The sequence below is a fragment of the Populus nigra genome, chromosome 5, assembly GCF_951802175.1.
Source record: "Populus nigra chromosome 5, ddPopNigr1.1, whole genome shotgun sequence".
In the NCBI taxonomy this organism is placed as follows: domain Eukaryota; kingdom Viridiplantae; phylum Streptophyta; class Magnoliopsida; order Malpighiales; family Salicaceae; genus Populus; species Populus nigra.
In genome coordinates, this window is record NC_084856.1 from 15,210,703 (window position 1) to 15,281,627 (window position 70,925).

At 32.3% G+C, this 70,925-nt stretch overlaps 7 protein-coding genes and 1 non-coding gene across 11 annotated transcripts in view; 4 read left to right on the forward strand and 4 right to left on the reverse strand.

The window, feature by feature from the left end:
• Window positions 1-2,370: 2,370 nt before the first annotated feature.
• On the forward strand, window positions 2,371-6,286 carry LOC133693172 (cytochrome P450 84A1-like). Its single transcript, XM_062114336.1, has 2 exons — window positions 2,371-3,417; window positions 5,384-6,286. Exons 1-2 carry the CDS (start codon window positions 2,497-2,499, stop codon window positions 6,002-6,004), a joined length of 1,542 nt encoding a protein of 513 aa, XP_061970320.1. The 5' UTR covers window positions 2,371-2,496; the 3' UTR covers window positions 6,005-6,286.
• Window positions 6,287-12,322: 6,036 nt separating this feature from the next.
• Window positions 12,323-18,056, reverse strand: LOC133695088 (uncharacterized). 2 transcript variants are annotated; one of them, XM_062116889.1, is made up of 6 exons: window positions 17,566-17,708; window positions 16,830-17,015; window positions 14,145-14,308; window positions 13,715-13,784; window positions 12,864-12,960; window positions 12,323-12,787 (listed from the first exon to the last, which is right to left on the reverse strand). In XM_062116889.1, exons 2-6 carry the CDS (start codon window positions 16,867-16,869, stop codon window positions 12,667-12,669), a joined length of 492 nt encoding a protein of 163 aa, XP_061972873.1. In that variant the 5' UTR covers window positions 16,870-17,015; window positions 17,566-17,708; the 3' UTR covers window positions 12,323-12,666. The 2 variants fall into 2 exon arrangements, with proteins under 2 accessions (XP_061972873.1, XP_061972872.1); XM_062116888.1 differs by lacking the exon at window positions 16,830-17,015 and having other exon boundaries at window positions 17,566-18,056.
• A 3,877-nt stretch (window positions 18,057-21,933) lies between these two features.
• On the reverse strand, window positions 21,934-31,334 carry LOC133694694 (zinc finger CCCH domain-containing protein 44-like). The gene is made up of 10 exons (XM_062116347.1): window positions 30,734-31,334; window positions 30,407-30,486; window positions 29,464-29,651; window positions 28,066-29,032; window positions 27,825-27,952; window positions 26,099-26,158; window positions 25,965-26,015; window positions 25,725-25,795; window positions 24,927-25,081; window positions 21,934-24,818 (listed from the first exon to the last, which is right to left on the reverse strand). The coding sequence occupies exons 1-10, from the start codon at window positions 31,141-31,143 to the stop codon at window positions 22,141-22,143; spliced, it is 4,788 nt and encodes a 1,595-aa protein (XP_061972331.1). The 5' UTR covers window positions 31,144-31,334; the 3' UTR covers window positions 21,934-22,140.
• A 13,169-nt stretch (window positions 31,335-44,503) lies between these two features.
• LOC133693238 (PHAF1 protein At3g51130-like) lies at window positions 44,504-48,601 on the forward strand. Of its 2 annotated transcripts, none has more exons than XM_062114417.1 (15): window positions 44,504-44,796; window positions 44,893-44,975; window positions 45,093-45,167; window positions 45,267-45,334; window positions 45,423-45,528; window positions 45,621-45,681; window positions 45,774-45,940; window positions 46,163-46,225; window positions 46,472-46,519; window positions 46,843-46,956; window positions 47,058-47,148; window positions 47,255-47,307; window positions 47,741-47,845; window positions 47,967-48,029; window positions 48,353-48,601. In XM_062114417.1, exons 1-14 carry the CDS (start codon window positions 44,673-44,675, stop codon window positions 48,012-48,014), a joined length of 1,206 nt encoding a protein of 401 aa, XP_061970401.1. In that variant the 5' UTR covers window positions 44,504-44,672; the 3' UTR covers window positions 48,015-48,029; window positions 48,353-48,601. The 2 variants fall into 2 exon arrangements, with proteins under 2 accessions (XP_061970401.1, XP_061970400.1); XM_062114416.1 differs by having other exon boundaries at window positions 44,506-44,796; window positions 47,058-47,157.
• Window positions 48,602-52,766: 4,165 nt separating this feature from the next.
• TRNAE-CUC (transfer RNA glutamic acid (anticodon CUC)) lies at window positions 52,767-52,839 on the forward strand. The gene has a single exon. It is a non-coding gene; the product is annotated as a tRNA-Glu (tRNA).
• Window positions 52,840-55,799: 2,960 nt separating this feature from the next.
• On the reverse strand, window positions 55,800-58,316 carry LOC133694011 (B-box zinc finger protein 18-like). Of its 2 annotated transcripts, none has more exons than XM_062115420.1 (5): window positions 57,912-58,316; window positions 57,319-57,415; window positions 57,080-57,195; window positions 56,750-56,989; window positions 55,800-56,191 (listed from the first exon to the last, which is right to left on the reverse strand). In XM_062115420.1, exons 1-5 carry the CDS (start codon window positions 58,002-58,004, stop codon window positions 56,189-56,191), a joined length of 549 nt encoding a protein of 182 aa, XP_061971404.1. In that variant the 5' UTR covers window positions 58,005-58,316; the 3' UTR covers window positions 55,800-56,188. The 2 variants fall into 2 exon arrangements, with proteins under 2 accessions (XP_061971404.1, XP_061971403.1); XM_062115419.1 differs by having other exon boundaries at window positions 55,800-56,197; window positions 57,912-58,305.
• Window positions 58,317-60,368: 2,052 nt separating this feature from the next.
• LOC133693667 (glyoxylase I 4-like) lies at window positions 60,369-61,556 on the reverse strand. The gene is made up of 3 exons (XM_062114929.1): window positions 61,303-61,556; window positions 61,088-61,205; window positions 60,369-60,979 (listed from the first exon to the last, which is right to left on the reverse strand). The coding sequence occupies exons 1-3, from the start codon at window positions 61,470-61,472 to the stop codon at window positions 60,689-60,691; spliced, it is 579 nt and encodes a 192-aa protein (XP_061970913.1). The 5' UTR covers window positions 61,473-61,556; the 3' UTR covers window positions 60,369-60,688.
• A 7,975-nt stretch (window positions 61,557-69,531) lies between these two features.
• LOC133695281 (kinesin-like protein KIN-7G) overlaps window positions 69,532-70,925 on the forward strand; it is a 7,146-nt gene continuing 5,752 nt past the window's right edge. The window contains exons 1-3 of the mRNA XM_062117196.1: window positions 69,532-69,585; window positions 69,763-69,863; window positions 70,444-70,679. Coding sequence (XP_061973180.1) covers window positions 70,457-70,679 — 223 coding nt within the window. The 5' untranslated portion in view covers window positions 69,532-69,585; window positions 69,763-69,863; window positions 70,444-70,456. The remainder of the gene's footprint in view (window positions 69,586-69,762; window positions 69,864-70,443; window positions 70,680-70,925) is intronic.

The following is a 70,925-nucleotide window of genomic DNA, read 5'->3' on the forward strand; positions in this document are numbered from 1 at the left end:
GTCTTGTATTTTCAAACCAAATACACTTAGGTCTTCAATCTTTAAAAATAACACTACCTTGATTTTTCAATCACCATAATGGTGGTTTAAATTTGACAAATTATCATTTGCTTTTTCTTTTTTCCAACAAGATATAGGGGTGAACGACAAGTTATTCGCCCTTCAAAAAAATTAAAACTGAGCCTAAACACGTGTGCTTAGGCTTGAAGGCTCACCCATGTACCTAGGCCCTTCCGTGCAACGACCCAAGCATGCTAGGCTAAAGGTCCGCGCACCCGAGTTTTTTTGGGTTTTTTTTTATTTTTATATATTTAAATTAAGTATAAATTTAAGAGAAAAAAATAATTATTGAATTACTTATTTAAAAAGACTTTATAGTTATCTTTATTTTTTTATTAGATTATTCTAATTACTTAATTCAAGTAGTAGATTTGACAAAATATCTCTAATTAACATAATTATATGTTTATAATCACCAAATATTTTTATTTTTTTTATTCAATTTCAATACTTAAACATTATTTAAATAAAAAAAATTAATCCCTCCAGAAAAACACGGGAATCAAAGCTAATAATATATAACACTGTAAAGTGTAAACAGAATAGTAAAAAACAAAAGTGTTGAAATATCACAACCCACGAACAAGAAGATCAATGGAGTCTATCTGTCTATAATAACATGGCGTTATAATGATGCTACTGCACGCAACCTAAGTGTATTATATATCTTCGATAATAAGTGTAATCATCTTTCAGTGAACATGCTGCCGCAATGACATATCACTAATTAATGTCTACTTTATTAATGCTGATTTATCTTTTGTTTGCTATTTTTTTAATTTCCTATCATGGGAAATGAGACCAACTTTTTCAGATGAAAAATTACTAATTAAACTATCATTTCCACTTTAATCAAAGATATGCAATCTTTATTTATTTCACTAAAGATATTATTATTCATAAGAATTTGATGAGTTCTTGCATTATTTGTTAGATTATCTTCACCCTCTTGCAATTAGTGCTTCATAGACTCCTTTTTTTTTTCTTGTGAAAGTGGTTTGCCATTTAAATATAGAAATATCTCATGCTTTACAAAATTAATATAATAATATCCCCTAAGATATAATAAATTGAACTGAAATGCAAGTCAATTTAAAGGCCTGAATACTACCAGGGATTAAGATTTACACAAAATATTTGGATTTTTCCCCGTCTTGAAAGCTAATTATTGTCAGAAAAATACGTTTTGAAATAGTTGATTTTTATTGATATGGTGGAATAAAAACATCAATGGTTCCAATGTCTAACCACGAAAATGACTTGTAAAATTTATAATAAGGTCTATTTTTTTCATCAAGCAATAATAATAAGGTGAGGCATCAAAATCTCTCACTTTTTGCTTCTGATCAAAGATCACTAAGCAGAACTTGCATGGAACCTCATCTCTCTCTCTCTCTCTCTCTCTCTCCCCCCCCCCCCTCTATATATATATATATATATATATATATATATATATGCAAGTATTAGTCACATTGCATGATCAGTACGTGGCAGTTTTGGATATGCTTTAATAACGGATAACACCGAGAGTACACAACAAAATCTGGGCAATAATAAGTATTTGGAAATTCGTTGAAGGGTAGGTAGCTGGCTCAATTGCAACTAAATAATAATAAGAAATTTTAGCTGCAAGCAATTAAGAAAGTGAAAGATTGCACCTATGTCAACCACTGGGTTAATATTTATGATCTTAATCTCTTTTTTTTGTACAATTTCTTTTATATGAGTAACATATATAATAAGCCGTGGAATGAAGTCAACCCTTAAGTTTTACATAAATGTTTAGGTTAATTAGAAAGGAACTAATTCTATATATAATAAGTTGTTGATTGAAACCAAACATGGTCTGTCACTCTATTTTTGGGTTGCTTTTTATTGCATGCTCCTGCCCTATTGATTCAGTGAACCCTTTCGTATTTATAATATAATAAAGTAGACCTTGAATAAATATTTACATGTAACTTAAAACATTGTCCTAGTTTTGATCCTAGTTTTGACAACATAAAACCTGTATCATTGTTTAGGGTTTTCTTTGGACAACTTTATATCTAGAAAACGTAATTCAATCAAAAAAGAAAAAAAAAATATATATATATATAGAGAGAGAGAGAGAGAGACGACATGACAAAAATACGTATGCGTTCCCAGTGTGTACTTGTTTATGAAAGTCTACTCTTATTTTTCAACTTTTCTCAAGACGTTGAATTAGTAAACCAATGTTTTGCGAATTGGATACGAAACCTTCCAAAATAATATATAGCTTAATTATATATATATATATATAAAGAGGGAGGGGGGAGGTCACAAAAAACCTGTATATAAAGCCCCGTAATATCTTTCTCAGCTTAGCAACATCTGAAAGTTGCAATTAATCAGTGGTGTGTACTGTGATGCACACAATACATACCATAGACACAAACACAAAAACCTGCATCCATGGATTCTCTTCTCCAATCTTTGCAAACTTTACCCATGTCTTTCTTCTTGATCATTATCTCTTCACTTTTCTTCTTAGGTCTAATCTCTCGCCTTCGCCGGACATCACCATATCCACCAGGGCCTAAAGGGTTTCCACTTATTGGTAGCATGCATCTGATGGACCAATTAACTCACCGTGGCTTAGCTAAACTAGCTAAACAGTATGGTGGGCTATTTCATATGCGTATGGGGTACTTGCATATGGTAGCTGTTTCATCTCCTGAAGTAGCTCGCCAAGTTTTGCAAGTCCAGGATAACATTTTCTCCAATAGACCAGCCAACATAGCCATAAGCTACTTAACCTATGATCGTGCCGATATGGCCTTTGCCCACTATGGTCCGTTCTGGCGCCAGATGCGTAAGCTCTGCGTCATGAAGCTATTTAGCCGGAAAAGGGCTGAATCATGGGAGTCTGTGAGAGACGAGGTGGACTCAATGGTTAAGACAGTTGAATCCAATATAGGCAAGCCCGTGAACGTTGGAGAATTGATTTTTACACTGACCATGAATATCACTTATAGAGCAGCTTTTGGGGCCAAAAATGAAGGACAAGATGAGTTCATCAAGATTTTGCAGGAGTTCTCCAAGCTTTTCGGAGCATTCAACATTTCGGATTTCATTCCTTGGCTCGGTTGGATTGACCCCCAAGGGCTCACCGCTAGACTTGTCAAGGCTCGAAAAGCACTTGATAAATTCATCGACCATATCATCGATGATCATATCCAAAAAAGAAAACAGAATAACTACTCTGAAGAGGCTGAAACCGATATGGTTGATGACATGCTAACCTTTTACAGTGAAGAGACAAAAGTAAACGAATCAGATGATTTACAAAACGCCATCAAACTTACTAGAGACAACATCAAAGCCATCATCATGGTAAGTTCTATTATCCCTTCTCTACCATAACGTTACCTAATTAATATTTTTTATTGAGATACACACACACACACGTTTTGAGAACTTTATTCTTTAGTAATCACTTCGTGCTTTTTTTCTTAACTTTATTGTCACGATATTGTATTGGTATCCAACTTCCCTTTTCGATTTGTATCAAACGAAGAAATTAATAACGTGCACACATTGTACACATGCTTTCATTTAAACTGTGGGTACACGAAATTGAAAGAATTACATAAACACTAAATGGTGCGAATGCTTTACGATTAGTTATCTTGGCTATAATAAAATTATTATTTTTGTCCAAAAATATTAAGCCTCGTGAGTAGGTGGTGATGTTTTTTTTTTTAATAATTAAAATATTTTTTTTACTTTTAAAATTAATAAAATATAAAATTGTTCAACAAGAGTTTTATTGACTTTCCATAAGTTTCTTAATAATAAAAATATAAATTTTCTGTTGGAGTAAAAAACATTATTATGCTGGTAGATGAAAGTGTTTGAAGTTTTACTATACAGTGCAAATATATCTTTAACCTTAGAAAAGACAAAACATGAGCTTAATATTTGGAAGTATTTTTGTATTTTTATATAGATATTTTGTGTTATTATAAGGATCATATGGGACATTTTGATATTTTCAAATTTATTTTAAATTTTTTAATGTTTAAAGTTACTAGAGCGTACTCGGCATGCCTCAGCACTTGGATGACATTTCGTGTCATTTATACAGCGCATGTGACACCACCCAATAGACGTAATTGGCCGTCTATCATTTCCTTAGATGTGTCGTCATGTCCTTTTCTATTTAGAGTGGTGTGTGGTAGCTTGCGATAGTCGGATTGTCACCAATAGTCATTTAATTTTTCTTTTCTTTTCTTTTCTTTTTTCTCACTTAACAGGTAATGTACATAATTGTCTTATTTATTTCTTACCTTTTAATTTTATTTCTCATTTTATTAATTTCTCATTTCGTTCATTTTTCATTTTTAGAAGTTTTTATTCTTTTTAATTTAGTCCTTCAATTGCAATTTCTCATATGTTTGATTTTTTATTTCGGTCTTCATTTTTTAAAATTTTCAATTTTGTCCTCGACACTTTTGTTGAAGTTTTTTTTCCCCTTCAATTTCATCATTCAATCAAATTTTCTGTTGTCTTATTTTTTTCAGTTTAACTCTTAATTTTTTTATATTTTTTTCCTTTTATTAAACCTATTTTTCAATTCCATTAAACCCTTCAATTGAAAATTCTTATCCCTCTAATTAATGTTTTTTCTCATTCTTATTTTATTTTTATCCTTTTGTGTAATTAATATTTTTTATCTGATTTCATCTTTCAACATTTAATTTGTTGGGAATTCGGCTTCGTACGATCTTATAGTTTTGCATTTCTTTTAATATTGAGTTTATGATTATCTTCAAGTTTTTTCCATGAGTTTATCATGATCTCTTGACTTAGGTTATAATTTTTATGTGCTTTTTTTTTAATATAAGATTTTTGTTGTTGTTTTGTTTCTATTTTATTTTTCGAGATATTATTCTAATTCATCTATATTTTTTTATACAAATAAAGTTTATTTTTTAAAATAAAAAAATATTTTTAAATAATATTACTAATATGTCCAGCCTTGCATGATATATTTCATAGTGTAAATTTATTCAGTCAGTTTCATTTATATTTATATTTCAAGTCAAGAGTTTTTTATAGTATGAATTTATTATTTATTTATTTAAATAACTAAATTTAATAAACACATAATTTATTTTATATTATAAAATATCTTGGATTTAATTATATAAAATTTTAAATTTATATTTTAAATTTTTTATATAAAATATATATTGAATCAACATCCGTTTTCTATATTTTATTAAAAACAATTTATAACCCGCCGCTTGTTACTTATTAATCTATGGGATCAACTGTGTGTATGCATTTATGGCAGGATGTGATGTTTGGTGGGACGGAGACAGTGGCGTCGGCTATAGAGTGGGCCATGGCAGAGCTATTGAAGAGTCCAGAAGATCTAAAAAGAGTCCAGCAAGAGCTCGCCGACGTGGTGGGTTTAGAGCGGCGCGTGGAGGAAAGTGATTTTGATAAACTAGCATTCTTCAAATGCACGCTTAAAGAAACCTTAAGACTTCACCCACCAATCCCACTTCTCTTACACGAAACATCTGAAGATGCTGAGGTTGCTGGTTATTACGTTCCAAAAAAGACAAGGGTCATGATCAATGCTTATGCTATTGGCAGAGACAAGAATTCATGGGAAGATCCTGATTCTTTTAAGCCTTCGAGGTTTTTGGAACCAGGGGTGCCTGATTTCAAAGGGAATCACTTCGAATTTATTCCGTTTGGGTCAGGTCGGAGGTCTTGCCCTGGCATGCAACTGGGGTTATACGCCCTTGATTTGGCTGTTGCTCATTTGCTTCATTGTTTTACTTGGGAGTTGCCTGATGGCATGAAACCAAGTGAACTCGACATGACTGATATGTTTGGACTCACTGCGCCAAGAGCAACTCGACTCGTTGCCGTCCCGAGAAAGCGCGTTGTCTGTCCACTTTAAGGAAGGGGAAAGAAAAGGTAATGAATATAAATGGAGGGAGTTTCCTCAATCTGTGTATTCTATAAATAATTAGGGCCATGTTGGAGAAGGTGACAGCAGGTGGATTTGCATGTTTTTTTCTTAGTGTTTTTTTTTTTTTTTTACTTATTATATATACTTGAAAAAAAAATTGAGAATAATGAAGAGACAAATATGGGAGAGATTGGATTTTTACTTGCTGAATATGTTTACAAAGACTCCAATTTCATTTGATTTATGTGGAGATGTGTCTTTCTCATTGTATCTCTTTCTTTCTTTACGTTTTAATTTGCAACATTCAAATAAAGCTTGTAAAAGAAGTTCTATCTTGATCAATGAAAGGAAAAAAAAAGAAGCTGCTTGCAAATGAGGAAGTGTTTGTGTCTTTTCATTCTTTGGATTTTCCTCGTCTTCCTGTCTATTAGTTTGGGTCATAGCATGATCCAGTCAAACGAATATTGAGTAGATGTATATATATGGTGCGTTGAAGGATTCAAGCGATTCTCGTTTTCTCCGCCCCAGAAGAAGTCTTTTCGAAGAGAGAACAAATGGAAGGGACGGTAGAAAAAAGAAACTTAAAAACAAACTAAACATAAAAAAAAAAAAAAAATTATAAAAAATTCGGGGCTCAGGGAGAGGTGCTTGCCCAAGTCAATTTAATCTTAATAAAATTCCTAGCTTAGATAATTTTTTCAAATACCATAAAAAAATATAGGGATTGTAAACCCGTCTCATAACAAAATAAATTTTAACTATAAATTTAAAACTAATTGCATATTAAATGATATTTTTATTTAATATTAAAATAAAAATATATTGAATTTACTAAGATCAATTAATATGAAAACATGCAGATAATCTTGAAAAAAATAAACTAAAAAACTTAATATTAAACTAATTTAATTTTGAAGATGAAAATGGTAGAAAAACAAAACTTAATTTTTAAAAAAGTAACATGTGAACTCGATTCAATTAACTAATCTTGTGACATAAGTCATGCATACTATTATATTGAATAATTTTTTTATTACAAAAATTATTTTTCATTTAATAGATTTATATGATAATAAATTGCATAATAATTATTTTATATTAAATAATTTTTAAAAAGAAAAAAAACATGATAGGTGTGTGGAAATAGCAAAAGCATATTATTGATAATAAATGGTCCAATTGATTTATTTTTTTAAGTTAAATAAAAAAATAATCATCAATGATGAAATTATATTTTTTTTAAATTGAAAAACAAAAAATGTACTAAACAAAAAGAAATAATCTAGATATTATGACTTCAAACTTGCAATCTGGATCATGGACTCAACCAAGTATATATATATATATATAACCTAAATAAACTAAAAAACCAAAACCAAAAAAGGCAAAAAAGCAACACAATAACATGGACCCATGGTTAACGCCCTGAGCTCGTGAAAGAAAGAGTCTAGACGTGTGAGCCTTTAAGGCACCGTTTGGGAACGCGGCTGCGGCCGCGTTCCCAAAAAATTTGAAAATTTTTTGTTTTTTTTTTTTGCTAAAATTTAATATGGTTTGTACGTTTTGGATCGTTTTGATGTGCTGATGTCAAAAATGATTTTTAAAAAATAAAAAAACATCGTTGGCATGCATTTTGGCACGAAAAGTTATTTGAAAAGCACCCGCAACCACACTGCCAAACACACTCTAAGTCTAGGCCTACGCGGCCTGTAATTTGTTTTTTTCATTTAAAGGTTATCCACATTTTATTTTTATTTTTAGAAAGATGACAAGTCACTTGTTATTGCAAATGACGAGTTATTTGCCAACCCAAAATCTGATCACTATTGTGGGGAAAATTAAATCTGTGAGTTTTTTACCCAAAAAAATTTATTTTAATCTGAAAACACTCTTTAAAACATATACAACGCAATATATTAATCTAAAAATAAAAAATAATCAAATCATAAAATTAATTCGAATAAAATTTTTCATTGTTGACTTAAATTTTTTTTTATTCTCGAATGAATTTCAAATTCAACCTATTTTCATCTTATTTTTCACCTTAGTATTTTGATTTCATTAACTTAAAAAAAAAACAAGCAGTGATTGACTATTAATTCGGATTAGAAGAGCTTAATTATATATAAAAAAACAAGAATTAAATTGATTTTATTTTTAAAAATAACCATTTCAATCTACAATTTGTGAGGTAAAGCACAATGCAGCTTCAATAGTAAATCATCACAAGATTCAGTTTTTTTTTTTTTTTTGTAATATCATTTGATATCATTCCAAAGAAATTTATTTATAATTTCGAGAATGAAATATCATTCAAGAAAAGTGAATCGTAACTAGTGTCATCAACAGGGCACAATTCTTTATATATAATCCACTTCACAATGCGTGTACTCATCTCCCGTCTCTCCGAGTCTGTCCATTAATTCTTTATATACTACAGGAATTACTTCAAATCTGTGCAGTTGGCGAGGCTTAATTAAGATAGACACAGTACTGTCATGTTCAAATTAGTCGTGGCAAACGCAAGCGCCGTATCTGCAATCTTTTTCCATTATCTACACAGATTTTAAACCCATCATATCTTCGATCTTCAGGACCATTTTGCATATAATTTTCTACACCCGACAGGACCCACCACTCGGTTTCCTCTCCTCTTCAATTATTATTTTTTTTATTTTTTTATTTTTATTTTTTCTGGTTAGCCTCTCCCCTTCAATTGATAAGTCACATTTATAAATTATATACCAAACCAATCTCCCAATCATGCGGGTCCAGGAACGTCAAGTCCTGTTGGATGCTAGTGCCTGCCTGCTTCAATTTCAAATCCTCTTCAAGCACTGTGTTCGCCTCCCCCACCGAACTTCCAAAGTTCGACCATGACTCAGGCTCACATCAGGCTTATTGAGGTCAGATTTTGCTACCGGCTTATATCAGGCTTATGTTTTGCAAACGTCAGCTGGTATTTTTCCTTTTAGCTTGTTATATTTCATCCGAGTAATTTTAGTTTGAATATTATAAACCAAAATGAAATTAGATATATTTGTCTTCACAAATGTTTTCCCATCACAGTACAAATCAAAATAAATTATAAAAATTAATTCATAATCAATCCAACATTATAAAATAAAATTAAAAAAAAATACAAAAAAAAAAAACACAAGCAAACTCTGTTTAACCGACCAAACCTTTGACTCAAATAATGAGATTGAGATCACCTCATAGAAAGCAAACTAAAATAAATTATAAAGATTAATTCTCAATCAACCTAAATGGTGAATGATGAAATTAAAAAAAAAATCAATTACTAAAAAAACCTAAAAAACCTTTGACTCGGTTCATGAAACTGTGATAATATCATACAAAGCAAACAAAAATAAATTATGAAGATCAATATCTAATAAATCTAATGTTAAAAAATAAAATTAAAAAAAACAAAGTATTCTTCCAACGAACAATACTTTACGAGGAGGGGAACAATGATTTCTCCCCCTCAATTAGTTCTTATTAATGATCCACTAAAAAAAACATTCTTAAAAAAGATTTCTAATAGTTAGAACCCAAATGATTGGAATTTTCCAGCCATTTAAGCCAATTCCAACCATTCAGGCTAGCTTAAATGACTAAGATTTTCAACGGAAAACTCATTCTAGACCCGGTGTTAACATAATCTAACCAATCCTACCCAGCACACTCTTCAATGCATTTTCTTTGTTTCTCATGAACTGCCCGCACAAACTTTTCATGCACACATGTTTTTTCTATATAGAGTAGGGTGTCATTTTCTATGCCGATGACAAACCATCGCCGATAGTTTTTACCAATAGCATGCCTGGAACAAAAACAATCATGACTACCTAGTGATTTTTTTTCTATCATGGATAACACTCACAAATCATCAATTTTTCAATAATAATATGTCTCATTCTCGATGAAGAAAACTCTAATGTCTGGATGTATAAAATACATCTACTAGCTCACGTAAGGAGGGCAATTCTAGCCATTTTCATATAAAGAGAGCGCAACTAGGCCTACAAATTAGAGAGCAATCTCTAGCAAAACAAGTCTTAGCCGAGGCCATTTAAAAACCATAAAAGCCAGTTAAAGGTCATGAAAGTCAAGCCTAACCATTGAAAGCTAGACCAAACAGGCTACGGCATACAATTTTTAGGCCAAATTAGTACTCCTTAACTTTTACTTTGTTTTTTGTATTCTTTTTTATACTTTTTTCATCTACATGCACATATTGACTTAATTATCAGAAAGTTCTTTATCCCTCATGAGACTAAAGTTTTTTAAGCAAATCAAACAGCCACCTGTCAACCAATCCAACAAAGCCTAATTTTTTGTGAAGTTCTTGCACAATTTTATTAGTGGCATTGTTTTTTTTAGAACATAACAAAAAGCTAGTTCTTTCCTTTCAGTCCTCACTAAAAATAGTTTTTATGGATAACAAAATTCTAAGTCAAGGGAGAATAACTGATCTCCTTACCACTAGGACTCTACTTCCTCTATGTCTCCAACAAATCTCTAAAGAACATTATTCTATCCATTCAAAGACATCTTCATACTTTTCCATTTGATAAATAAAAAAGTCACCCAATAACTTTATTATATGCACTAAATGCACAAAACAAGCCCAGTTCCATGAAGGAACAAGGTTAAATGACATGCAAAATATGTATGATACTCTAACTTTATGAAGAAATCATTCTTGCTATGAAAAACACTCTTCCATATATCCTAGTCACAAGCTTGACTATCTTCATCAACCCTTCTCTAACTTGCACTCATATACTCCTCGATGAAAAAGACCTAGACGTGACATGAGATCAGCTTCTAAAAATAAACACCATTCCCACAAGGTGAGAGACTCACTATTTTGTTATAAAGTATTACACACTCATTTCTCCAAAAAATTTGTCTCCATAAAAGCCAATTTAGACAATCACAATCCCATATAACATAGAAAAAAAAAACTAGGGACATCCTAGAACTTATAACATAAAAAGTGACGCCATGTGTAAAACTCTCTTCACAATCTTTTATGTATCTGCTAGGGTATAACACAACCTTGAACCTAGCTTTATCCTTGACCTTCACGATCTTTGTGTGAAGCTCACCTTTTATTTTAGCATTAGTATTCCAACTAAAAAAAAAACATGATTAAGCTCTTTTTGATCACGTAATGAGAAGATGAAAACACTAGAGCTTATCTTCAAAGATTCAACAAGAAAATGCTAAACTTCAAAAATCTACTCGAATTAATTGCCATTAAAATCCCGATCAGTGGAGTCTATGATTACTTATTATAGAAACACATAAATACACTTCTTTACAAGAATCTTCTTAATGCAAAATAAGAAAGGGAGAATCATATTCGAGTAGAAGAAGTGCCACTATATAGAGACCCTTGTTTCCAGATAGTAGAATCTTCACAACACCATGAGTCTTCTATTAGAGCATTAAAAAAAGCATCAAGGGGAACATTTATTAGTGTTTAATATTCTTTAATATCCTAACAACACCTCTCATTACCACATGTGCTGAGGTATTAGTTACTATGAAGGGAAAAGACTTCATGTAATACTCATATGTTATAAGAATTGGTTCAAACAAAAGGAACCCTAACAAGTTTTTTTTTCCACCATGATCATGGACATGACACTTGTCATCACCCAATTTTAGGTTCTCTAAAATTATCATCTTCCTTTATAAAAAATAATGAAAATATAAAAAGGGTTAAAAAAAATACATAAGAGAATAAGTGACTTGAATGGCAAGAACAGACTGAAAAATAATCTAAATATATAAATGAGAGATGAAGAAACCAAACTGGATTTTTAACAATATTAGAAACTCAATTGCACCATTAAAGGACCTAAATGTAAAAAACAATGCAAATCCAAGGTTAACTTAAATGAATATTAGATGCATTTACATAAAAATTAAGTACAAGAACTTAATTAAATTTTTAATATGCTGATTTGATTTAAAAATTGACCCGAATAAAATTTTAATTAAGTTTAATAACTAATTTAGCTAAAATTAAAAGAATTAATTAAATACAAGTACTTAATTAGACTTTTAAATAGTCAAATTAATTTTATTAAAAACTTAATTGTTGAAAAATTAAGTTTAAAAGTCTAATTTAAATTTACTTGAAAATATTAGAATTTTAAAGAATCAAATTTAACTTTAACAAGTTTAATTAGATGATATCAGTAATAAAATTACAAAAAAATCAAAATTTAGAAGTTAATTAAGGATCAAATTAAAAATTTTCAAAACCAAATTTAAAATGAAAGGTTATTTTAAAAAATATTCTACATCACATTATCATCAAGAAATTTAAGATCAGCTCACTGTATCATACGAAAAGAGCTTTTTGCCATCCCCACCAACCCCGCCTGGGCTTTAAATACAATAGATGACATTAACCATATGTATCGTGTTCTGGTGAATGAATAACAGCATGTCAAGTACCACCAGCAACACTGTTTTATTGGTATGAGGGAAGGGTGTGAAGGGGTTTTAAAGGAGTAGAAGTGTGCATGAATCAGAAAGTCGAACAGTACAGGTAGGGATGAAGCACTTTTTTACACCATCAGGCCAATTCTCTTCCTCCGTGCATCAATTCAAGAATTTATGGCCTACTTGGGTCGCCTTCTGTAAGGGTACAAAATATCATCCACACTATCTTTTACGTAATTCCCCACTCTTCGCATGTTTCTGGCCACCCCTGATGCGACCAGGTTTGCATTTCTCGTATACCTGCAGTTTTGTACGAGTCGGATATTTAATGTTCATTCATTAATATATTGAAAAACATTATTAACTGTTTCCTTGCCTGCTAAGGAAGTCATCTGCTGCAGAAATCACTGGTTTATGTGCTCGGGGCTGAGGTAATTCACGTCGAGGCTGAAGCTGAGGTAATTCACCACCATCTTCAAGAAAACAATTGCCAACAATTAAATGGGTGAGATACGGACAATGAAGTGATTTACCATTCCAGAAAATGATTGAACTAAAAGAATGTCATTGATGCCTTAAGGAAGTATCAAAGAATGCATCAATTTTGAGAAAATGGTCATATTTCATTTTTCATTATCCAAGTTTACCATCAAAAAGGCCCTCGCACAGTTACAATTCCACCAAAGTGCTTCCTAAGAAGGTAAATTCTGAGACCATTTTGCGGTTTAGAATGAAGTACTGCTCTTGAAGACTATAATTTGACAAATGTAGATCCCAAACCAAAGACTACTGTCATGGCCTGGCCAATGAGTAGCATGGAAATATATTCACTGTTGAGGTCAAGAGCTTACTGAAGCATGTTGCATTTTTTGTGCTTCAATATCTTGTTGTAAGGACAAATTGACCCAAAGAAAAGAAAAAACATTATCAGAATGTAACAGAAATGAAGATTCATCCAATAAAAAGTGAATGGGGTCCTCTGATAGGATTTGAATGACAGAAAGAACATATTGTTTTAGTATACAATACGACGATGATGACTAGCATGGCCCTTGATTTTAACCTTACAAGAGAATTGAACCATCAGCTTTGTACATCTGAATAACTTGGGACAGAATAAAAAATCCAGGCCCTACAATTTGCACATCAGGAAATGTGCCTGGAGAACTTGACATCACTAACATGTACATGAAATAAGATGCAGCATAACCACAACGACTTGCTTACCTTCTTTGTGGTGGATATGAGCTGGAGCAGAAGCACTATCTTCAGAAGCAACTCTTCTATCCACTAAAAGCTGCAAAAACTTGTGTTAGTCAGATTATCAAAAAAGCAGATAAAACATGAGATGATAGTACTAATATTCTATTCCCGCTCAAGCAACTTGTCACATGGCCAGAGACAAATTCAAGAAAGCAAGTCACACCAAAGGTTCACAAGTGACAAAAAACATATTCAATAGGTAGTAGTAGTCATGACGAGAGTTACTGGGAGAGTTGCCAATTATTTTCACAACGATTATGGATAGAGTATGATGATCACAAAAATAATTATACAACTTCAAAGTTATTTAAAACAATAACTGCCACGAAAGTTAAAGGCATAGGCCACCTAATAATTACAAACACAGGTGCACACATGCAGAGAGAGAGAGTACCTCCAGACCCACACAGACAGGAAGTTCTGTTTTTGCCACTTGCTTATCAGTTGAGAGGTCTTTATTGACATAAACAGAGTAACCAGCACAACCATAATAAAAATCTATAAGAGTCCGCCCATCTTTTGAAGCTTCAACCTCAGATTGCCCAACATAATTAGGAACTGACCATAAAACCAAGATATCAGCACATATCAAAAGGCCTTAATATTCAACAACAACAACATGCATATATAACTACTGGAATTGTCAAACATCTTGGAACTCAACCATGCAAAAAGTCAAAGTGATGTCTTTTCAATACAATTAGCAATGGCAGAGTAAGGAATTCCTTCCATATAAAATTACTCTAGGAGACAATTAGATCTCCTGACTCTCAATATGTCATGGTGAACAACTCATACCGTCACTACCATCTACACAAGAAATAAAACAATGCACGATATTCCATGCATTAAGCATATAATCTCTTGCATAATCTGACCTCCATCATATTCATTACACGCCTTAATACAACTGAAATAGTTTTTATACTCAACTAATCAATAACAGAAGTTACATTGATAATCCAAACTTTATAAGAGTGATAAGGGGACCAAACCAGTCATTAAAGTATGGAAAAGATCATGCATTGCTTTAGTGTGTGTTTGACATTGCAATAGATTTTACGGTTGTGGTTTGAAAAACGTAGGTTCAAGAAAATCACTTTTAGTTGTGTTGGTTGGGTAAAAATATGTGTTTGGTTAAAACTACAGATGAAATTATTGTTGACTAAAAAGCAATTAAAAGGTGTTTGATTAAAACTACTGTTGAAAGTATTGTTAATAATAAAATGACTAAAAATGACATGTAGTTTCATAGTTTTGAATTATATTATTGTGCATTGGATTATCAATACATCAAATACAACAATGCAACATTAAGGTCCTACTTTTATTGTTGCATTAAATTAGTTGCAATCTCAACATGAACATAATCCATTCGAGAAGGCCTTTAGTATCTATGGCTTTGCAAGCATGTAATGACATCGGTTAAAAAATCTTCTCCTCTTGAGCTAACAGTCAAGTCATTAGAGACTTGAAAGTTGGTTGGTTGTGTTAGTCCAAAATAAAAGAAACGAATAACATTGATATGCTTAGGGTATTTTTGCTAGTTACCAGAAAAAAATAATCCAAGAGTTACTTAGAATTTTGAAAAAAGATACTATCCAAAAATTTCAATTCAAGAAGTTTGTTTAACTATGAAACTTGACAAACATCTTCATTCATGTATACTGGCATGCTTTCCTAGCTATACTTCTTACTACTTTTCTAGCATCGATCAATTTCTCTTTAATTACCTCCCATTTTCTGTTATCAACAAAGCATGAAACAAGCAATCTCAAAACAGAGTAGCCCCAAAACAAAATCACATCCTCTAAAGTAATAGTAGCTTCTTCCCATGAAAAAAAAAATGTATTGGTGTTAAATCACCATTTTTTCTGATAAAACAATAGTTAACTTAAGCCAATAATAGCATTGAAGGTTTGAACTTTAAAAATATTCAACCAAGCAAAGTTCAATAAGGTAGAATGCTAAATGCTCAAGCTGGCAACAAAAGTGAATATTAGATTAATAGATTTAAATTGCTATTGACAATAGTACATACAAGAATGCATGACTTTATCACTTAAGAATCTAAGATCATCTGTTGTTGACTATCCATTATCCAACCTTACTATGACTGGACAACCTGGAAAATGATAGTCAATAGACACAAGCAATATAAAGAAAATTATATTAACAACTAGTGGGTTGCCAGTAGAAGAAGTGAACAAGGAATGGGAACGAGATCAATAAGGTAAAAGTCAAACCACCATTCAAGTGCCTAGTTTCATCAGCTCCAGGTCCCAAAACAAACTAAGAAAGGAGCTTACAGTGGAAGAACATCAATCAAGTAAGAAGAGATTTGACTTTTATCTTTCTTGTTGTGTTTATTATTTCTCTTCATATGATTTGAGAAGAGCTAAAGGGTGCTTGAGCGAAAACTTTAGCAAAAGGATAGTGAGGGTTGTTTTGGGTATGTGTATTGTCAATGGTTCTCTCTCTCTCTCTCTCTCTTTGTCAACAAGGTCTCGCTGTAATTTCAACAGTTCTCTCTCTGTTTTGGAAAAATAAACTACACAAGAGAAACTAGTAAATGAGGTCGGACCTCAGTAAAAGCAAGTTAAAGTTGCTTCACAATAACTGGGGCAGACCTCAGTTATTGGTGGGACCCACTAGTTAAACCACAACTTCTTAAAACTAACCAAACACTATGTTTTTGTGGTTTAGAGGAAAAGCAAACACAAACTCACTCTCAAACAGGCTTTGATCAGTCAAGCAAAAATGACAAACATACCTAGCTTACTTTTCAAAATAGTTAGCAAAGGCAGTGTAGGAATTTCTGCCAATAATAGATGTCTTTAGAAATCATCAGCATCGAGTTGTTTTCTCTAATCTCCAAAAAACAATTAGCTCTCCCAGCTCTCAGAATATCATAATGAGAAGGCAAAATAAAACAGTAAAAAATAGATCAATGCAGCTCAATCGAAGCATTAAGAATAGAGACCACATTTCGTTCACTTTGGATTGGGACTGGAATGGGAATCACTCAGCAACTTTGTTTAGTCCAACCAATAATGATTCAGATAATAACAAAACGTACTTCTATTTGGAACAGAATCGGGAAGAATCCTATTTCCCATTTCATTCCCAATTCCATAGTGGAAAAATATGAGCCACAATCAGTGAAAACCAGTAAATAAGCTCAGTAAGGATATCCTTTCCTACACCCTTTATCAGTTGCTCCAACGCCAAGAAGATTGATTCCCAATGTCTGCATTTCGGAACACTGAACTGAATGTCAGCCATAATGTCTCAAATTAATTGGATTACAATCTTATTAGTGACTTGCCTTGCTACAACCAAATCAAATTTTACACTCAGATGATCAAGAAAAAGTGCATTGCTACTCCTAACCCTTATTCATTCAAGTAATAAAAATCATATATCTTTTAAAAAAATCTATAATATAAGCATTTTCTTGTTCAACTTTATGCCATAATCAAGAGTTTCGATCACCTAATTTCTTCAAACACAAGGAGAGACTGACACCCATCAAACCCCTCAAATTTTGAAACCAATCACACTTCTCTAAACACCACGAAATAAAATAAAAACCCAAATTTGATTCCTATAAGCCTTCCAAAAAAAAACCCCCCTTCCCTTTTCTCTCATTCTTTTCAAGAACCCAAAAAAAAAAAATTATTCCACACCAAACCTTCCCTTTCCTTCAATAATTCACAGATTCAATAAAAAAGAAAACATTGAAACTCCAACAAGTCGACAAAACATAAAACAAACTTAAATAAAGAATGGTAACTGTAAATGAAAATACTAACTTTGAGGGAGAGAACGAGGGATTCCAATACAGCGAGGATTGATGCCGTTTGATTTGAGTGTTGAAGAGTAATAAAGATACCCTTTGCATGATTTCCCTTTCAAATTAGAACCTCCTCCTCCTTCGTTTTGGATTTGATTTCGTTTCTCAGTTTGCTTTTTCTCTTCTTCTCCCCCTTCTCGTTTACTACTTTCCATGCCGATGCCGATGCCGATCTCTCTTCTCTGTGTTGTTCCTTTGTCTGTTCTCTCTCTTATTTGTTCGGCCAAATTGTAAAAACTCTCAAACAAATACCCTTAAATAACAAATCTTTGGTTTTCCACCCTAAACATCGTGATTGTTTCAATGTGCTCTTTTTCTACCCTGAATTATATGATTCTTTTCAATTTGCTCCTCCATTGGAATTACGTTGAGAAATTGAAGAAAAAAACCCATTTATATCATCTCTGTTATTTTTCCCATTATCTGTATAAGCATGTTTTCCCATTACCTGCATGGCAAGGAGCATTCTCGAACCCACCTGTCCTAATTAAAGGTTGGTTAATTAGAAAATATTTTACATGTATAATATTTTTTAATAGTAAAATATTTTATACAAAACAAACAATTCATCTTCAAATCATTTCGAGAGTGCATCCCTCGTATTAAATTGGATTGATACATGTAAGAAAATTTAACGTTTTTTCTTAAAATTATCCATAAGAGTTAAATCTATAAAATTAAGAAGAAAGCACACCTCCTCAATCACCAAACCAACCCAACATAATGCCCTCTGGAATCTTTGACTTTTTTTTTCTTTTTCGGTCAAAATGAAAAAAAAAACATTATGAGTTGTTATTAAAGTTTTTAATTTTTTCCAAATATTAATTAAGTCTCGATAGAATACTTGTGAGTATTTTGCATTTTGTACTAACATGCTTTTATGCATAGCTACGAATTACTAAGATTATCATAACTCCTTTTCCTTTTTGTTTCGTTTACAAAAGTCCACAAAATACTCCATATTTAAACTAGGAATTTTCTTGACAAGGTCTTCATCCATTCAATCAGAGTGTAATAATTTACTGTTTTTACTTTTATGTTTTTTTTTTTTTTTATGGTGAAGAGTTATATCTCACAACAAACACAAAAGCAAAAGCAAAAATAAACATTTTATATACCTAATACTTTTATGTTTTTAAGTTACATTTGAAATAATTATACTATATGTCATGATAAACAATGATCGTTTTCTTAACATTAATTCCTCCGGTCCGGTGGAAAAGTCGCTCTCTCCGTTCACGAGGACGAGAGCTCCTGAAAACAGGATAATAAGCATCCAGTTCAAGCTGTTCCAAAAGCAACTCCAAGGGTCCAGTCACTGGCGGAGAACTCGCAAATCTTCCACCAGGCCACCATCTGCAAAGCAGTAGGATGTAAGAAGAATTTCCCAGAAGATTGAGTACGAAGCAAAGACACGTATTAAGTAAGGAAGAGCAGAGAAAACGCTTTCATGGAGAGATCTCCTGTCACCTTTCTTGCAGCTTCCCACTTCTCGGACGTCCTTAATAGAGATGGGTGCTCACCTCGATTAATCTCACGAATCTTAAAGTTAACAACTATGTAAGCCTTCAATGGCCCTGAGGTTTGTAAAACTCAAAATGTAACTTTTATGGAGCAAACTCAGGACCTGATCAGTTAAGCAACACCTCTCAAGGTTTAAATATGTATGTTTTGCTTACACTGCATGATGAGATTTTTTTTGTAATATGTTGAAATTTTTTTGATTGTTTGAAATTTAAATCTACTAGCATCCTATCAACCATATTTTTTTTTTTTAGATTTCTGCATTTGAAGTGTTTAATATGTTTTGTTTGTGTAAAATCGTTCAAAAAAATAGGTTTGCGCAACAATACTATTTTGGTATAAATTAAATTTAAAAAATCACCCCAAATTTTATTTCTTTTTACTCATCATATATTCACTTGTTTTCATTTTATTCGATGTTGTTTGTCATTGCATCAACATGCACTTTTATTAATGTATGTGTTTTTTTTTAAAAAAAACAAATTACATGTATATACAGTATTAAAATAAATCTCTCAAAAGTTACAGATAATGATGGCATTTTGGATGAGTTTGCATCATACGTTTTTATTCAATATTTTAACCTTTCTTGGCCAAAATCTTTCAATATTTATATATAGGCCAAGTATTTTGTTTTTTTTAATTGATTGGTCCTTTAGTAACTTGGTTTCATTTGGTCCTTTATTTTTTTTCTTTGTGCTTTGATTTATATGACACGCACTTCACCTAAAATATCATCATCAGCCACTACCTTTAGGGATTTATTTAATTATATTATGTATTCATGCAAATAAAAAGCCAAAATGCAACAGCAAGAACCCCATCACTTTAAATAGTGGACGTACGATGTATTAAAAATAATTCTAAATAAGGTGTAAAATATATCATTAAAAATTTAAAAGGGTTGAAAACATCCTCGGAAAGATACCAAACTTGGTTGGAAAAGTGATGGTGCGTGGACCCACGCGTCTAAAGTCGGTGGAGTGTGTCGGTTTTGGAATCGGTACGCCCAATCTCTTCTACTTATTGATGATAACGGTATTAATTTCTCATCACTATCCTACGAGGGAAAGCGTGCCTCTTTTTAGTCGGGTCATCCTCCTCTATTTTTAATCAAAGCCACCGTCAAGGCTATTGTTGCTGCCACTATTAATGTTGTTATCGTGCTACTATGTGTGTTCATGCTAGCTATTTTTTTGTTTTTTAGTTTAACATGGGTGTCCGTGCCAGCTTTTGCACACCTCAACTAATCCCACAGGCCCTAAAGTTAATAATCATGTAAACCTCAAGTGACAATCATATGAGTAACCACAGGGTTCGAACTTGAGACCACGGAAAAAATAAATCTCTTGGTCTCAAACTCTTACTATTAGGTTACGACTTAGATGGTTTCATGCTAGCTATCTTGATGTGCATGCATGGTAGCGTTGTGGTGGTGATGGTGGCTGCATTTGTGGGTTTGAGGTGAGAGAAAGGCATTTAAAGGGTGATGTTGTTGACGCTTCCATGGCTTATTAGGTTGGCATGCTGCTGCTGGATGTGGGATTACCAGTGGTGCTGGTGCCTGCAAGGTTTGGGAGCTGTTTAGTGGTGGTTAAGGTGGCCTTTTGGTGACTGAAACTGGCGAGGTCTTGGGGGCTGTTTTAGGGTTGACATTGCTACGTTTTAGTTTCAAATGTTGGCGATTGGGAAATGGTTGTCAATTGTGGTTGTTGGAGCTTGGAGTGGGAGAGAGGAAGAGGACCGGATAATGGTATTTTTTTATGGTGGCCGTTGGTTCTATGATGATGGTGGTCAGCATACTGGAGAAAAGGAGGTTGGCTGCTGGTGAAATGGGTCAACGGAGTTGCAGAGTTTCTTTTTCTTTTTTAGGGTTTTTTTCTTTTTTCTTTTGTATATTTGGTTTTCTGGCCCACTTGAGTCCCTTGTTTTCCTGCTCTACATGTTCGCTCCCTTTTCTTTTCTTTTCTTTTTTTCTTTCTTTGCTCAAGCTCATCATTTTTTGCTTTCTATTTTTTCAACTAGCATGGTTTTTCTTCGCTTATTTTCCTTTTTTTCTTTATTTTTTTCATCCTTTTCTTGAAAGCTTCGTATGAAATACTAAGAATAATGAAATGGTCAAAAATTTTAAAAACAATCAACCAAAATGGCACTGAAATACATTTTTTAGAGTTTTTGTATTTCTTTGAAAAAAAGTTTGAGGAAAATAAGGGTAAAAAACAGTTTATGACATTAATAATTAATATGTTATTATTAGATATAATAGTAAATAATATAATATAACAATAATTAAATTAATAAATTCCCTTGAATGATCGTTATACGTATCATAAATTGTCTTCGACGCCACAATTAGCCATGTTCAGAGATAAAGAAGATTAGATAAATCTATTATTTTCACCCTATGTTTTAACCAATTAAAAAAAAGCACCTAATCGATTAGTAATTCAATCAATTAAATATCTATTTCAATCAATTGAGTATAATATTTCTAAATTAATAAAAAAGGCTTAAAAGAGAGAGCGGGATGGGAGATGATATTATATAATAAATAAAATGATAATAATAACTCATGTAGTAAAGAAAAGCAGTCAATCAATTAAGATAATTTTTTGTAATTTCAAAAACTATACTCAATTAGCTGAAATTATATATATATTCAATTAACCGAATTGATAATTTAAAAAAAAAAAAAAGTTGGGATGCACTGGTGAAGTTGAGAGGATGCAAGTAGTGAGCTTGGCCAAGAAAACATTAAATCGTGATTTTGAGTTCTAACAGTGCCCCAAGATAATCATAGAAATGAGAAAATTACTAGTCCGTTGAACATGCAGCTCTAAGCTGGAGTATCCAAAGAACAAATATGCATTTATGCCAGCTAAATTCTCCAAGTACAAGTTAAATTAGGACAATGGCAAGGGGGCAGGCAGGGGTTGCTGATACAAATGGTGATTGCAGAATTAAATGCACGCAATTTCCTATGGAAAAGTGGAGGTGTGGATCCAAAATATCATGGGTGCCAATAACTACATGATGCTCCCTTCTTGCAGTATCCGCTTTCATAAAATTTACAAACTCGCTGCCCTTTGGGCGGGGGTCTATATGTACTAGCTCCATTTCCATCACCACATAATGGCTGCTTGTTCCATGAAGACCTATCCCTACCAAAACCTGAATCTCTCTCTCTGCTTTGGAAATGATTACGGTGGTCTCTTGGACCAGAAAATCTGTCCCCACCATACCTTGGTTGGCTTCCCCAACTGCCTGATTTGCCTGTAGAATTGGCTGCACTCGTCTTAGCATGTTGCTGAATTGTGCCATGACCATTTCCCCAAACCATGTTCGTATTTCCTTGTGCTACTCTTCCCTTTACTGTTCCCCGACTAGCATCTTTGTTGGATGGTGAAGGTTGTTGAACATCGGAACCTGCTTCCAATTCACTAACCGTGGATGGAGTAGTAGGTTGGATATCTGAACCTGATTCTCCCTGGTTACCAGCTGATGACGCTGGAGGCTGTGTTTCTGAACCTCTTACCCGTTGGTTAACTGATACATCTTTTGGCTTCATATTACCTTCCACCTCAGGACTTGTAGAAGAATGTTCACTGAAGCTCTTTTGAGGATTCGGAGCATCTGTCCGTGATAAACCAAGTGGTTCATCTGTCAAAGTCGATTGAGAAGGCCTTTGAGATTTCTCTAGTGGTTCATCTGTAATAGTGGACTGAGAAGGCGTGCAAGATATCTGATTTGATTCATTGGCTGCTGTCAACTGAGCAGGCATTAGAGATGCACCAAGTGGTTTATCTATTACAGTAGGTCGAGAAGGCATGTGACATAACAACAGTGCTTCACTCCCTACAGTCAGCTGAGAAGGGATTTGTATATCAGCAGTGGAGCTGAATGCATCACTTTTGCCTGGATCAGGTGCTGGGCTAAACTCCTCAACAGGACTAAAGCAATCATCATCATACCCTCGTGTCAATTCCCCAGCAGAGCACAATTTTGAAGTTGGGGAAGGCAAACCACCAAGAGACTCCATCGCTTCAACTTCTGCCAATAGGTCTGAAACAGATTCATCAACTAAAGAGCAGAACTCAGCAGGTTCTGGAACGATGGGCTGCCAATCAGGTGCATCAATCACTGGGTGGGTGGGGGGAGTGTGTGTCAAGTGGCCACTATCTGGAGTCAGTGTAGCAGCATGATCACTGCCCCCATCTGTAGGTTTCAGTGAAGAGGTGGACACATGATTGGAGTCCCATTCCTCAACAGGTTTAACAGGAGCAGGCGAATAGCCACCCCATTCACTGGCTACTCCAGCTAGCTGTGCTCCACCAACCACTAAACTGGAAGCAGTACTCCAGCAAGGTCCTGAATCTAGAACAGGAGGCTTTGAAGTAGTGTGGTTGTTTTCAACAGCCTGTCCTTGCAAATCCTCAAGTTGCTGCTTCGGTGTTGGACAGGGCAAATCAAAGAACTCCAATTCCTCATTCTTCTGCGATGTTTCAACAGACTTCGTCCCAGAAACCAAAGTAGAGTTGGAATCCCATCCGCTTGAACTTTTTACAGGGGGTCTCCAGTTCTGTCCAGAAGACTGGTTTGAATAACTCTCACTATCAGCCTGTCTATCATCACTTTTGCCAATATTATTTTTACCTTCGGGGGTTTTGAGTGAATTCCCATTTACATCACTCAGATCATAAATCCGTTTTTCATCCTCGTGTTCTTCCTTTACCTGAAGTGATGGAGTTTCACCGAGCTTTCCAGAAGACGGAAACAAGGAAAGTGAATTATACATATTGGATTGATTAGACGAAGCCTTGCAGCCCTTGGACAATTCCAAAAGTTGTAGAGCAAGTTGTGCCTGTCCATTGTTAGGAATGGTGGCATTCATAGATGCAGTCCAACTTGAAGAATGGGCATCCCATGCATTGCTTCCTAGAAGCTCATCATCATCATTACAATTGACACTTGAATTGTTTTGCACTGACTTCCAGTTGTTTATACTTTTATTGTCTAACTGAACAGCATCAATACTCTGATTCATACCAAATTCATGCATTTTATCTTTATCAGAAGCAACTGTTGCTTCTTGAGCCAGTGAGGAGCGGTTATGGGACAATGCTGGCTCTTTATGGAATCGCCCAACCAATGCATTGGTCAAAAGAATTGAGTCATCTGGTTTCTCATTTATCTTCCACACTCTCAAATCATGAGGGAAAAGCCCACTTGTACTCCATTTACGCAGTTGGGCCATAGCAAATGGCCCTTGAGTTTTTCCAGTTGGATCCTGATAGTGCCACAGTTTGTCTGTCTCAATATCAACCAATTGCTCTCTTCCTGTAGAAAGAGGAGGTGGTATATTTCGTGATGCAACCCCAGGATACGATCCACATTGTACAGCTGCTTCACTATTCCAATCACCAGTCATCGAACCAGTAGAAGCTGCCCTGTTCTTTGATGTGTTTTGCCCATTCAGCCCAATTTGTTCTCCTCCTTGACTCTGCATGGACTCGTTCAATCTCTCATGAACCAGGGTAGTGCCATCTCTATCCACATGAAATGTTGTGCATATATCTCTACTCTGTTCAGTAGAGAATGCTGAATTCTGTGGACTGTTTCCTCTGTCACTAGAGTTGAATTCTGCTCCATTTCTACCAGCACTAGCATTTCTTGTTCTTGCATGGTCACCTGCAAAAATGCCAGTAAAGTTTCACCAACTGAACTCTCTACATAGTCAACTTCAAACATAACTGCCAATCACAAATTATTCAACACCAAGAAGTTGTAGCTAGGAACCTTGTATCTTCTTGTGTGAAACTCCAGCATCTTCTTCAGATTCATAACTTGAGTTGATATTTGGATCAGTATGTACATAGGGAATCTCAAGCAACCTGCGCTGACGTTCTTCAGGTGACTTAAGAATCTCTAATTTCTCCACGCATTCTCTAAGCGTGCAACATAGTGAAGGAATGGTACACTGGTAATCAATTGAAACATTCTACAACACTCTCAGTTGCTAATGTTAAAATGCTAACTGAAACCTTCTACAACGCTCTCGGTCAGTTGCTAATGTCAATACGCTATTATGTCCTCTGTTTGATTGCCAAGGGCAAAAAAAAAGGAATGATATGTAGGGAAGGCTTTGGTTGATGTCATGCGACAACAGCTGAAATTACAGTTCATATCAAACAAGCATGCCAAGCAATCGACAAGTAATAAACTTCATGAATAAGACAAGAAAAAACTAAGATGTAGAAATGGATGAGCTTGCAAAAAAAACAAAAACAAAAAACAAAAAACAAACAAAAAAAAGAGGAAAGGACAAGCCTGTTGAATTTTTCAGGAACATGTGACTAATTATTTGTAGTACCACCTTGACATCAAGTATATGACCACAAATCCAGTTCATCACCCTCACCCTAGTTGCAATTTTCTTATCATCCACGAAATAAATGCAGAAAGTTTTTGCTAGAGTAAATTTTTATATGTATCATCGAGGCAGAACATGGTTGATGAAAACCAGTAAATAAGCTGATCAAACATGGTGAAAACCAGAACCCAAAAAGGAACACAATTTCATACAGCAAAGGATATTCTTTCCTATGCCCTTTTTCACTAGCTCGGTCACGAAGATGATTAAGCCTTAATATGTCTGCTTCCAGATGCTGGATCGAAAAAGTATGACCACATACAAGAGAAAATCAGGATCATTAATTGCACTTGATAGTTTAAAGAAAAACAAAAGTGAAACCATGATACCACTGTACAAAACATTAAATCTATCACTGCAATTTGGGTTATATGTATCCACATAAATATCAGGACAAAACTTACATCACAAACTTTGACATCCTGAATCGCCATAGCTCTCTTCTGTATCTCACCCTATAACCAGGAAAGTACCTTGTGACAAAGGGGCGCATATATTTAAGCTGAAATATAGAAGTTAACATGACAGAGACACTCACCACTGTAAACGGTTTGATAAGCCCATATGTTATACTCTGACTTAAGCGTTTGCATTCATCCTGGAAACATAGTTAACACATCAAAAATGAATGAAAACTCGTACATTTCTATTCACAAAAACAGCTTCACCTTATAACTCCTTTTAAGTGTCTGGTTGTGGTAGGGTCAACAAAAGCAAGTCTAAAGCCAAAAAAAGCATGTTTGGGTTGTTTGGTTACCTTTTACAATCAAGCTTTTAGCATTAAAGGAACGTCAAAACACAAATATTGTTTCTGACCGTGGTTTCCAGAACTAAACTACAAAAACACAATTTATCAACTGATATATATATATATATATATATATATATATATATATATATATATTTGTTGCATTAAACAGGCTTTTAACGCCGGCTGGGGGTACACATTACACCATGATTTTGAATCAGAAAAGAGGTGTCAAGAAATGGCAGATCTACTCACTCTATCAATAATCAAGCCAAACCTGGTGTAAGGGGTTTGCATTTTTTTTATTGATTCCTACGGAATTGATATAAACATTTGTCTAATTAAACTGGAATTTTGAAGTATAGACTACATTATTACTGTGTCATTCAAAATCAAAAGAGGAATGTAAATGATGCACCAGCTATTATGAAGTCAAGTAAACATCAGAAAAAACTGTTCCTCACATTTATGATAGGTAAAGATCGGAAAGAAACCATTCCTCACAGATTGCATGATAATCCAGGGAAAAAAAAGCATGAAACTAGGCTTTTGCGCGTTCATCAACACTTGAAGAGAAGTTGATGCAGAATCCGGAAAATGATTGGTCCTTGTGCATTTTATCTGGTTCTAGAATTCAGGGGCATTTCTATATTCTAAAATCTGCTGAAATGTTCTCAAATTTCCAGGATAGCTAGAAATTTAGAAATTTGGGTTTCATTTTATATTTGGTACCTTAATAGTCCTAAAATAATTAAGTTTATTGAGAGTTTTCCTAGTCTAAGAATTAATTATGTTTTCTTGCTAGGAGTTTTAAATTTTTACAGGACTAGGAGTACTAAAACTCTAAAAATTAGTTAAGTGATCTTTAATTATCAATTCAATCATTTCAAAGAAGTTTCCAGCAATAGTGCTTTATAATTTTGTGATTGCATCAATCTTAGGTGTAACTCCTAAGACCCTAGATTGGATGCTTAGGCTATCCTCCTCTCAGATGTGTTTCATAAAAATCATTCCTTTCATCTTACTCACAAATTCCAGCAATGAAACTTCATTATTCAAGCCTTTAAGCAATCATCTCTTACCCTTTAACCATCCCCGCATTCATATTCAACCAATTACACAGCAATTAACCATCGAAAGATCAAATCACACCTACAGTAATTCACGTTACTGTTCACAGCCCTAAACCTAAGTTCAATAGCTTTCCTGCATCAGCAGTCCCCTCACACTTTGTTATTCCCCCAAGCAGCTATACCATGTTTCAAAAAACACGCCTTTACATAACCCTAAAGACACCCTTAGTTATGTTCATTCAAAATTCCAAGTTTGAAATTAGCATTGATACATCCACAAAATTCTATATAAAAATTTCATCATTGAGCATTGCACGTCAAGAAAATACTCGAAATGGTTTAAGAAAAACTATACAAACTGTAAGCAGTAAAGAAAAGAGAAGAGTGTCTAGAACTAGAAAAGGAAACACGTATTTGGGGTGGTGTGTTAGTCACCTACTCACCTCTGAGAACTCCTGGTTTGAAATCCCATCAATTGATATGACCTCCTTCTTATCTAAATTTAATATTTCAAGCATGATATCAGTTGTTCTTGTGCCGAATTTATATGATTCAGCAACCTTATTGGTACCTGCAGAAGGAATCATCAGTGACTTGCTAATTTGTCAAGCATATATTATATTAAACCAGTTCTTTTTCCTCCTCTTGATAGATAATTTGGGGCACTGGTGATATGAATAATACCTACAACTTGGACAAGCCTATACGAATCTTCCTTTTGATCACCACCAGAAGTCCTGATTCGCACAAAAGATCCAACAACCTTTTCATGAAATTTTCCAGCATCATCCATTAAGTTCTCCATCAAACTACGCTTTAAGTAGAGCAAGCTAATATTGTGAACATCAATTGCTGCATATTCCTCTGGATTAGAATTAATATGTGGTCCTCTTTCATCTGTCCTTTTACGTGTTTTACGCCTTCGATCACTACCTGACATTAGTTGACTGTCATTATTTCTGACAGCCTCAACCTGGCCACCAACAGCATCAGAAATTCTCATTGCAGCAGTTTCATCATCTGCTGGAGATTCTTCTTTTACAAGAAAGTGGTAATCAAGAAGCTTCAGCATTTCAAAATGACCTACATGTTCTTTTCCAAAGAGCTTTATAAGCCTTGAATCACAAACAATGTGACTTTTCTGGTGAGGATCACGAAGATTGTTTCTTTTTACATATTCTAGCAGAAGACTCTGGACATCAAACTTAGAAAGCACAGACATGTCCCCATTTTTCATGTGTGAAACAAACTCCAAGAGCCCCTTTGTTGCCCACAATGTGCCTTCAGGCAGATGCGTGACTTTGTCAACACATGATTTTTCCATAAAAAGAGAGTTTTCCTCAGTGTACAACTTTGTTTGGTCCATTTTTCTTCTCTTGGCATGAATCGCTTCCACATTTCCACAGTAGCTGTTTGAAAAGGAGCCTTTATTATCATTACCGTGCCAAAATTCACCTGGTGGCTCCTGCTTATGAGCCATCACACCAGCTCCAATCCAGGAGTTTTTAGCTTTAGGTAGCTCATCTCCTTTCCAAGGATTTTTAGCCTTAATTAGCTCATCTACTGTTAAAGATAGCTTTGCTTTTAAGTAAATCCAGTAGACCTTGAAGAGATACTCCCAGCTAGTTGTGTCATCAAAATCCACTTGAACCTGCATAGGTTATACACAAGAGAAAATATCAGAAATTCACAGAATCAGATAGCAAAAAAGGAAAAAAAAAAAAAAAACCACTATTAACTACAGACCATGTCTCTCCCTGCCCAAAGGACATGAACAACCAAACTGTGACGACACAGTGAAAAAATAGGAGTTGTGCTGTTCAAAGTTGAATTCATCTAAGATCCATTGCTCATTTGAAGTGAATAAAAGAAATTCCATTCACAGCTTTGCAGAAGAATGTAAACATGAACCATTATAAACAATATACATGCTAGACAAAGGAAACAGTATAAACCCAAAACAGGTGCCAAAAGACACTGAAGAGTCCGTATAATCTTATCATTAATGCTCTTTCACAATGCAATTAAGACAAGAAAGCTAGCTAAACTAGAATAAGATGAAGCATTTAGCAACTAACATACCATCTCCTGATTTCCTGTTGCAATATTTTCAATCAGCATTATAGTTCTCATGCATGCACCACAAAATCCTTTATTCCCTCGGACACATAAATAATCAGCATCTTTTGTACATCCTTTGCACAAAGAGTATGTACATGTGTAACACATATAATGTGAAGCCTTCTGACAACTGCTGCAAATATGCCACCCTGAAAATATGCCATAGTAAAAGCATGAGATAAATGATAAGGCTCTAGGATTGGTGGGACTAAGTTAACAGTGGAAATCAGAAATAGTAACTTTGTACAAGAAGGATTGTGATCATGACTACTATAAAAAAAAAATGATTATGTTACGCATATGACATCGACTGACACATTCGCTAACCATGACTGCGCTACAGAAACAAGAATCCAAGCACATATGGAATTGCAAAGACATGGATTGGCACGTTTATTAACCATTTCTACTATAGAAAAGACAAGAATGCAGCCAAACATTGCATGCATCAGGCATCAATCAACATGTTTAATGAACCGTGACTACTTTAGAAAAAAACAAGAATCTGATCAAAAATGGAAACTACAAAGGAAAATCAACATTACCATTCATTAACAAACAATTTTAGTCATTTGGGCTTCAAATGTCGAGGTTGAGTTGGATAGTGTCGTACTACAAAAATATGTTCACCCATGTAGGCAAACCAAAATTCTTACTTTTGAACTAAAACATCATTCCGGCCAATAAAGACCCGCCCATTGCATGCACATGCAACATTAAGTCATACATTTTGAACTAAAACCTCATCCCGTCCAATTATAACCCGCAAACACACTGCCTCCTACGTTTCACTTTGATATTATTGAAATCCATAAATTAATGCAATGTTCGCCAACACAGGAACAAACCTTCAAAAACAAGCGAAATAAATTCCATGAGACTTACTACATTTACTAAAACATACCACAGTTCCATTTAGCCTTCGATCGAAAAAATGCCTCATCCCTTTTGATACAAGCCGGATGGTATGCCTTCGGACAACCCCTACATATCAACGGGAAACAGTTAAACCAAGTCAATCGCTACAACCAAACCCACACGGTCAATAAAAAAACTAAACCACCATTTAATCCCAAACCTCACAAACTTTCAATTTTTATCCCCTCATTTAAAACAAAATAGAGCACATTTAATCGAAACCAAACGCTTTCCTCCTTTCTCAGCCAAAGCTTCAAGTTATAGTTTTGTTTGGAAACAACAGAAAAAAGAAATTCAAGATCAGCAAGCTCACCGGCGATCACAAAGAACAAGACTACCACCATCAAAACAAATAAAACAAACATCTTCTTCATCTTTCTTCTTCCTCTGCGCAGAGAAAGCAGGCGGCCCTAATTTCCCTTGAATTTTAGGCGGCCGACCTCGCTTTCGCTTGCCCGTAATGATTTCCGCAATTTTCGAGTCATTTGTAACCTCTACGACGGGCACGGTATGTACTGATTCTCTCTCAGACAAGTCCACGTCAGAAGTAGCTGCGGTGACTGGAGCTCCAAGGAGCTGTGAACCATCCATTTGTGGAATTGTTTCGCATTGATCGATGCTCATAGGATCAGAAATCGGTAAGGAATTATCAAAAAGTTTAGGCGCATCTTCTTCGGTCCCATCTGGAATAGAAGGTCTGTAGTCTTCTTGCTGTTGTCGCATGTGCTGAATTAATTGAATTGCGAGAAATTAGTGATTGTGTTGCTCAGTAGGAGAAAGATAAAAACCCTAGGTTTTGTTCTTGAGATTTTTGGAGGGGTTGGGGGAGAGGAGAGGGTGGCCTCTAGGACTAGTGGGGGAGCACATGAGAATAGACTTGGGTGGAGATGTGACAGGGCATTTCCTTTCCCTTTTTGTTTTTTTCTTTTTTCTTTGATGTATATGAGCAACAGGGTTGAGATGGAGAGAGAAAGTAAGTTTGTAGTTACTATTATGTGTTTTTTAATTAAAATAATTTTTTATTTTTTATTAATATATTCAAACATCAAAAAAATATTAATTTAATATTTTTCAAGTAAAAAATAATTTAAAAAACATATTATAACACATAAAAAAAAACATTATCTTTAAAGAATGGATGCATTATCTTCTCAAATGAAGATAGCTTACTATTTAATATAGATTATGCACTCTATAAAATATTGTCTAAATTTTAAAGTCAAATCTTGAATGCGTAATTTTTATAATCCATGAAAATAAATAACGTTGACAAAAATAATATATGCTTTTAATGAGACTAGAAAAGTATGCTGAGGTCATCACAGGAATATAGTTCCAGGAGGGGAAAAAAAAAAAAAAAAAGAGGTGAGAGATAAGGGGAAATGACCATTGAGGGAGGCGTCAAACGCGGCACTTTGATTCTTCTTTTTGGACTGTGGGGGGAGTCTGGTGACTTGTGAGCGAGCACCACGTGGGAAGAGGCGGCATTGGCAAGTTCCGAGAAGAGGGGTTGAAAATGGGTTGGCAGTTGGGGGACCCATCCTTTTTGGACATTTTTGTTTTCAAAATGCTGAAAACATGACCGAAACTCTATCTTTTTTTTCCCTTTTTTATTTTTTTAACTTTTTGGATCGTGGAAAAGTTTTGTTTTTTTTTTATTATTGTTTGTCGGGCGGAGACATCCTTTTTTTTAACTCTTTTTACCTTTCATTAAAAAAAATAAAAAAAAACTTTTTTTTCTTACAAGATCGCGGAGAATATTTTGAGTGATATTCACATACTTGCGTGAATAAAGCAATATTTAATTTTTAAAAAAATAAAAAAATTGGAACCTGTTATTATTCAAATGCAGTTTTTCCATCTAGAAAATTGAAAAACTAGTTTTTTTATTTTTTTCAAATGTGTGCTTTGAAAATAATATTTTAGAAACTCATCATATTTTTTAAATACAAGTTGTTTTTCATATAAAGAAAAAATGATCAATACAATTTATAAACATGCACTTTTTAATAGTAAAAAAGATTAAATTATTTTTTTATATTTTTATTTTCAACTAGTGTCATAAATTTAATTTTTATTATAAATCTGATATAGATATTTTTAGTTAATAATATAAGTTGTCATGATATTTTTTAATTTAAATAAAATAAAATTAATATTCTACAATTAGATTATCACAAATATAAAATATTAAGATGAGTATTATAAATTATAGCTCTAATTCTTTATGATTTTTTTTTATGAAAATAGTCATAATTTTGATGTATTTCTTTTTCTTCTTTTTTGCTGAGAAAAATTGTTTTTATTTTCATCAGTTGAATATGTTTTCCACTTTTTATCATTGGAAAAGAAAAATGGACAGGGAAAATAGTTTTTTTTTGTTACTAAACACACCCTCATTGACTATTATTTGTAAAATTCATGTAAATGGATTTTACATGTGAAAATATGTAATTCTTGTTATGATGATTCTAATTTTATATTATAGATATGATAGATAGAAATAGTGATGGATTTTCATTTATCAATTTTTTATTTAATGCTCAAAATGAAAAACATAGGAATAATTTAAGCTCAAGACATCAAATATAAGGCATAACTCGAGTTCAAAAGCTAATAGGCTACGAGTGCACTTGAGCTTTGTTCATCCCTCTTTAAATTTAGTCACATTATTTAGTCCAATACTATACTAGACCTAAGTAAGGTGACATGACTTTCAAAAAACAAAATTGACATAGCTAGCCCATAAAATAAAAGGTCTTGTGCTGAATTCAGGGTCTCCACAAATTCTAATAAGGTCATACATCTAGGTACTTATACCTTGAAAGCAACCAAGGCGGGACAAAAAATAGACAACCTTAAAATTATTCACCTACTTTCTATATAGGCCTATAAAATGATATTAGACATGCTCATGCCTATTAAATAACCCACGTAGCAAAGTGATTTCTTTTCAATAAAGCATTATCAATAATTTAAGAGAAATAACCTTAAATGATTTCTATTAAATCAAGTATCATAATCTTTTCTTTATTCTACTTTTATCTATATACAAGTTAACATGATTCATGGCTATATAAACATTTAAGAACCACGAGGTAAGCATGATTAAAACTTTATATTTTTTAATATTCTTATTTTATTAATCATTATTGTTTTTCAAACACCAACATTTCCACATCATTTAAGCTCCATTTCTTCTATAACATTGTTAACTTTAGTATGAAAGGGTCCATTAAACATAACAAGAGACTTGTGTTTGCAAGTGCTCATGAATCTCAATACTTGCCAAACACATCAATCCATTTATAACTTCTTAGCCCGTTCCTAGTTTGGGAAAGGTTTTGATATTTTAAGGTTTTCTTCAAATCTTATCACTATTATATTCATACCCTACCCAGTGTTATTAAACCCGGACCATCTCGGCAAGTCGACCCGGGACCTGGACCGATCCGGGTAACACAAAAGACCGCTGCAAGGAAAAAATCAGCCAGACCCGATCTGACCTGGGTGAGACCCAGAATATATATACTAACTCACCTGTCTCGGGAAATTTAGGAAAGCAAAAGAAAAGCTAAATTTTTACCCTAATTTCTTTCTTTGCAGTTCGAACAATCAAATTATATTCTTCTAGTACCTTCTACTGGTAGCTCTACTGGATTTCTTTTTTTTTTTTCCTTTGAATATTCTAGCCCCTTACTGGATCTTGTCATGATCTTGTAAAACTTTGCAGTCTGAACCAGTGGTCCGAAAGAGAAGCTAGATTCCACTGTTATAAGCCAGGTACTTTCTTCTTTTTGCTTCGCAATGTTGTATTTTGGGTTTAATTGTGCTGGCAATAATCTACCATTTCTGCTACTACAAGTTGATGTTTTATAATTTTATTACCGAGTTGGTTCTTTTGCAATATTACAACTGCTAAATTGAGTTAACTGTTGTTCCTTCCTTCTTATTAAAGAAATAAGCTTTAATTTAACATATTCACATCCTCATCTCTCTATTTTAATTCTTCTTTTCTACACTGATATCTAGAGTAAATATGAAGAGAAAAAAAAAATAATATCTAGTTTTTTTTTGTCCTAGAAAATTAAGATCTTCTGGTCTCTTAAAGATATAAGAATTTGTTAATGGATTCACTAGTACATTCGGATTTTGAGTGGACAATGTTCAGTTTTTAAGAGCTATTTCAAATTTGTTAATGGTATCCTTTTTTTTCTGTTAATGATTTCCATTCCAATTCCAGAAACTAACTAAACAATTATATCTCTGTGAATGTGTCTTTGTAAATACTGGCATTAGTTAAGTCCTTTCAACTTTGGTTGAATGCCTAACAATCAGTAATTCATAGTTTTTTTTTGTTTTCTTATTTATTTTCTTTCAACTTCAGCTGAATGCCTAACAATCTGCCATATTATGTGATGCTTGCTATTTTGTTATATTTGCAATCAAATTTTGTTTTGTTATTTCTTATGAATCTAAAGTGGCTTAATTTATCTATGTGTGGGTGTCTTCTAAATGTGCCATCAATTAATTAATTTAGCTTTTATTTTTCTAGCTTGATGCAAATGTATCTTACATATTTTCAGTATTTTTTATAGACCAAGAAATGCAGATTGTTTGTTTCCCTTAGTTGACCAGTTTTTGAGTAGAAACTTGGATAATACTGGTAATTTGAGAAATGAATATGGTCCGAATATAACACTTCCTGATCTAACACCATGTTGAATAATTGCTTCTAGTTCTTATTCTAACTTCTTGTCCACCAACTATTTTCTCAAAAAGTTCAAATAATGGAGAGATGGAGAGTTATATGCTAAAAAATTGTCAATTGACATGCAAGGGTGTTGAGAAAAGTAATTTCTCCAACTTTTACATTCCTATAGGGATTTGATTTCCATTAATGTTATTATCTTACTACAACTCCATTACAGGTTTTTGCATTTGTTGCTCATAAAATTATTGTTCATCAATAATGTTTGGTGTGTCTAGCTATTCATCATGTGATAGATTAATTGTTCTGGAACTGTTATCCTTAAATCCAAATTATTAGTTGAACATGATCAATGCATCCTTTCTTCTGAAATATGCTGTCATATTACTAATTCAAGTTTTTTCATATGCATTGCATACTGCAAGTACCATTTCCAACTCATGCAACCTTTTTATTCATCATGTTAGTTTGATTTGATTTACTATAGGTTTGTAAAATGGCTTCTCAACATGGTAGCACTTCAAATAACACTCTTTCAACTACTCAATCATCTAAACCTTCAATTTCCATATCAACATCAAGTGGTATAAGAGGAAAAATAGATTTAGCATGGGGTTATTGCAGAGAAGCTCTTGAACTTAGTGTGAGATGTAAGAAAATCAAATTAGTATGCTTATATTGTGCCAAAGTTTTTGCGGGTGGAGGCATTAATTGATTCAAGCAACATTTAACTGGAACTAAAGGAGAAGTGGAATAATACCGTAAATATCCTCTGAATGTTCATCATCAAATGCTTCTGAATCTTCAGAGAATGTTGAAAAGAAAATGAGAGCTAGAGAAATGGAAACAGATTTCAATCCATATAGCGCTAAACAAAGAGAGCATAAGGAGAGGATGATTAGATAATTAGAAGATGATTGTGAAGGTGATGATAATGATAATGATGATGATGATGTTGAAGCCGATGGTAAGAAGCTAATGTTACTACCGAAGGTTGCCAATAAAGGAAAGAGTAAAATCACTAGTGTTGTTAAACAATCGTCTGCAAGTTGTGGAAAACAGAAAGAAAATATAACATTAGAGGCATATTTTATTCCAAGAACAACTCATGGTGCTCAAAAGTCTCTTCAAAGTTATTGGAAAAACAAAGACGCTATTGAACGATGTGATCTTGCTATAGCAAAATGAATGATTGATGCATATGTGTCATTCAATGCTGCAAACTCTGTTTACTATCAGCATGCTATATATGGTATAACAACCATAGGTCCTAGTTATAAAGGACCAAATTTCCATGCTCTTCGTGGTTATTACTTAGCAAAGACAGTTGATAAAGTGAAGATTTTTGTTGAGAGTTATCGAGAAACTTGGAAGAAGATCGGTTGCACATTAATGGCTGATGGATGGACAGATCAAAAGATGAGAACTTTAATTAATTTCTTAGTATATTGCCCTAAAGGAACTGTTTTTTTAAAAACAGTAGATGCATCAGAGGCCTCAAAGACTGTTGTGATGTTGCATAAATTGTTTAGAGAGGTTGTTTTATTTATTGAGCCTGGAAATATTATGCATATGGTGACTGATAATGCTTCTAATTATATTGCTGCTTGCAAGTTGTTGGTGGAAGAATTTCCTTTAATATTCCATGTGCTGCTCATTGCATCAACCTCATACTCCAAGATGTTGGTAAGCTACAATCAGTTTGTTCTGTTGTTGATCATGCTTCTAGTATTACAAAGTATATTTATAATCATTGTTATCCACTATATTTGATAAGGAAATTCACTGGAGGGAAAGAAATACTTTGACCTGCTCCTACTCGCTTTGCTGCTAATTTCATAACTTTGTAAAGCATTTTAGTACACAAAGATAATTTGAGAGCTATGGTGACATCTAGAAAATGGGTCTCCTCTGCTTATGCTAAAGATAGCAAAAGAAAAAAGTTTGTTGATAATGTATTGAACTCAACGTTTTGGGAAGAATGTGCATCAATTGTACGAATGACCGAACCATTGGTTCAAGTTCTACGAATTGTTGATAATGATGATAGACCTGCTATGAGATATTTATATGAGGCTATCCATTATGTAAAGGAAGAAATGTTGAGGAGATTTCAAAAGAAAAGAACTAATGTGCAACCTTTCATAGACATCATTAACAATAGATGGGATGGACAATTATATAGGAAGCTTTATGCAGCGGGATTTTGGTTGAATCCTCGATTTCAGTATGATGTCAATCTAATTGATAGATATATAAATACAATTTTCGGACTTCTAGATGTTGTTGAGAAGTATGCAAATGGGAATGCAATTCTGCTAAGCAAGCTTACAAGTAAAATGAAGTTGTTTAGGAATGCAGAACATGACTTTGGTAGAGTGTCTGAGAAAAATGATCGCACCCTTTTACCTCCAGGTATATTATTATTTTCATATTCAAAGTAATTTAAAAATATTATCTTGATATAATCTAACTTATTAATTTTGTATATAGATGAATGGTGGGTGCTATATGGAACTTGTGCTCCAAATCTCCAAAAGCTAACAATACGAGTTTTAAGTCAAACTTGTAGTTCTTCAGGATGTGAGAGGAATTTGAGTATTTTTTAGCACATCCACTCTAAGAAGAGAAATCGATTGGAGCATCACAAACTTAATGACCTAGTTTATGTCCACTATAATCTGAGATTAAAACAAAAGTATTTTCTTTTCTCTAATTCTTCAAAAGTTATTTATATTATTACATAGCATCATTGATACTTATATTGTGTACCTTAACTTTGATTTTGTAGAAATTATTGGAAAGGATGGAATTATGATCCAATTAATTTTGAGGCATTTTTTGACACTGAAAATTGGATAGTAGAAGATGATCCATCGTCTTTAACAACTGAAGAAGTAGAGATCTTTTATCGTGATTTATCAACCACGACTATTCAAGATACTTTAAATGAAGGTAATCGAAGATTTGATCTTTCACTTTGTGTCATGACTATAATGTTTATTGATTACGTATATTTCAATTGTAGATTTGATAAATATAAATGAGATTGAAAATGACTGTGATGATGAAGATACATAAGAGCATGATGATGTTTCAATAGGCATTAATGAGGTTGGCTCAATTCCATTGGTATTTGATTCAAATTTTGCTCTTATGGACACTGAAGAACTCAATGCCTATATTCAACCAAAGTAAAGATGTTGTGTAGAAAAAGTGTGGTTATTCCAATGAGATCTTGTACTTTACCATATTTTTTTAAATTATATTAGTGTTAAGTGTTCAACATATTCTAAAATCTTTTGTTTTCTTTATGCAGCAGAAGATGTTGATTTATGGATTCTAATGCAAAATGGAGTTAAAATGTTGATTTATGGATTCTAGTGTAAACTAGAGTTTGAATGTTGTCACCTTATATCTATTATGTTAAATTATATATCTCTAGAACAACTTGTTATTTTATTATCCTTTATGCTAAATATTTATTTATTTGAAGATAAATGCACCTTCTAATCTATTGATGCTAATTAATTATGCTAGTACATATGTTAATGTGATATTTTCTTGTTAATTATGCAAGCATGTGTGTGTGTGTGTGTGTGTGTGTGTGTGTGTGTGTGTGTGATATTTTATGTCAAAAGAACCATATTAATGTGTGTTTTTGCTCTTGACTCGGATTGACCTGGGTCAACCCACAAGATCCGTGACCCGGTCATTTTACCAGGTCAACTACCGGGTCGGGTCTGATAACTATGACCCTACCTATTATCTATTGGATAAAAAAAATAGATATTTATATCCTATCTATTGGATATTCATTTGAGTATTTGTTAGACGAGTACTGTTTATTATTCAACGTAGAATAAAAGAACAATGTGTGATTGTTTGTGTATTAAATAATCAAGTTATAAGTGTTATACATATATGTGCGTGTTACGTAAACATTGGGTGTAAACATTGGGGTGTGTATATATTAAATTGGATTAAAAAATCTAAATATTCCATTTATGTATGTGTGCGCGCGCGCGCATGCAAGTATGATACATACATACATACATACATAAATATAAATCGGGTCGAGTTTGAATTGAGTTTTGGATTAGGATCAAGTTATCTATATCTATTCATTACACATCGGCTAATGTAATTATATATATAAAAAAGCTCCACCCATTTAGATTGGTTTGGATCTACATCCATTGATAGAGATGAGAATTTTACCCGAATTTGATGGATACTCGTTATACTAATGGGCAGGAAATGTTTTAACTCGATTAGGTTTCAGGTTGGGTATGGACATTGTTCTACACTACTTAAACTAACCCGAACCAATAATTGTCTGACATGTGTCAAACTTTATCTTCAGATACCTTATTATTAAACATTTTTATTGCTCTTTCGCACCTGCTATTTTTGTCATCTTTATCACAAACCCAACAATTGTTCTTCTTATCTCAACATCTCTTATGGGTGCTTTTGAGTGTAATATTTTTTTTTAAATGCTTTTGAAACACAAAAACAATCATGTCCAAATAAAAAAGAGAAAGTGTGTTTATAATGAGTCATTATTTTTCATCGAATTATTTAAAAATAATCCTAAAATATAGTGGGACATGCACAAACTTTGTTGAACCAATTATAATAATTGGGCTATCCATCTTATTGAAGAAAATCTTAAATGAAAATTGTGAAAATTGTTAAAATTATGAATTAACTTGTAAAATAATATAAAGAATTAAAATATAATAAAATTTAATTAAAATGAGGTAAAATCATGATTTTATATTTTATTATTTTATATGAAATATAAATATTATTCCAATTAACTCCTTTTTCTACCCTAATTAAACCAAACAAAACCCTTATGCCACCATGATGCTAGAAGCTTGGAACAACTAAGTGGCCAAACTCCAGTTTTTTCCAAGGATACATATCGTTCTAATTTATCTATGATCTCTCATTTTCTTATAATTCCTTGAGTCATGTAAACACAATGGTTGTAAAGGATTTTCTCTTGTCTATTATTGTTTGTTTTTCATCATCAACAAAGCCTAATAAGATATTATTCTGATTTGATCTCATATTTTATATATATATATTAGATTTTGCTCAATCATAATTTTTATTGCTCGAACTAAAGAAATTTAGGGTTTTTTCCCCTTTAATTGGCGATAATATATTATTTAATTAGTTTAATTTCTTTTTTGTTATAGTTAGATGGGTCGACTCCTATTCTTGTCAAATTGAAGAAATTTATAGTCATAGATAAAGTGTCGTCTTTTTAAGAAACATAAAATCAAGTATGTATCATCTATAAACTTTTTTTTTCCTTCGATTTTGTATTTTTATGATACTATGTGCATTTAGATAATAGGTTTGTGTTGTTGATTTTAATATAAAATCTTGATTAATTAGATAGGAATTGAATATTTTCCTATAATTTTTTTTTAAACTTCATCTTAATTAAATCTTTATTTTTAGTCATTTTTAGTTCACATCAAAATATCTCATTATTGTTTAAAAGTTAAGAATATTGAAAACCAAATAATTAAATATATTTTTATGTTTAAAAAATAGATTGACTATTTTTTTTAACCCAATAATTTGAGTTAATAAGTTTGATATTATTCATTAGTTTTTAAGTTTTTTTAATTAATTTTTAATTTTATAATTTTATGATTCAAGTTAATATTATAATTCTCATGTCATATAAATAAAATGTTTTTAACCACGTCATGATGATGCCATTAACTGTTGCGAAGATAGTGCATATGGATAGTAAAGTGGAATAAAATATAAAACTCTCGGTTTTTGGGTCTTAGGAAAGAAAATCAATCCATGAAAAAAAAAGGGAAGAAAATTAATCATAAAGGAACGGTATCCATCGAAATAAATTTTATTAAATAGTGAATGGTTGTAAATACATATATGGTATGGAAAGTGACGGGGCAGTAAAAATATATTAAAATATTTTTTTTTATTTTTAAAAATTTATTTTTGATATTAAAATATTAAAATAATCTGAAAATATTAATAAAAAAAATTAATTTTTTTTTTAAAATACAAAATCAAATAAATTACATGCACCCCGAACAACACCTGCCTTACATACTGAACAGAGGGGCTTTCCAGGCCAGGCCCAAACAACAACGATCGAAAAGCACCTGTTGGATGATGGGCCTCGGCCTAAAAACAGAAGATCGAACGACATTCTTCGATGACTACCGTATCAAAACTCCCTAGTTGACATGCTAGTTTTTGGGTTTTATAAATTGTAACGGTCCTCTGTCGGCAGTTTTGTTATTAGTTTTTGTATATTCCAAGCATATTCATTTTATTATTATTATTATTATTATTATTTATTAATAAATAAAAATAAAATAGTTAATACATATATATATATATATATATATATATATATATATATTTCAAGTTATGTGTGTGTGTGTTTTATGTTAATATTAAGGTATATAATATTATATTGTATTAAAAAATCTAAATATTCTACAAATATATTTATACAAAATATATATATATATATATTTCAAGTTAGGTTTGGATGAATTTTACGCTAGGAATATTTATACTATACTTATTATTTATCAAATTTAAAACGTAGTTATTATTCAGGATGGATCAAAATATTTATCGAGCTAGAATTAAATTGTTATCATAATTTCGATTAATGATTATGCCACGCCGCTTAAAATATCAGTACGGCGTCGTGGGCGTCGCCTTTTCCCATTCAAGTTAATAGTTATCAGTATGGTGCATAGTGTTTAACATACTATCGTCGTACAACCCGAATTATTAGTTAGTTGTGCGTCTACAGATCTTTTACGCAGTCATCGACTTGCACTTGGAATACACAGTTAACTTATTGGTGAGGTAACTGTAAAGTCATCGGTTGCAATGGTTTCTTTCACGACAACGCTTTTTTGAAAATATAATTGTTTATTGAAGAGTATTTTTTAAAAAAATTATTTTTTTTATTTTTTAAAAATTATTTTTTATATTAATATATCAAAACAATTTAAAAATATAAAAAAAATTTATTTAAATTAAAAAAAATTATTTTTTTAAAAAATACTTTTAAAATACAAAATAAACTTCCTCTAATATATATCTGTGAGGTTAAGAATCACTTGATTTAGAATAACAATTCAATATTCATATTCATGCACAAAACTTTCTCAACAAACACTATCTTGCATTTTTCATTATTTTTCTCATATGCACACTCTTCTCTATTATTTTATTAATTTAAGTATCGGAATGTTTTCTATTTACGTGGAAAACTTGTTTTATGAGATATTGTTGGACGACTTGGTCCTCTGTTTTTTTTATTTAAAGTAATGGTTGTATTTTAAAATATTTTTTATTTAAAGATATATTAAAATAATATATTTTTTTATTTTTTAAAAAATTTATTTTTAATATTCGTATATCAAAATTATCTAAAAACATAAAAAATAATTTAAATTAAATTTTTTTCAAAAGCATGGTGCTACCGTAAAAATAAACACTATCTTAGTCTATTAAACAACAATGGAAGTTGAGGTTTTTAAGGGGTATTTGAGAGTATGGTAACGATTGTTTTTTAAAATGTTTTTTGCTTATAAATATATCAAAATAGTATTTTTAAAAAAATTATTTTTGATGTTAGCATATTAAAATAATTCAAAAATATAAAAAAATAATTTTAAATAAAAATAATCTTTTAAAAACATAGTTTGAAACACAATTTCAACAAGAAGGAAATTGGTTTTGTCATTTAAGAAACTATGATTGTTGTTTGTAGCATGCATTAAACTTAAACTATTGAATTTAATTTAAATTATTATAATTAATTCATGATAAAAGTGACAACTCTTTATTATTTTATTTCTTTTACTTAACTCAAACATACTTAAATTTGTCAATAATAATTTTTTGAAATTAAAAACTTCATTAGACTAAAAAAGAGTAAGATTTCTATATCTAATATCCGAAACCAATCAAGATATAATAGGATTATTTAAATATAGAGAACGAAACAAGATGCTGTTTGTTTTTGCATTTTAAAAATACTTTTGAAAAAAATTAAATTTTTTATATTTTTTTCTTTACTTTAAATTAATATTTTTTTGATATTTTTAGATCATTATGATGTGCTGATTTAAAAAAAATAATATTATTTTGATATATTTCTAAATAAAAAATACTTTAAAAAATAACTACAATCACACTCTCAAATAGATCATAATTATCCTAACAAAACATTTTATTTTCTCTCTCTCTGTTTTTTTTTCCGATAAGGAATCTGAAGAGAGATTAATTAATAATTTGCGTAAAATTTTCATTGCGGTATAAAGACCAATGAGAGGAAAGACAAAAACAAGAAACAAGAACCTTAAACAACAATAATAATACAAAATAAACTGGACTAAAATACCACAAAACATCATGTCTAGTAGTAAGCATATACTAAATCTGAGATTATTGAAGACAAAATAAAACAACAAAAAACTGTTCGAAGGTAACCACAATTAAGAATAAACTCAACAACTTTCAATGTCCGTAGAAAGAAAGAGAAGGGAAGAAAAGGGGGTAAGGTGCCAACAATAATTCCCATTTCTTTTTTCTTATATAATAATAAAATGTTATATTTATAATTTACAACAAGAACTTCCAAATATTATTTTTGATGTTACATTATTGTTTTCTATGCATAATAATTTTTTTTTCTGGCTTCCTCTTAAATTTAAATCCAAGATAATTGAAAGTGGAGAACTGATTTTTTTATTATTTCTCGTCAAGAAATCTATTGAACCTTCTTGACCGAGACTTTAGAGGCAAAATTATTAAGGGTGAAGTTAATATTTGATAGATTAAATAGTGTTGATTTAAATTAATATAAAATAATATTATTTTAATTTTTTAAGTTGTTTTTTTAAATATTAAACCAGGTTCTCATAAAACCATCATTTTATATATTAATCTATTGTTCGATTAGATCAACTTTCATTTACTTTAATTTAAAATTTGATGTATATCAAATTTTAAATTAGTGTATTATTAACTTATTAAATTGAATTAAGTTTAATAATAGTGTTGAGAGATATTAGAAAGCAGATAAATATATGTTTTTAAAATTATAGTGCATCATATATTTCAAAATAATTTTTACCTTAAAAATAAATTAAAATAAATTTTTTATTTTTTATTTTTTATATCAGGATATTAAAATTATAAAAACAATATTCGAGGTAAAATCACATTTAAAAAGTCGGAAAGACAATATGACTCTGACCTGCCTTTCAGTTTCTCACAGTAACAGTTAAAACGGAGTGAGATTGAGGTTAGAAACCATAACAATGTTGCTGTCATTTCGCAGACCGAACCACAACAACCTGAAAATAATAGAAAACAAAACGAATCGTGCAGACAAAAACTTGGTATAAAAGCATTCAAACTATCTCGCGAAAGTAACGGACTTTTGTAATCCCTATCCAAAGCTAAAAAATCAAACCAATCAAAAACACCCAACCCAGCAAAAAACATGTTACACCACCACCACAATCACCACCAGTCACAGCGACCGCGACGCCGCTGTGAAGGCACTGCTATGGGCGTTATCATTCTCGATCTCCGCCCGGGTAACGGCATCGGTCCTTTCTCTCTGGGTAAGCAATCAATCCCCGTTAAACGACACCGTTATTGAGAGATTATGAATTGATTTTTTTTTTAAATTTTCTGATTTTGGCCTTTTTTTTGGTCAGGGATGCCAATATGTGAAGCATTTGCACAGATTGAACAACAACCTAGCATATACGACGTCGTTCATGTGAAGTACTTCGATGAGGTTTTTGTTTAGATTTCGATTTCGATTTTAAGAATTTTATTATTTTATTCGAGTTTACATTTTTTCGATTCTTTTGTTATTTTATGTTTTTTATTATTTTTTTGGGGTTATGTGTAGGAGCCATTAAAACTTGATATTGTTATCAGCTTTCCTGATCATGGGTTTCATCTTCGATTCGATCCGTGGTCACAAGTAATGCATCTTTTTTTTCCTCGCCCTCAATTCTGATTTTTATTTCCCCGTAATTGAGTTGTTTAAATGCATTTTGTGTTTTTATTTTGATTATTTTAGAGGTTACGATTGATTGAGATTTTCGATGTGAAACGTCTTCAAATGCGCTATGCTACATCTCTTATTGGGTAAGCTATTCTCTTTTTCACATGAATTATTGATGATTTTGTTTATGTTTTTGTTATATTGTGTTTTGATTATTACTTTTATATTTAGGGGACCATCAAATCTAGCTACTTTTGTTGCTGTATATGCGCTTTTTGGACCTACATTTCCTGGGAATTACGACAAAGATAGAGGCGTGTACACTTTGTTTTACCCAGTATGTGCATGAAAAATGCAATTATGGTGATATCTCTTTCTTTGCAACTTGTTGGGCTTTGATGATCAGGTTGTTTTATGTTGGTTTTTCAGGGTTTGTCATTTGCTTTTCCGATTCCCAGCCAGTATACAGATTGTTTTCATGGTAGAGAAGGTAATGTATTGCAATTTAGACAAGCAAATATAATTGTTTCATCCTGCTTTTCAATATTCTAATTAGTTTGATTTGTTTTCATTTTTTGACAGCGGAACTGCCACTAGAGTTTCCCGATGGCACTACGCCAGTTACATGTCGAGTCTCTATATATGATGGTTCTGCGGATAAAAAAGTAGGTGTTGGATCTTTTATGCATAAGGCTTCTGCTCCTCCATTACTTCCTGGTAACCTGTATATGGAAGAGGTGCATGTTAAGGTTTGACTTCTTTCTTTGACCCTTCCATTTCTTTTATTAAGCTGTTCAATTAATGACTTATGGGAATCGCACATGCTCACCCATGCAAGGACCAACCTTAGAATAAGGATTATGCCATGCAGATTTGAGAATTAGCATCGTGGTTTCTTATCTCTTAAGAGGTTAAAAATTCTTCTTGATGTTTGTCTCGTATTTTTTATAATGCAATGTTTATCTCTGCAGCTTGGGGAAGAATTATATTTCTCTGTTGGAGGGCAGCATATTCCTTTTGGTGCATCACCACAGGTAAATTTTTATGTATTATGCTGCTGTACTCTAGTATTATACTCCGCAAAAGATCATTTTTGCTGCCTTATGCTGGTATATGCCCAGGAGATATGAATGCGACAATGATACCATACATGGCTTTCACAAGATATTAGGGTAGAACAATAATTGAGATTTTCATCATGGTGTGCTCTCTTACGTGGGATTATAAGTGCTTCAAATCACTTATACTGTATGTTTCTCAGTGTTTCCTTTTCTATGCAGGATGTATGGACAGAATTAGGTCGTCCATGTGGAATTCATCAAAAGCAGGTAGCGTTGCTATCCTGGAAATGCAATGTTAAATCTTTTATAGGCAATGTTAGTTTGATGAAGAGAAATAGGACCCTTATAGATTAATAGACAAATCGAGTGACCAACTTCTCACCTGGACTTCGTGATTACAACTACATGGGATGGAGATAGGAAAATTTCTGCACACATAAGGCTGGATAATGGCAGGGTACATGCATGAGTTGAAAGGACATTAACTGATGGACCTTCATCATCTTTTTTTTTTAATCATTATTATTTAGCAGTGCATTCACTTAACCATGCTGTTGCTGGCACACATACTAATTTTGGTAGCTGTACAGGTTGACCAAATGGTCATTCACTCTGCTTCTGACCTTCGCCCGAGGACAACCCTTTGTGGAGACTACTTTTACAATTACTTTACTCGTGGTCTGGATATCTTATTTGATGGACAGGTACATATATCTTTCTCTGTTCAGAAGGACTTTTAGCCATGACTCTGTTCAACTATCTTTCTATCTGGAAGTATTCTGATAACCTTATTTTATTTTTGCAGACTCATAGAATCAAAAAGTTTGTTTTGCACACAAACTATCCTGGTCATGCAGATTTTAATTCGTACATCAAGTGCAATTTTGTCATCCAAGGTTCTGACTGTAAGTTCTTTTCTGATTTTGAAGGTTTTAGTTGTTGTTGATGCAGAAAATAATAAACTCTTTCTCGTTCTTGCTCGCATGTGGGTCTTTGATGAAGTTGACAACTCCAAACAGAGTATTACACCAAGCACAAAATGGGACCAGGTGAAGGTAAAGTTTTAAAGCTGCTGTAGTGTTTCCCCCCAATTTCTATCTGGAAAATCTAATGGCACAGTAATTATGCTCATAAATGACAAAAGCTTCCTATAGGCATAGCGGTATCTGTTTGTTGGCAACAGTAACTTACTGATTGCATCGAGTATCTTTCAACTATTAATTCATTCTGAAGAAATTCTGGATATTTTTGTTTATTGTGCTTACAATAAAAAATTAATGAAATCAAGGATCTTACTGTATGTCTTCTGCGCTTTAACCTGTCTTCTAAACGGTTCTGATTCACATCTAATGTCCACTTATAGCTGTGTTAGCATGTAATTAGATTCATTACTTGTGCATGCCCTCAACGAGAATTTCAGTCTTAGCATCAAATATAATTCTTTTTTATTTGACCTTCATGAGTGCATTATGGTTGCTTCTAAATTAGGAGATCCTTGGGGACTGTGGTCGAGCAGCTATTCAAACACAGGGATCTACAAGCAATCCTTTTGGTTCCACTTTTGTATATGGATATCAGAACATTGCCTTCGAGGTGAGCTTTTGGATAAATTCACTTGCCAATTTTGTGCACTTGCTAAAGGTTTTTTCTTTTTCTTTTTTTTGAAATCCACTTCTGGTTTTTGGTGCTGTTCTTACTATTCTGGTGTTGACAGGTGATGAAGAATGGTTATATTGCAACTGTAACTCTCTTCCAGTCGTGATGTTTATCTTTTCTGGTACGTAATGCCAATGAATCCTTCTCTTTAGAGATTTAATGTGTATTTTTATGTTGGAAATTTTTGTCTGTTATCGTTTTGTTTAACATTAGTCTTTGTGTTGGGGTTGTCTCACTCAATCCTTGTTATAAAGTTGTTTTTTGCAAGTCTTTTATCTTGAGTTATTGTCTTAAATACTCTATTGCCATTTTCAATCATTGTCCTTGGTCATTGTAATTCTTGTAATCACTTGACTTAAATCTCTCGTACCAAGGCTGTTTATTGCTATTGGTAACATCTTCCTTTGTTTTCTTTATTTTTTGTTCCTTTTTCGGTTGACCTAGGCTGGATGCTGTCACTTTGCCTGGTGCAACTGGATATTGTACAGAATGTTGAACAGAAAGCTGCATTTAGCGTGTTTAGTGTAAGAGCTTTCATCACGGGGGAAGCTATGTTAAAAGTGTACATATGATTTGTGCAGTTCATTTATAGTTTATTATTATTATTAGGGTGTACCTTACTGTATTTGATAAAAAGAATTCCAATGCTCTGCATTCAATAATTCAGGTTGCATGTGTATTCAAGTTGGATCACTTCGTTTCCTCGTCTTTCTCAGTCTGATCGTTTGTAATTTGTTCTTCAAATGAACCTGCGAAGAATTGAAAGCATAAAGTTTTCACTCTTAAGGAGCAGCAACAGAAAGTCTTCTCAAATTTCCAGTATCAATAACCAGATTAATCGTATCGGTAGCTTATGAAAATCATTAAATTTGCTATGGTTTAATTAAAGATAACTTGCGAATTGAGAAGCAATTCATGCCGTCAATGAAGCCAGTGGAAATGAACGGCAGGGCCTGTTCTTCAGTTAGCTCTCTGGACCATGACACTCTTCCTCCAAAATCAGCCCCCGGGCCTGAGCATCTGTACTGGCCGTAAAATACAGTCCTGCAAGACGTGCGAAACTAACAAGTTATCCAAGCGTGGCACGTATGTTGTCAATATCATGGATGTACTCATGCAGAAATCAACTTAAACAGGATTAATAACTGCGTTTAATTATATGATTAGTTGTTGATTACAGATTGATTAACTGTAAGTGTTGGTTATGCCAAATCAAAGTTGATTTTAGTGCTGGGGAGAGAGATCATACATCTCTCTGCTTTTGTCCCCGCCATACCATCCTCTAGGGGTGATATTGTCCATGTACGTGTTAGGCAGAGACCACCCAGCATTATAATTAAACATAACTAGATGTGAGATAAAGAGAAAAAACATTTTAGCATAACGATTCTCGGTCTCTAGAACCCTGTCAGCGATGAAGAGGAGAACGAACTTTTGGGTCTTGTATGTTAGCTGTAACCCCCTGCACTAATGGAAATGACAACCCTGCAGTTAGTAATAACCGTTAATGAATTGTCGGCCTTTTTGCACTGTAGGAAATGCTATCGAGCCTGGTAAGATTGGCCAGTGATTCCTTGGCCTTTTCCCTTTTTATTTTTGGTTTCTTAATATTTTTTTAGCGATAAAAATTGAGTCTGCATGTCTGCTCTGTAGCAAAAACTAGTTTATTGCCAGGATTTTTGTGGTGGGTTGTGTCAGATTTTTTTTAAATGTTAAAAAAATATAATATCTAAACCGCATAAACTTTTAGATATTATTATTAAATTCAGTATAACAAATTAAATTCAAAAACTTTTGATCCAACTCTTTACTTAGTTTAAATTTTAAATTAAATTACTTGAGAGTTATCTCAACATAACATTGTCGGTTGAGTAGGTCTAAAAAAAAATATCAAAGGAAACAAAAAAAAAATATCATGTTAATTTTAGTTAAACTACTAAACTTACAACTCGGGTTACATACTCTATCGAGTTAAATTAAATTTTTTTTATAATATGGTAAAAAAAATGCAAAAATCAATTTACTATCAATCAAATACTAAAAGATAAAATTAAATAAAAATCTTATATTAAAGCATGAAATTGAAAAAAAAATACCTAAAAGAAATAAAAACCTTATGTTAAATGATAGAATTGAAAAAAAAAAGCTAGATTTTTATTTTATTTTATTATATGGTAAAAAAAATACAAAAAACAATTTACTATCAATCCAATACTAAAAGATAAAATTAAATAAAAATCTCATATTACATGATGAAATTGAAAAAAAAGATGCCTAAAGGAAATAAAAACCTTATTTTAAATGATAGAATTGAAAAAGAAAAAGCCAGATTTTTTTTATTTTAACAACCTGCTCTCCTCACCTACAATACAAGGGCACCAACTCTCCTCACATGCAATGAATATCTTTTCTTGTCAATAGTAATCTCCTATCCATATATCACCTTAAAGGGTATTGACCTATCACCAACCTCTTCGTCAATAGCACAACAAGGAATCACTACCAATGACAAGAATTAACCTCTCCATCAATAGTATAATGACTAACAACACTCACTAGAAGAAAACTCTCCATGAGGTAAGCTCATATGACCAGGGCATACAAATATTTTTGATCACCAGGTAATAAACATGAGCAATGGCCTAAGACTCCACACACAAAGCAACTTTCATGTACCTCACGCTTTTTTGTTCCTTGTACTCCCTACTCAATCTTTTTCTCTTTCTTGTACATTACTCCTTCTCCTATATGTACTAACTTAAGCATTAGAGGATCATTTATTTCGATAGAAGACTTGTTTTTTTAAGTGAGTGTAAAAATACCTTGTTAACCTATTAAACCAGTGGTAAGTTTAGTCGCTCCAAATAGTGGCCAAGTCTATCAACCCATCAGTTGGTCAACCAGATCAAGCCCAATCAGTCTACCAACCTAAGATTGTAGTTGTGAAAAGCTCAATCCAGACTGAAGTTTTCATGACTTTATTACAAGTAAAGGTAAAAGGAAAAAAGGGGTTGCATTCTCTCTTTCTCATAGATTATAGCATTATAGAGCTTAATTATGACTTGCACTCCATCATGGGCTAGTTCAATTTTTTTTAACACAAAAATGAATGTGCATATGCCGCTAACACATTATTAACATGAAAAAAATAGTTGTGAATCAAGAAGAGTTATTTTCAACGTGATAAAAGAATATGTCAATATTGTAGGTGCGTTTCATAGTTTCATGTTTATTTTAATCAAGATATGTAAAGACGATGTTTACGCTTAATGAAATATATTTTAAAATGTAGTATCATGAGAAATAAGTTGAAAAACACTTTCTAGTGTTTGATTATGTCATGAAAAATATGTTGGAAAATAATTTATTAATATTTAAGTTTTATTAAAATAATGAGAAACAAATCTTACAAATTAAAAAGTTGAATGAGAATGAAATTGAAAAAAAATCTAATTTCATAAATTATCTCATATAAAATAAATAACAATCAAAATAATGAAAATCAAATCTAACAAATACAAAAGTTGAAAGATGATGAAATTTAAAAAATAATAATTACAATTTCATAAATTCTTTCAAATAAAATAAATAACAATCAAAAGAATAAGAACCAAATTTGATAGATAAAAAATTTCAATTAAGAAAATGACAAGAAAAAAACAAATAACAATCATAAAAATGAGGACTAAAGTTGATATAAAAATCAAATCAAATCAAATTTTAAGGGATGAAATTGACAAAAATAAGATTTAAAACAAAATATATAACAATTAAAATTTTAAGGATTAAATTTGATATAATCAATAAATAACATGATATTTCTAAATTTTTCATAACTTCTAAAAAGTATTTTCTATCCAAAATAAAAAAAATACTTTCTTGAAAATCAAAATAAATTTTACTTTAACAAATAAATACAAAATATTTTTTTTAAAATTACTTTATATGAAACAAACGGGTTTTAGTTAATAACTAGTTATATGACCCGCGCGATGCCGCGGGTCTTTTTTTTGCGTAAAAAATATATAAAAAAATTAAGATTTAAAAGTGTTAGGTTTTTCTGTAAAGCTATACCCAAGAGTTTTGGGTTTGGCTGCAACGCCTGACCTAAAAGTAATATTTATAATATTAATAATAACATTAAACTTGCATGACCCAAGTTTAAGTGAGCCTGACTGCAACACCGAACCCAAGAATATTGGATGTGGGTCTGGCTATAAGGTCGTTTTATAAAAGTGTGATAATTAAATAGATTAATTAAAAATAAAAAAACAAATAAAAAAACAAACAGGAAGAAAAAAACTAATGAAGAAAAAGAAAAAAATATGAATTAATTATGTTAACCCTTCAAATCAGGTTAACTCGTAAAATCTGAGATTCGCGTCATGAAAGTTTGATAACTAAATAGAAAAAAAAATTGACGGGTTTACCCAGAATTAACTGGGTTAAACCATCAAACCAAGTTAACTCGTCAAGCCCAATATACGTGTCATAAAAGTATGATAATTAAATAGAAAGAAATTTAACATTAACAAACTAAATTAAACGAAAAAAATTAATTAAAATTAAAAAATTCAAGTTAACTCGTTAAATCAAGTTAACCTATCAAACTCGAAATTCATATCATGAAAATCTAATAACTAAATAAAAAATTTAATAATATAATATATTACTAAGTGAAAGGCGTGGAAAAGCTACATTAATTTTTCCATGCCTTTTAGAATGTTACTTAATAATTATCCACTCATAGCAAAATAATAAAAAAAATTTTCATGCGGAAAAGTCGCTTGAAAATATCCGCAGTAATGGTTGAAAGGGAAAACAATCAATTTCTTTGAATACTAACTAGAGACACAAATCCGTTGTAGTCTAGTTGGTTAGGATACTCGGCTCTCACCCGAGAGACCCGGGTTCAAGTCCCGGCAACGGAATGTTTTCCATTTTTCCCACTGCACAAAACGACATGGTCTCTATTTATCCTTTTAACTCTCAGTTAACTGGAGAAACCTTCTTATTTTGAAGATAGAGTACATTAACATCTTTGATGGTCATCCAAACTTGTGTAAAGCGATTGCAGATTTGGTATAAAAATGACATTTGTCCTTCTTCACGCATCAGGTTCATCCCATAGCAGACTTGATGTTCTGCAATTTTATCAGTACGAGTTTAAGGAAGCTCTTCCATTTTGAAAAGCATCATTTGCTTAACACAACAAGGATAAATGGTGGAAGCATTTGCTTAGCCCACACTCATGTGATCATGTTATCCCTAGAAGCAAGCAGGGAGAATGCTTATGGGGGGGGATGTTGCCTTCTCATTATCACACCAAGCATATATATTGAGATCGATGTTTACTTTGTTTGGGAATAAGTAGCTCGTGACACTCTTTTCCTGACACATATCTTAGGAGGTCCTGAACAAATTGCCAATATTCTAACAAAACAATTAAGTACTCCCAAGTTTCTTCCTAATTGCCGCAAGCTCTTCTTCGGTCCAATCTTTCCTTGAGCTTAAGGGGGCATGGAGATACTTGCTCTTCATCGATATTGTGATCATGTCTCCATGATTTTGTCTGCCATAATCTCTTTTTCATAACACCGTGATCTCTAGTAGATACTATGATGTTGTAATCTCTATTTAAAATTAATGTAATAAGAGGGAACAAATGTGTCAACTTTCCTACGATAACCGCCCTTCTTTTAGATTGTATACGGGGAAAGTTCCCTCAAATTCAGAATGTAGGCCCTATAGCATTTCAGGTCTTCTCCAAATGAATTCATATCTGAGCCAGAAGACGCGAAAGGCAATGTTTCACCATTGGATGCATTCTGAGACGGATCAGAAGTCTGCTTTCGAAAACAACGTTTCGCCTTCTAAAACTAAGACAAAGAACAGTTGGAAACTCACATTCGCAATATTCTGAAATAGTACAACAAATTCTCTAGACTTTCAAGAAATGTCTTGCAACGTCGTTTCTGCGAGTATTATTCACTTGGTTACATCTTTTGCAAATAGCGGAGTGGAGGGGAACAATGACATCTGACTCTCTGAGATTTATTTTTTATTTTATTGTTAGGAATGATTCATAGATCGGAGAGTACGGGGGTAACACTTTTACGGCACAGTAAAGGGTATTATGAAAACATTATCAGTACTCCTTCGATAACAACAATTTTTCGTGCGACTAGAATTTCTTGAGCGGTGTAGGTCTATTATAACTACATATATATATATATATATATATATATATATATATATTATATGTTAAATAATATTTATCTAGTTTTATTTATTAGGGGTAGAATAGTATTTTCAGTTTAACCTATATATAATTCCTTTGTATTTAGGTTAACTCAAGCACTCATAATAAACAGATTATTAAGAATTTTAGCCTCCTTTTATGTTTGATCTGAATTACTTTAACATGGTATCAAAGCTTGGTTGGTCGAATCCTTGGCTTGCTAATTTTATGAAACTCGTTGCCCCTATAGAAATCATGTTCACCAATGTCAGAGCCACTGCTAGTATCAAAATCGTTATCATCATCCACTTCATTCCCTGTAGGATGTTCCAGCACACTCAATGCATTCCTTTGAAGCTTAACTTCAGATCCATTTTTCAAAACATCAGACATGGGTTGTTTGACCAATTAAAAGATGGAGGATGAATATCAAGTTTTGTGCTTACGGCTGAAGAATTAATATCTAAACCTTTATTTTGGATTTTTTAGCTTCTGCAATTTGATATTTCTGTTCTGTCTCTGTAATTGTTTTGGTATTTCGTCTTCTCTTCAATTTCTATAATTTGATATTTGCGTTCCGTTTCTAAAAAAAATAAAATTGGAGTGATATTGTCTTCTGCTTCTGCAAAATCTGGTATTTCAACTTTCCTTCAGCTTCTGCAATTTGATATTTATGTTCTGTCTCTGCAATTGTTTTGGTATTTCTTCCTCTTTTCAGTTTCTGCAATTTGGTATTTGCGTTCAGTTTCTACAATTTTTTTTAGTGATATTTTGTCTTCCGCTTCTGCAAAATCGGGTATTTCGACTTTCCTTCAGCTTCTGCAATTTGGTATTTCTGTTCTGTCTCTACAATTGTTTTGGTATTTCGTCTTCTCTTCAATTTCTGCAATTTGATATTTGCGTTCAGTTCCTGCAATTTTTTTTTGGAGTGATATTTTGTCTTCCGCTTCTACAAAATCTGGTATTTCGACTTTCCTTCAGCTTCTGCAATTTAGTATTTATGTTCTGTCTCTGCAATTGTTTTGGTATTTCTTCTTCTCTTCAATTTCTGCAATTTGGTATTTGCGTTCAGTTTCTGCAATTTTTTTTGGAGTAATATTTTGTCTTCCGCTTCTGCAAAATCTGGTATTTCGACTTTCCTTCAGCTTCTGCCATGACATCTACTACCAAAGAGATTGTTTGGTTACTTGTTGATATGCGAGTTTTCTTTTTTCATCCTACTCCTATGTATTGTGACAACTAGAGTTCTATTCAGATTGCTCACAACTCGGTTTTTCATGAGCGAACTGAGCACATTGAAATCGATTGTCATCTTACTCGTTATCATCTCAAGCATGACACCATTACTTTGCCTTTTGTTCATTCTTCCTTGCAGATTACAGATTCTTTCCAAGGCGCATTCCATCTCTCGTTTTTGTTTTCTAGTTGACAAACTCTCGATGGTTGTAGCTGCCGTATCGTGAGTTTGAGGGGAGATGTTAAATAATATTTATCTAGTCTTATTTATTAGGGGTAGAATAGTATTTTCAGTTTAACCTATATATAATTCCTTTGTATTTAGGTTAACTCAAGCACTCATAATAAACAGATTATTGAGAATTCTAGCCTCCTTTTATGTTTGATCTGAATTACTTTAACAATATAATCCTATTTTGATATAGTAAAAATACAAATTTATAACTCTTGTAAATATAATATAAATACATTGTCGAACCATATTAAATCTTGAATTATTTCTAGTTTCTCTCCTATTACAATACCCATCTATAATTGCCGCATGTTTTTTCACAATAGATGTTTATACCGTCCAAAGCTTGTCTAGCAACTAAACTACATTATTGGTAAAAATCCATCTGCAAGACTTAAAGCACATCATCCATATCAAAGGAAAACAGGGGAGAAGAAAATGAAATATTGAAACATGAAATGCCAACTACTTGATAAGAGAAGCATAGAAAAAACCCTGCTCTTTTCCAGCTTTCCAGGCAACATAGGAACCCTGCTTTCAGCTTCGCGGCCGCTCCGTTAATATAAAAATTTTACTGTTCCTGTGAAGAGGTAAGAGGTCTCAAGTGGTATTCTTGGAAAACAGAATACACGATTAGGTCTTATGCTTATTACTTTCATCCAGATTCACATTTCACATAGAAGTAGAATGATTCTGTAGATTTACAACCCAGGTTCTAACCATTGAAGTTTGAATTTGAAAAATCAGCCTAGTGCACCTTCACATCTTTTACTGGAACTTCCAGTAGAAAAAAACATTCACTGTAGAATTGTGAAATGTAGGTCTAATGGCAGGATTGACCCAACCAAACATTGGTATCATATTTATATATTTTCACAGCATAATCGTAATGCAATTGCAATCTCTTTGCATGCATAGAATCTCATTAAATTTTTCAAGAGAGAATTTATAGTTTTGTGGTCTTTCATCGAGTAGTAAATTTTTCCAATGAGCCTACCTTCAGATGCCAAGAAATAGAAATAGATAGTATCCAATCCATTTCTTTGGATGCAAAATGTGCCCTTATCCTTAGTAGATCATACAGATAAAGTCAGATTCAATTCAGGCGAAGGGATGATGAAAATACAATAACCTGATTATTTGAAGCATGTTCATGAATTCGATGAGGCTTCATATTCAAATCAATCATATTCTTATCCACCTTGTCATGCCCATCAGAATTAGTGACTGACATCAGAACTGGAGAAGCTTGGCGATTCTGTCTGTTCTCTCCTGCTGTTGCCTTTTGTGGCCGATTCTGTCCTCTTCTTGTCTCCCCTGGATACATAGGTTGCGGTGCTGGGTCCTCAGGCTGAGGTTGATCCCCTGGAAACTATGAACAACCAGAGAAATCAAATTTTAAGGGAATTAGACATAAAAGGAAGAAAATTGTTGGAGTTCTCTACAGAAAACAATGACAAACCTCAATTTTTTGTCTCAACAGAAGATATCTCCCGTGTGTTCTTTTACCTCCAACATGAACAGTCATATCACATTGCAAGCAAAGGGAACTTCCATCTGTCTCACAGTAGAAGAAAGCTGCATGCATGCACGTTTTGAAGCAGAAAACATACGTTCAAAGTTCAAACCCTTGTCCAAAATACCAAATTAATGAATGCTTCAGCCTTTAAGGAGAGAATATACGAGAAAGAGCCTGCATACCAGGTTCATTTTCACATATATCACAACGAGGAACTTCACTGGGATTCGCCAGACCCACTCGAACATGCCTGCTCGCAAGTTTGTTGCACATATGAACCTGCCAATCCAATTGACAGATTAAAACTTTAATATCAGATGTTCAGCAACAATATTGACCAATTTCAAATTCCTAAAACTCTATATGAGTTGTAGAAGCAGCAATGTCAAGTTCAAATTTCGACTCAGGGGAAGTTATGTCATGTGGTTATTGATACAAGAAAAGAAAACTAAGAAAGCATATAAAAGGAGCATCTACAAGAAATAGTGTCCAACATCCATCATTTCCTATCGAAGATGAAACAATTGTGAGATGTTTCTACTTAAATGTCTCTGGTAAAACTTTATACAGATTGGTAGCTTAATTAGTCGCAGCAGAGTCAGGAGCATAGAGTTCCTTTCTCTAGGACACCGATAATTAGCATGAGAAAAATAAACAATTGGTCCAATAAATAGAACCATCCACAAACCCACTAGAAATCCAAATAACAAATGATTTTCATGTTTCAACATCAGGATCACAAACAAGAACAGTTAAAAAAGGAAGCAAAGCATACCTTCTTATCGCAGGCAAGGCAAAGTGCGGCCTCATCAGCAGCACAGAAAACAATAGCAAAAGCACTTTCACAAGCGTCACAAAGGGTACGCATAATTATCTCTCACTCTCATTTCTCCAAAATCAAGAAAATAGAAAAAATATTTACGTACAGTTTCTTTTAATAAAGATAACAAACACCACAACAAGACACAGCTTCACTATTTGATTTTTACGCTGTCTATCAAATGTTAATGTTTTTGTTGTTGGTGGTGATAGAAAGAGAGGGACATAATATGGAGGGGTGAAGAGGGGCCTGGAGATATTCTAACAAGAGATGACACATGTGGTTTGAGTAAGCGCACACCTCAAGAAATGGAGTGTTTTTTTCCTTAGTTTATATTTTCTCAGACTTTGTTTCAGTCTTCGTGGCCACAAACTTCAAAGGCAGTGGGGTTTGTTTTTGAGGATGATAGTGCCTTTGAGTTTATTCTTGCCCACCATTTTGATTTCTGACAAGGGGTCCATTTCTTTATATAGCTCTTGCTTTTCTTTGAAGCCTAGCCGTCCGTTCAGACAAAGGCATCTCCTATCAAATCCTGTAATATTTAATTGTAGCTGAATTGATAAGGTATTGAATTTATTCTCAGTTTGAAGGTTATAAATTTCAGTTTATATAATTGTTAATATACACATGAGCTGGATCGAATATCTATAATTATTAAAAAATTCTGTAATATTTCTATAATAGCTGTCTGATTCATGTTCTACTGCACGTCAAATCTTTCTCATATATATATATATATATATCAAAGGTTTTTTCAACAAAAAATTATGTATGGCATGAGAGGATATTGCCCCCTAAGCAAAGAAACATTGCAGCCCCACAGTCATAAAGGTTGGATCTAAGAAGATATGGCAAGGCATCGTGGCATCCCGTGCCTTGATGTTTGTGACATGCTGATGCTGTGAAATCTATCTTAAAAACATATTAAAATAATATATTATTTTTTTAAAAATTATTTTTAATATTAACACATTAAAATTATCTAAAAACATAAAAACATGTATTAATTTAAAATAAAAAAAATAAAAAAAATTAAAATTTTTAAAAAACACTTTTAAATTATAGTGCCAAACACTGCTTAATAGATTCTACACTATATTGATGGTGGCATTGCCATTCAATTTCTAAGATTCTCTTTCGTTACTTTTAAAAATATTTTAATATATTTCAAGAAAAAATACTTTTATGAAACACTATATATAACAATATCAAACACACTATATACATGTTCAAAAATATAGTTGAGGTTATTTTTAGAATATATATTTTTTAAATACATCAAAATATATTTTTGATATTAGAACATTAAAATAATCTAAAATAAAAATAAAAATTAAAAATTAAAAAATCAAAATTTATTGAAACTTTAATGTAAACATAGCCCCAATCAGGCCTCCAACTACTTTACTATTGATGTAATTGTCATTCAATTACAAGTGCCATGCACAGTAAATATACTTGTGGATACCATATACAGTACCATGATAAAAATCTCCTCTGTGAATCCACAACCACATAGCAAAAAATACACTGAAACTAGAACACATGTGGGTTATAAAAACTATAAAATCTGAATACTTTTTTTTTTTTTTTAACTGAGTATCAATTTAATGACAAGATGCTTTTCTAGCTATAAAAACATCAGTCCATTAAAATAAATTATCAAGCTAATCTAGAAAAAAATTAATATGAAAAAATAAAATAAAAGGAAATTATGTGACTTAAAAAAATAAGAAAATAAATTGCCCTATACAAATACACAACACGATTGTGTGTGAATGCATTGGATTGCCTAGCTCTGTTAGTTTTTCATTAATTTAATTGAATTTCAGTAGCCTAGAAATTCATAGTTAAGGAATGTGATTAAAATCACCTGTGAAGAATGATGGATGCCAAAGAATATTATGTAGCACATGGATATCATTTTCGATTTGATTCAATTTTTATTAAAAAAATAACTAAATTAAATTTTTTTTTAAAAACCCGAAATCGGTTCAAACTGGTTTGACTCAGTTTTTTCCGTTTTGGCTCGGTTTTTTTCGATTTGGCTTGGTTTTTTTTTCTGGTTTGTTTCCGGTTTTGGTTCAGTTTGGTTCGGTTTTTTCAGTTTCAGACTTATAAAACCAAAACCGAACCGAACCGGTTATTTTTTTAAATTTTAATCGGTTTAATCAGTTTTTTTTATGGTTTAATTTTTTCAATTATTTTTTTATTTTCTTCAACTCGTCCCTGTACCATAATCACTCAAATAGGATAAGTTGATAATTATTACTGTTTAATTAGTTGTCCTACAACAATTAATCAACTATGACATGACTAAATGCCATCTTCTTCAATTATTTAGAGGCAAATGCATCATTTCTTTCTTTTCTTAAAAATAAAATACAATTGGAAAATTCAATACTGGACATATTACAGGAATTCATTAAATAAATTTAAAAAAACTTTTGATGACACCATGTATTTGCACTTCGACATGCAAAAGCCACATCTAGGCTCACAGGTTTTTTACAGACAGAATGCGTCTTGTTCAATCACGCAATTTTAATTATTAAAGATTAAGTACCAGATGGCCAAAATATTCACTCTTCAATCTTCATCACCCAAGGCTAGACCCTGCAACGTACAGGACCTATAGTAAAATACATTTGCAACAGGACAATTATAATTTTTTTTTCTTGACAGGCAAAAACAAGTCGAACTTGTTGATCAGTGATCATTGTTTCTGCGACTCAAAATGAAATGTTCATCATATCCATGCTCAAGCTCTCCATCATCACTTTCTCCATGAACCCACAGTTACTTGGTGCTGCTTTCTTGAAACTTCCCATTCTCGGCTTCAATGGGCAGGATGAGAGAGGAAGGATTGGGATGTTGTCACAGTTGCAGATTTCAACCATGTAACCATCTGGGTCGTGAAAGAACACCTGATCCACCATGATGCCATCTTCTTCCACCACAGCAGTCACATACCTCATTCCCATTTCTTGCAGCCTCCTCTTGACAAGGCCAACATCGGTGCACTATTGTTCAAAAAAAGAAAAAAGAAAAAAAGAGAAGACTCCCATCAGTATCATCACAATTATAGTTGCGCATTTTCTTTCCTCAAGCTTGGAACTCGTAAATCTTACTTGGAAGGACATATGATTATCCTTGGGATTAATAGGACGTGGTTCGACGATGGTGTCAAACTCTTGATCAATTGATGGGTTCTCAATCAAATGTATTCCGATACCATAATTGTACAACCTGCATTTAATCAGACATTTCAGTCATTTCGTTTTTAAAACTAAATTATGAACGTATATTTAATGTCTGAAAATGCAAAGCAAGTAAATGAACTAACCAGGCTCCATTGAAATTGAAAGAAGAGGGGCGTTTGATGAGAACAAAGCCCAGAACATCCTCGTAAAACCTTACAGAAGCCCACACTGATCTGCACAGCAATGATACATGATTCAATGAGAGGAGGGGAAGTGCCTCATGGCTGCTGACTTCCTCAATCTCAATTTTCATCTCTACCTCTTTAATTTCTTGTTTTTTTTTTTCCGCTCTTTACTTGCTCACTTCAAGCTTTGTTACTCTCTTTGTATGCATGAACACATTACTAGAATGCTCCTTTTATAAAGCAGCATTTTGGAAATATCTCTGGTACTTTGAATTCAAATTTACGCTGGACTGTTCTTGTCCTTGATGGGTGAGGAACTTTCCTGGCAGGTTCTCTCCATTCGATGTTGTACTGATCAATCAACCACCATGGCAACTCCTTGGAAGTTGCATACATCTCATCACATCTGTTGGAGTGGAGGGACTAGATCATCGCTTATAAATATCACCATCTTACTTTTCAAGAGGCATAAATGCAAGCTAGATATATAATAAATTTGTTCGAATGTGACTTGTGTGATCTTCGCTCAAGCCTGTCAATTCGGAGAAATTGTCAGGTAGACTAAAAACACGAGACATTGAAAAAAAAACAGTAATCCTCGTATGATAATGCATGCATTTTTGTAATTTCATCTGTGTTTTGTGTATATTATTCTAGTGTATTGGTATTGTAATAGACAAAATTTACCTAACAATTTCCAATGATAATATCTTCAATAGGCCAGGAGTGTTCCATTTCCTACTAACAAGGTTATTGATGCACGTGAAAGCATGACAATCACAGCAACGATAACATAAAGGCAAAAAAGTGGCCAAAATGAAGTATAAACACAGAACTCTGAAATATTATTTTATTTTTGAAATATTAATATAATAAAGGAGATTTACAAGTTTTTTTGGAGGCCTAAAACAATCTTAAAAAAGTATGAAAAATAACATGAAATTACAACATTCAATAATAAAAAATAACATGAGATTACACCACACAATAAAAAATAACTTTGTGATCGTTGGGCTCTTAAACCAACTTATGCACGTGGAAGCTTGATAAGGACAATAATGAGCCAAAAAAAAAAAAAGGAAAAAAATTAGTCAAAATAGAGTTTAAGTCTACCTTTCTATAGGTGATTTACAAGTCTTTATATAGACCTGAAACCAAACCAACCTTAATAGGGTAAAAAAAAAATCAAAACTCTAAAAAAAGGATGAAATATAGCTAAAAATCATTAAATCCTTAATTATCAAGAAAAAATAACAAAACTAAATCAAACATAATCTTCAAAGTCTAATATGAGAAAATCCATTTACAGATAAATCAGCAAAGTTGATCACTCATAGAACTAGACATGGAGAATTTTCTATAAAAATTTAAGTATAAAACAATATAATTAAAAATTATAATCTTTTTTCGCCACTATAGTGGTTTAGAGTGATCTTTATTTGGATTTAATTTTGTCTCACAAATTCAAAAATATCTGCTACACCATCTACATAATTTATTTATGGTAGATCTTCATAGAACTGTTTAGAAGCCTTAATTTCTACTAGCCAGATTGCATCAATTATGAAATTATTCATTTATTTGTCATTCGGTACTTAACTTGTATTTCCTACAAATGAAATCGATGGCAATAAGCTAAATATATACTTTGTTATTAATGTCTTCCGGCAAAAGTGATCGTTGAAAGCAATGACCGGGCTCTTTATGTTCCTAATCATTTGTCTTCAAATCATATACCGTATACATCTTGTTGTCTTCTTAGATGGATTGAACTTGACACCTCAAAGAATATGGGGAACCAATAATTACAACATGGCATGCATGGTGTTTCTTTGCTGATCAGCGATAACAAATATATTATCCATTTTTGGTTAATGACTATGGCTTTTAGCCTCCTGAAAATTTGAATAAGGCTGTAGACAGGATGAACCCCCGTTCAGGATTTTCCTATTGGATTCTTGGAATAGCTTTCTTGATTATTTTTTTAAGCTAGGTGAGCTAGGGATGGGTGAAAAAGGAGTGGCTAATGGGGAGGTAATCAAGAGCTGGCCAAATATGTCCTCAAGGTGTTTGTTTCTCCATAAAGTGGTGATTTGAGGGAGGCTTAAGCTCTTCAAAACTCAACGGGACAAACTACTAGCTTCCAAAAACTTCGAAATTTCTTTGATGTTTCCTCTCACCAGATTACCTTGTCTTTTTTAACATTGGATTTAAAATCTATCACGCAATTGGAAAGGGCGGTGGCATTAGCCTCCTAGCTGGTAGCCACAATACACAGCCGTTTGGCGATTTCCTCGTTCAAATATATGGAGGCAAGCCCCTTTCACCGATTCCAAAGTTAATGTGTGGTAGATATGAAAGTGATACTCTTGTAACTAGCAATACACCTTGGAGATTTTCTAGTTTATTTTTGTCCTTGTAGATTTACTAATGCTCTACTTTTACCCTCGTTGAGTAAAAATTCCACCCCAATAATTCCAATTCAGTCGCGACATAATTGGAGGGAGGCTTTCCTTTAAGCCCAGCTATTTGCTTTATGGATAGAGCCAACCATTCAGACTTGGCCTTGCCATTACAATTTACACATCCATAATCGGTAATGTCAAACGTTAGTAAATTCTTCCAAAATTGACAATCCTAACATGATTCTGCAGATAGAATCGAACATATCCAAAGAAACACTAGGAACTTAGCCCATTAAAGAACGCTGCTTCAAGTAATACCAAAACAACTAAACAAAATACAACACATGATCAAGCAGTACACTGCAAAATCCGTAGACTCATAAATGTATCCAGAGCAAACCAAGCTACCCTCCAATGTTGACACTTCCCTTACAAGTTTACTTCTCAAAGCTTGGACAAAGAACACAATTTTTGTCATATAAACAAACGAACCAGATCAGATTATGCTCCCCCTGGTAGTTCTTCAAACCTTATGAATAACGTGCTGCATAAACTCAATATATTGGAAAGCAACATCTCATATATATTGGTTAGCAAAAGAGAGTTTAGAATCAAGCAATAAAATCTATTTAAACTTGCACTTGGTAGATACTATATGATTTAGTCTTTGTTCATTATTGGTAAACATTAATATTATCATATTAATAATAATATTGAATATAATAATTATTATTTTCATTAATATAATTAATAATAACATTAATATAATATTGCTCTTTTTAGTCTTCACTCTTGATTTTTTAGAAATATTTTAAATCTTAAAATTATATTTAAATACTTGACATTATAATTTTATTATATAATTTAAAGTTAATATATATATATATATAGTGCAAGACCTCGGAATGAAACATCAAAATATTTTGAAATCAAAATTTATTCTTTCAATAAATAAACAAAAAATGCTAACTAGATCAAAATTTCCAACCTTGATATGCCCTCTAATTTTCGCAAGAATCACCTGTTTTGTTTCCAAGTCTCTCCCTTGAGTTGGACTCACCTGGACGATCATGTCATTCACAAAGCAAAGATTCAAGCATAAAGACCTACTTTGTGCATGATAGAGATAAGGAACCAATTATTTCTTCAATCATTTTAATCTTTTTACAATCATGTAATAAATTAGATGCAGATCTTCCACAAATTTCAAGTTTGTTGGATTTTCAATTATGAGGCATCACATGCCTAGCATATGACCATCAATCATCGTTCTGACAAATCTTGATCAAGTAGTTGAGTTTTTAAGGAACACGGGAATTCATGATGAGATGGATTGTTTGGTTGCTAGCTAGTTGCTTTGCATATCGTGTGTGTGTGTGTGTCTATATATATATATATATATATATATAAACTCCTTTTCTTAACCCTTTTCACATGGTGTAAGAGATTTTCTAGAGATAAGGCATCTTTCTCTACATTAAATACTTACCACTTAACAAAATAACAGGAAACTCACTTGACAATGGATCTTCTTGATGCTTCTTTAGGACAATTACCTCGAAAGTCACAAATTCTAGACGACATTTCTCCTTGCTCCTTGATGAGGGAGAGAGAATGATTCTCAAAGAGACCACACCATTCATGGGCATGGCCTATTTCTTGTATATAATCAAGGTCTATATTAATTTTGTTTTTCATGTAGAAGTATTTTATAGAGATAGCACATATGAATTTTCCACCACATGCATTTTGCAGGCATGAAATTCTAATTTTTTTCATATAACCAAAACTAGAAATTATATATGTACATTTAATTTTCCCATTTATGTGAATTTGCTCTCACGAGAAGAAAAACTAACATGTGTTGTCAATTCATTGTTTCTACACTGTGTATTTAGACACAAATATGTGGATTCACACAATAATTTTTTTTTTTGTCTTTTAAAATATTTTACAATTCAATCACTAAATTCTTTTTTTTTTAATTTATTCATTTTACATTGTAGGTGGGGATTTGGGCTTGATGATATTATTCGCTGTGTTGATGCTCAATTTTACATCAAAAAACTGTTTGAAAAAAAAATTCTTTCAGGGATCGAAAGGCAACAATGCAATGGTTTTTTTTACTGCACAAAACATGCCTTTTAGCTAATTTTTGCCGAATTTATTTTTGGTTGCTTCAGTTTTATAATTTAATATTTTGATACAAAACTTTATTATTCACATCTTAACCCCAAAGTTTGAGAAAGGAGAGAGAAACTCTCTGGAATTTGGGAAAAGATAGAGAAATTTGCCAGCAGGATCATTTTCAGCAACAAATAAAAAAAAGAATCTTAATGTCAATGACTTTTTTTTTATGAGAAAAATCTTGTTAAGGTACTTTATGACCTTTATCTTGCATGAGAAAGTGGATAGGGGCTTTGAAACATTTTTTAAACCAATTTTTGGCTAATTTAGAGGCATAAATAGATTTATTAAAGTTTTTGGATGTTTTTCTTTAAATATTTTCAAATAAAAAATAGTTGGAAAGGATTTTTTTTTTTAAGAAATCGGAGCCCCAACTTTTTGATCACCTAAGGTGGCCAACAACTAAACTAGAAATAATACATTGTTTGACAGCGCAACTAGTATGTTGTCTAGCTATTTCTAAAAAAACAAAGAGTTGGGTTGATGACTCAACATTTATGTAACTTGTAAAATCAATTTTATAAAAGCAATGAAAAAAATTAAGTCGATTTGGTTTAACCTACTAAATTAACAACTTGAATTATAAAACTAGGATAACTTTATAGAAAAACTTTGGTTTTTTTTAAAAAATTAAGCGAAAAAAATATTTATCCTGCTATAATATAAAAAAATATTGATGTATAATTAATTTTTTTAAAATAAATTCTTTGATTTTTATTTTCATTTCATTTAAATGAATTAATTTTTTTTAAAAGAAAAAACCTTTAAAAAAGAGCTCAACATGTCTAGGAGGCCTAATGGACTAGTTCTTAGACCCAACATGTCATCATCCGCCTAACTATTTTTTATATATATATAAATAACAAGTTGTCTACATCTCTAGGAGGGTCATTTAAAAATTAGAGTTAGAGTTTTTCAACGTAAAAAATTCACTTTTAACTCTTTTTGATTAAAAACAATCTATAGACCTACATAAACTCTGTAATGCATTAAAACAACAAAAATATCGGTCTAAAAATAAAAAACTAGTCTGAAACTAAAAATTTCTTGAGATTAGATCTATATTTTCAGAAAATTTTCAAGGTGAAATAACATCCAAGTTAAACTTTTATTGTCGAATGGAACCGTAAACCCTAAGATCGACTTTTTCATGGCTGAAATTGATGTCAATGAGAACTCTTTCACTATACTATCAGAATATAGCCAACCTTTCTCTCTCTTTTCTTTAACCAAGGATGGAAAAGTAAAATAAATTAAGTTTTTTTTATATAAAAATTGAATTTCAAGAATTTTTAGGGATTGAAAAGTTGTATTGGGAAAGTATAAGGATAAAAAGGAAGTTTTTTGCACAAACTTTGAAACCACCATGCATTTTATTTAATTTTTTTATTTTAATCCTTTGTCTTTTAATTTTATGCTTCCTTAATAATTTAACTTAAATTGTCCTTAAATTTTGTATTGAAAGGGCAAAATTGAAAAAAAAAAGGAAAAAAAAGAAAGAAGAAAAGAAACGAAAATAAAAGGGGAGTCCATAGTGCATTTTGAGTGTGTCTACAGTAAAGTGAAGTTGCTACCCAAAAAAAAAAAAAAAGAAAAAAGGCCACGGAGCTTAGTGTTTTCTGCAATAATTTTGTTTCTCTCTTTATCAAAAGTTGTTTCATGGACAATTTTTCCAAGCAAGCAAGGAACGAATACTAAATCAATTTTCTTCTCTCCACCACATGGGGTTTTGCAATATTTTGTTTAGGTATTCTTGTACAGTTATTTTTTAAAATATATTTTATCTAAAAATATATTAAAATAATTTTTTTATATTAGTATATCAAAACAATATAAAATTATAAAAGAATAATTTAAAATAAAAAATTAATTTTTTTTAAAATACAAAAATAAACAAAAACAACAAGTACTTCCTTCGCTTAGCAGCTTTTTTTTGGGACCGTTTGGAAACGCGGTCCAACCCGCGTTTTTAAAAAATTCAACTTTTTTAGGCTAAAAATTATTTTTTAAAATATTTTCGGATTGTTTCGATGTGCTGATTAAAAAAAATTTTTAAAAAATAAAAAATATTATTTTGATACATTTCTAAACGAAATACACTTTAAACCGCAATCGCAATCGCAATCACAATCACAAAAGATGCCCTTTGTCTCACAGTGAAACGCAAGAAATTAATTCAATGACTGATACACAAACAAGTATGTTTGGCAGTGTGGTAGCGATTGCTTTTTAAATAACTTTTCGTACCAAAATGCATGCCAATGATTTTTTTTATTTTTAAAAAATTATTTTTGATATTAGCACATCAAAACGATCCAAAACATACAAATCATATTAAACTTTAACAATTTTATTTTAAAACATGGTTTGCACCACGTTTCCAAACAACTTTCTACGAGTACTGCATTCTTTAGCATTATAACCATAGCCTAAAAACATTTTATAAAATATAGTTGTTAATCGAAGAGGTTGTCCATGGACCTCAGTACCTAATGGAATGGTCCCTCGACCCCTTCTCTTTGTCTCAAATAAAACAATATCTAAAATGAAAGTATAATTGCAGAAATGTTTTTTCTCAGTTAGAAAAATAAAATAAAATAAAATAAAATAAAATAAAATAAAATGGTGCAGGCTTTTTACATTTACAACTCCAACATCAATAGAGGGAGGATAGAAGTTGAAAGAAAAAAGGTCGGATCCTTTCTTTCCCGAGAAGAAAAGAAACTCTGAGCTTAGTGATTATCTTCAACTTCCTCAAAATATTGACATCCGAAAATCTTTTTTTTTTAAATAAAAAATAGTATAATAATTGCCCGTCCCCATTTGTCAACATAACTACAAACTGAAAATTAAGTATCCATCGAACTAACTATTTTCAAGAGCAATGCTATGGCATTTAACACACTATTTTTTCCCTAATGACTGGGATTAAGTTTTAAATACATATCCTTAGCAGATAATCTAATTCAATATGACCTAAATTATATTAATTTGGAAAGCAAATAAAATGGATGAGCCATAATATATATACACGTACGTATAATTAACATGTTAAATGTTGAAAGTAATTGTTTTTTTTTAATTTAGTTAATCCTACAGTTTGAATGTGGACAGCAAGCTAAGATTCAGTTAATGAGAAGTTCCTAGTCGTATGCAGTGTTTGATACTGCAGCAAGAATATTATTTGTTTTAAATCTGATTTTGTTTTTGTTTATAATTAATTTTTATTATTTTTGGATTGTTTTGATATACTATATTAAAAATAAATTTTTAAAAATAAAAATATATATTATTTTAATATATTTTAAAATACAATTCCTACAGACAAATTAAATAAAACATCCTAAGATGGCTGAATTAGTTATGTTAACAGGATGTTTTAATCTCTTGGTGTGTCTTGTGGGTGGGTTTTGTGTTTAGCGCGGTAGTTTTAAATGAAGTGCTAATAATAACGTCCAACGGAGCAGCTAGGAAAGCAACTAACCACCACAGTTAAGACTCCATAACAACCACTCAGAAACACCCCACTCATTTGCCTTGAAAGATCTCCCATTTAAGACCACAAAAATAGCCCATTAAGAGAAATAAAGTGAAGGCACAAACAATCCTAGTCCCCCCCCCCCCCTACATTTCCTTCAAAATTCACAAGGTGACTTTTTTAGATTTTTTTCTTGTTATGTTTGAGTTGTTGCATGCCAATGCAGCCAAGAAAAAGACTGTTTGATGCTATAAGTTTGTCTTTTTGGAGTTAAATTCTTGAATTTTGTTTCAAAATCCTATCTTTGTTGGGTTTTGGTTGATAAGATTGGAGAGTTTGATGCTGCAGGGATCAGTTTGAAAATTCACTGACAATTTATGGAGGCAGCGATTATTCTTAGAAAGCTCAAAAACATTCCTTGAAAGAGAGACATTCCTTGAAAGAGAGCTGTAAGTCAATTCTTTCTCAATTTCCAATGTTAAATTATAAGTTCTCTTCCTCTGCTTTTTTGTTTTTTGTTTTGTTTTTATATTGAGAATGGTCTGTAATAGAACATGACACAGACTGCAACAGGGAAGAAAACTCCAACTTCGTTTGTATTTTAATTAGATAAGCAAATGCTTGTTTGACTCAAAATGAATAATGTAATAGCTGATGAATTGGCTTATGTACTCGGCCATGCCTTGTTTTATTAAAACGAGAAACACAGGATAGTAAAGAAATGGGGTTTCTTTGCTTGAGACAATAAACTGACCGAAAAATGCCGGTGAATTTAGCGATGACCCATGATTAGTTTGTCAGATTTAAGATGATTGTGGCTGTTAAGTTTTGGTGGTGGCCCTTACGTTATCTGGAGCCAAACAAAATTGATTTATCAAGTAGATTCAAAGCGTATGTCATTAACTGAACAAGGAAGGAAATGGTTGTGTGGGAGACCTGAAGAGAAGAGAGTCAGAATGATTATTTATGGTCTATATGAATATGACAATTGGTGATTGATTGACCTCTTTACATATGAAAAAAATTCAGTTTCGTTTGGAGAATGGGAGAGATTGGGGCAGCTGATGCGGATGGGCCAATGCACGGGCTGAGTGGTGGTGGTGAGGAGAAAATTTTTGTTTCAGTTCGGCTGCGGCCTATGAATAAGAAGGAAATCGCAAGGAATGATGTATCAGATTGGGAATCCATCAATGATGACACTGTCATATACAGGAATAACCTTCCAGTGTCTGAGCGGTCCATGTACCCGACAGCTTATACATTTGGTAAGAAATTGCTTATCACATTTTTAGTTTGTTTTCATTTTCTTTGTTAATTGCATCTGCACTTCTATTGATGTCACAAATGATTAATAAGGCTGCCATGGTAGGATATAACTTCATCACATCTGCTGTGCACATTACTCTATTCTGCTGAATCATCACAAGCGTTTTGCTTGAACCTTCTTATAGTTTGGGAACTTGCAATATGGCTTTGTCTTTTATTATGTATTCATATTTCTGAGTTCATGT

Bases quoted from the DNA above. Each gene is read 5' to 3' on its own strand.
- LOC133693667 (XM_062114929.1), bottom strand. From the start codon at position 61,472: ATGAAAATTGAGATTGAGGAAGTCAGCAGCCATGAGGCACTTCCCCTC. The intron at 61,206-61,302 runs GTTAGTTCATTT...GATTAAATGCAG, and splicing joins TTCAATTTCAATGGAGCCTG to GTTGTACAATTATGGTATCG. The intron at 60,980-61,087 runs GTAAGATTTACG...TTTGAACAATAG, and splicing joins ATAATCATATGTCCTTCCAA to TGCACCGATGTTGGCCTTGT.
- LOC133693238 (XM_062114416.1), top strand. From the start codon at position 44,673: ATGTTACACCACCACCACAATCACCACCAGTCACAGCGACCGCGACGC. The intron at 45,682-45,773 runs GTAATGTATTGC...ATTTTTTGACAG, and splicing joins TTGTTTTCATGGTAGAGAAG to CGGAACTGCCACTAGAGTTT. The intron at 47,158-47,254 runs GTAAGTTCTTTT...TCTTTGATGAAG, and splicing joins TGTCATCCAAGGTTCTGACT to TTGACAACTCCAAACAGAGT.
- LOC133695088 (XM_062116888.1), bottom strand. From the start codon at position 17,761: ATGGAAAGTAGTAAACGAGAAGGGGGAGAAGAAGAGAAAAAGCAAACT. The intron at 14,309-17,565 runs GTTAGTATTTTC...TTTTATGGTCAG, and splicing joins CCCTCGTTCTCTCCCTCAAA to TTCCTAATTATGTTGGGCAA. The intron at 12,788-12,863 runs GCAAGGAAACAG...ACAAAACTGCAG, and splicing joins GCAGATGACTTCCTTAGCAG to GTATACGAGAAATGCAAACC.
- LOC133694694 (XM_062116347.1), bottom strand. From the start codon at position 31,143: ATGCGACAACAGCAAGAAGACTACAGACCTTCTATTCCAGATGGGACC. The intron at 29,033-29,463 runs GTATGTTAGTTG...TAACCTATGCAG, and splicing joins CAACAGGAAATCAGGAGATG to GTTCAAGTGGATTTTGATGA. The intron at 27,953-28,065 runs GTATTATTCATA...TTCCTTCTGCAG, and splicing joins TAGGCTTGTCCAAGTTGTAG to GTACCAATAAGGTTGCTGAA.
- LOC133694011 (XM_062115419.1), bottom strand. From the start codon at position 58,004: ATGCGTACCCTTTGTGACGCTTGTGAAAGTGCTTTTGCTATTGTTTTC. The intron at 57,416-57,911 runs GTATGCTTTGCT...TTGGATTGGCAG, and splicing joins GCCTTGCCTGCGATAAGAAG to GTTCATATGTGCAACAAACT. The intron at 56,990-57,079 runs GTTTGTCATTGT...GGTTGTTCATAG, and splicing joins TGTTGAGACAAAAAATTGAG to TTTCCAGGGGATCAACCTCA.
- LOC133693172 (XM_062114336.1), top strand. From the start codon at position 2,497: ATGGATTCTCTTCTCCAATCTTTGCAAACTTTACCCATGTCTTTCTTC. The intron at 3,418-5,383 runs GTAAGTTCTATT...CATTTATGGCAG, and splicing joins ACATCAAAGCCATCATCATG to GATGTGATGTTTGGTGGGAC.